This window comes from Lycium ferocissimum, chromosome 2, assembly GCF_029784015.1.
Source record: "Lycium ferocissimum isolate CSIRO_LF1 chromosome 2, AGI_CSIRO_Lferr_CH_V1, whole genome shotgun sequence".
NCBI classification, from domain to species: domain Eukaryota; kingdom Viridiplantae; phylum Streptophyta; class Magnoliopsida; order Solanales; family Solanaceae; genus Lycium; species Lycium ferocissimum.
Genome location: NC_081343.1, coordinates 48,001,773 through 48,073,861, shown reverse-complemented (window position 1 = coordinate 48,073,861; position 72,089 = coordinate 48,001,773). Strand labels below are relative to the sequence as shown.

General features: G+C 34.6%; 4 protein-coding genes and 1 pseudogene across 5 annotated transcripts; 4 read left to right on the top strand and 1 right to left on the bottom strand.

Annotated features, from left to right (window-relative positions):
• Nucleotides 1-7,905, top strand: part of LOC132047670 (BURP domain-containing protein 17-like) — a 10,898-nt pseudogene extending 2,993 nt beyond the window's left edge.
• A 5,695-nt stretch (nt 7,906-13,600) lies between these two features.
• LOC132041517 (alpha-glucosidase-like) lies at nt 13,601-20,258 on the top strand. Its single transcript, XM_059432233.1, has 5 exons — nt 13,601-13,880; nt 15,854-16,500; nt 17,699-17,929; nt 18,068-18,714; nt 19,259-20,258. The coding sequence occupies exons 1-5, from the start codon at nt 13,606-13,608 to the stop codon at nt 20,153-20,155; spliced, it is 2,697 nt and encodes an 898-aa protein (XP_059288216.1). The 5' UTR covers nt 13,601-13,605; the 3' UTR covers nt 20,156-20,258.
• Nucleotides 20,259-20,575: 317 nt separating this feature from the next.
• LOC132041508 (vacuolar protein sorting-associated protein 54, chloroplastic) lies at nt 20,576-38,055 on the top strand. Its single transcript, XM_059432222.1, has 20 exons — nt 20,576-21,704; nt 24,180-24,242; nt 24,566-24,645; nt 25,618-25,735; nt 27,175-27,249; nt 28,079-28,235; nt 28,508-28,596; nt 29,300-29,526; nt 30,093-30,264; nt 30,355-30,438; nt 30,518-30,787; nt 30,857-30,942; nt 31,327-31,480; nt 32,095-32,176; nt 32,843-32,922; nt 33,849-34,010; nt 34,605-34,672; nt 35,913-35,993; nt 36,937-37,163; nt 37,692-38,055. Exons 1-19 carry the CDS (start codon nt 20,940-20,942, stop codon nt 37,067-37,069), a joined length of 2,946 nt encoding a protein of 981 aa, XP_059288205.1. The 5' UTR covers nt 20,576-20,939; the 3' UTR covers nt 37,070-37,163; nt 37,692-38,055.
• Nucleotides 38,056-46,806: 8,751 nt separating this feature from the next.
• On the top strand, nt 46,807-55,344 carry LOC132041499 (gamma-soluble NSF attachment protein). The gene is made up of 9 exons (XM_059432211.1): nt 46,807-46,949; nt 47,873-47,940; nt 48,041-48,125; nt 48,213-48,371; nt 50,503-50,640; nt 51,475-51,553; nt 52,585-52,664; nt 54,173-54,302; nt 54,973-55,344. Exons 1-9 carry the CDS (start codon nt 46,906-46,908, stop codon nt 55,075-55,077), a joined length of 888 nt encoding a protein of 295 aa, XP_059288194.1. The 5' UTR covers nt 46,807-46,905; the 3' UTR covers nt 55,078-55,344.
• A 584-nt stretch (nt 55,345-55,928) lies between these two features.
• LOC132041486 (subtilisin-like protease SBT2.3) lies at nt 55,929-64,550 on the bottom strand. 2 transcript variants are annotated; one of them, XM_059432197.1, is made up of 10 exons: nt 63,894-64,550; nt 63,105-63,273; nt 62,567-62,964; nt 61,536-61,631; nt 60,627-60,699; nt 58,728-59,010; nt 57,959-58,278; nt 57,330-57,600; nt 56,940-57,221; nt 55,929-56,492 (listed from the first exon to the last, which is right to left on the bottom strand). In XM_059432197.1, the coding sequence occupies exons 1-10, from the start codon at nt 64,115-64,117 to the stop codon at nt 56,071-56,073; spliced, it is 2,538 nt and encodes an 845-aa protein (XP_059288180.1). In that variant the 5' UTR covers nt 64,118-64,550; the 3' UTR covers nt 55,929-56,070. The 2 variants fall into 2 exon arrangements, with proteins under 2 accessions (XP_059288180.1, XP_059288185.1); XM_059432202.1 differs by having other exon boundaries at nt 63,105-63,258; nt 63,894-64,548.
• Nucleotides 64,551-72,089: the final 7,539 nt, after the last annotated feature.

Genomic DNA, 72,089 nt, shown 5'->3' with positions numbered 1-72,089 from the left:
ACGTGGGTCATGACACTTTTGTAAAATTAATTATTATTTTGAACTTTTTTATCATTTTACCCAATTAAAAGAATAATGTTTTTAATTCTTTTCTCTTCACTATTTAAGATGTATACTATGTAACTCTGAAGATTAGATCGGAAGAGGTAAAAAGATTTATTCGCCTCTTTAACGTTTTTGCACGGTAATTGCAAAAAGAAAAAAAGAAAAAGAAAAAAAAAAAACATACAACTATACGAGCACTCTTGGAGACAGCATATTTATAGAGGAGGGGTAAGGTGGGAATAGGAAGAAAAAGGAACCAAAATTAGTGAATTGGAGACGAAAGAAAAAGATAAACAGTTAAAGAAAAAATTTACAAGGAAAACCAATAGGGAAAGAGTATATGACTTGAATGTAATCCTCTTTCTTTACTTTTCGTTTCATATTTATTTATTTAAAATATCTAGAAAATATTTTTTTACTAATATTTAGATTAAAAGAAAAAGACCAAAGGATTTACTACGAAAATAGAAATGAAATGTATTAAAGAATATATATTTTGGCTTATTAGTTAAGAATAAATTCTCTCTCATTTGTTCGATGTTAAATTTATTAAGTTTGGTTTTGTTTTATCATTTGGTATCAATCTTGATAATATAATTAGAACAGTTGATAATGTTACAATTGGAGAACAAAGAGAATATGACATTGATCGGAGAGTAAAGATTATTTTGTTAGTTAGAAAATTTATAATTTCCTTTAATCACTGCGCGAAGCGCGGGCCAATTCTCTAGTTATATATGAATTATATCGTACTTGTGTCATGTAATTGACTTTCTTCCGCCCTCTAAAAGATAATTAAACTAATTATTGACATGAGAAATTAGACTATTATTAGAATAGCTGGAGAAACTCAAGCGTTTGTGATTAATTTTTTGAAACCTTGCAAAAAAAAAAAATTCCAGTTGAAACATATTTATCCAAGTTTTTCTTAAGAAATCTTTGCAAATAGTTTTTTAAATTTTGCTTTCTAATAAAGTATCTCAGGATGTTTTTCTAAGAAGAAAAAAGATCATTTAAAAAAAAAAATCAACAAAAGACATAAAGTGCTTAATTTTGATAAATCTAAAATTATTGGGGATGATGGAATGTCACTTATATGAAACTTGTTTTCCTCACTTTTTTCAGGAAAATTATTTTCCTCATTTTTAAGGATTTTTTTTTTTCCTAAAGAAAATATTCTCCCAAGATTCTAACCAACCAAAGGCCGGTAGGAATATTGAAACATATTTTCTGAAAACATTTTCCTCCATACGAGACACACCCTAAATAAGGCGAAGATAGTTCATAAACAAGCTAACAATTAAGTACAAAAGAAAGACAAATCACTAAAGAGATGCCATATTTTCTATTTAATTTGTCGTTACAATTCAAAAAGTCTTGATTTAATATGCACAAAGGTATATTTATAGGATAACTTTAGACCTACTTTCAAAGATAAGCGGCCAATTATGTCATTTTTTGGTGCTTTTCATGCAGGAGTCATTTTGTGGGACAATGAGTAAAACATGAGTGACTTTATTCGTATAAAACAAAAAAAAGTGATTTTGCTGAGTCATTTCTGTAACTTGGATGACTGAAGAAATTAACTGGAATTGACTCGCCAACTATCGGTTTGATAAAATAGAATGGCTCTACTAAACTATTCTTCCTTACACTTATCCATTGTTAGTAATATAATGCGCTACTTTTTTTATTTTTTTAGTATTATTACTGTTATTATTATTGTTATTGTTGTTATTATATATCGATGATAATGAATTGAAGACAACGATGATGATATTATGATAATGACGTTAATGACAATTATTCTTAAGCAGAAGTATGGATGCTTTATATCACATAGCTGGTGCATTAATCGATATATTGTACTATATATGTAGATCTTGAATTATTCAAAAATTTCTTGGGATGTAATTCATCAGTTTTAATCAAAATTATAAACTTCAGAGATAGTGCCAGAAAAGATTGGCTAACCTATACGTTTATTATCTCATTTAAAGAAGAAATATAAATAAAAGATAAAAGATATGTACTAAAAGAGATCATTTCTAAAAGTTTAGTTCTGAATTTTATCAGTTTCTTACAATTATTCATTTGAAAGTTAATTTCCACACGGGCACACATAATTGTGGGAAGGGTACTCTTATAGATGGGATTAACTAATATACAGGAAAGTGAAATAATTATACAATACCGGTGGCACTTTAATCGGTACTTCTAGCATGCGACCTGCTTTATTTTCTAAGTTACTAATCCTAATTTCTATGGACAGTTACTTATTGTCAAATTTTAGGTGATTTAATAGTGTAAAAATACTTTATAATTTTTCTAAAAATCAAAAAAATATTGAAAAAAATATAATAGGAAGTATTTCAAGCGCTTACATAAGGTTATCTAATACTTCCGGTAAATATTTCCTATTTTACATAAGGTGTTAAGAAGTATTACTTTTTCACAGGTTTTACGCAACACTAATAGTTTATGTTTCAGGTGGTATATATCAAGCAGTCGACGCGGGCGGTGTTCACAAATTACGCCAACCATTTGGAGTGGGTGTGTGGTATCAAGCAGCCGACGAGGGCGATGTTCACAAATTACGCCAACCATATGGAGTGGGGGTGTGGACGTGTGGTATCAAGCAGCCGACGAGGGCGGTGTTCACAAATTATACCAACCATTTGGAGTGATGTGGTATCAAGCAACCGATAAGGGCAGTGTTCACAAATTACGCTAACCATTTGGAGTGGGTGTGTGGTATCAAGCAACCGACGAAGGCGGTGTTCACAAATTACGCCAACCATTTGGAGTGGGTGTGTGGTATCAAGCAGCCGACGAGGGCGGTGGTCACAAATTTCGCCAACCATTTGGAGTGACGTGGTATCAAGCACCCGATGAGGGCGGTGTTCACATATTATGCCAACCATTTGGAGTGACGTGGTATCAAGCAGCCGACGAGGGCGATGTTCACAAAATTATACTCCAACCTTGGGGAGTGAATTATTGGAAATTTTACGGAAAATACTTCATCACGAACACTTGTAGGGACTTCTCTTCATCACGAACAATTGTAAGGACTTCTCTTCAACACGAACACTTGTAGAAACTTCTTCTAAGCTTGAGAAAAAATACTTGATCACGAACAATTGTAGAGAATTCTTCATAGCTTGAGGCATGCCAATGGCACTGTCCTTAAGGACATTTCACCCGGTATGGGTGTATCCTCCAGGATTCAACAAGCTCTTCTAGTACAAAACTAGAAGCCAGAATCTAACAAAGATTTCACAAAGAAGAAAATCCAACATAGAAGGAAGAATATATCTTTGTATGAATGTGTCTCACTCGTTTCTTTTTATCCCCAAAGCAAAAAAGTTGGACTGTTTATTTATAGGTAGAAGAACCACCAAAAATAGAGACCAAATAATGTTAGAAAACGTTCATTCTTAAAGACATTGTAGTTAAGGTCATTCAAGTCATAGTAAAGACCCAAACATTAATCTGATAGCTAACAGCTCCAATTGTTAACAAAATAATGATTAGTCAAAACAATTAAGTAGTATATTAAAAACTAATTAATATGATATTAATAGTATGAATGTAGATATAATTTGGACCATTTCTTTTTGAGATACTAAATTCATTTTTTCACAACAATCCCCCACTATCTCAAAAAGAATAATAAGAAATAGAATGAATTAAGAAGTTTTGCTGGATTTTCACATAAGAGTATAATGCGTCGAATCTGGTGTCTCGTAGACTATGAACCAAGCCTAGATAAAATAAGATTAAACTTACAGAATAATTGGTGAAGTTTAGAACTTCTATGAACCAAAAATTCTTTTGTAAGTCTAGGGTCTTATTTTATCACATTATACTCAGACAATCTTTGTCGTTATCGCGGTTTTGCGCTAAGAAGCCATGCGCGTGTCTTGGTATTCATGAGTGCTCTAGAAATCTGTCACAATTTCATAGAAGCGGCACCACTCCACACTCATATGGGTCCACCCATCAAGTGTACTCTGCAGAGCAATACACCACCTATAAAGGATATGGTAATGGATTAAGAGTTAATAACTCACCACTTTGCCTTGCAGAACTGCACTATATTCACACACCATAGGAAGGGACATAATTTTTATAGTGCACACTTGATCAACTAATAACTTGTTATTACCCATATGAACCTAATTCATGGGATCTCCAATCATATAGGTTGGGTTACCATCATTGTTGATCTTCTCAAATTGACTTAAAAATCCATTCCCCTCGATGTTTCTTATTGTCTGTGAATTGATCAGATTCACCTCCAACTTCACATAATTTACATAAACAATTTCATCTCATAGCAGCTACTTTATCACATTATGTCTCAAATGAATGAGTCTATTTTTGCCAATAAAATGTTTATTTTTCACTACAGATGCTATCGCTTGGCAACCACAATGTATAGACACAAAAGTTGTTGGTTTTATTCCAATAGGAATACTTACAAAGAGGTCTCTTCACCACTTATCCTCATCACCAATCAACTCCAAAATAGTAAATTCCATTTAATTGGTTTTCATGTTATAGCATCCCACCAAGAATAAACACATAACCACATGTAAATTTTGAGATCCGCTTAGCATCATATTATCTCTGCATCATAATATCTCTCCAAAGACAACAACTATTCACAATAATTAATTCCAATATTGTCAACAATAGAGGAGTAAAAATCATCATCCAAAGATTTCTTTGAAATCATCATTTCCAAAATCATGATGCAACACTGTATCAACATGCAATTAAAAATCTTAAAACCTATTTATCTTTTCTTAGCATTGTTTAGCATGATCTTAGCAAGACACCTCCACACTTTCAAATGTTTCAATCTAAATGTAGTATATATAGATGAAGAACACAAATAATTGCAGGCTAATTTTATAGCTTATAACACTGCCTCTGATTGCCAGTAACGGCAATATAGCAATTGACTTTAATGATTTTAATGGATCAAATGATTAACATTTTGTAACTGTTATATGAAAGTCATCAAGGCTATTAGAAAAACCATATCAACACAAAAGCCTTCAAAGACCTTGTCAGTAATAGTATCAGGTACATATTTTTCACCTCTTTGAATTCAAAGATACATCATTATGGTTAGAAAATAAATCGATTTTCAAAAACATTCAAATGATCGGTTATATAAGAAACATATGATTAATATAATATTTAAAATAATAACTTTGGAGATTTTTTTTTTTTTCACATAAGAAAACCTTAAAACTCGCATTTTCAACTAACATGCTCAAATCTAAATAAATCATATGATCAGTCAAGTACACAAAATATTAAAATTTTCATCTTGAAAATTATCAAGCATAGACAAATCATAAATACAGTACTCATCGCCCACAAAAACATTTTTTTTTATAGCACCTTATCAAACTCAAATATAATTTGTACCCAATTTTTTCTAATAATCTCACAAAAATCAAATTAGTTCAACTATTAAGAAAATGTACCACCTCAGGCTAATAATTTTCAAATGTGAGTTTAAGAAGAACTTTTTCATTCTAAGAACTTGAGTAGTTCTAGAATCACCAACATAGATAAATCATTCTTCTTCAACTTGGGTGTAGCACACAAAAATAATTTTGTTAGCATAAATTGCTTAGTAGTTCCAAATTTTAACACCCAATCTCTCACATCAGCCATAAGATTTGCTTGAGAAAATGACCACGATAATTTATATCATCCGCTTAGTCAATAGTATTTTTTACTTAGCGGGATTGTCATTTCTCCGAATCTTCTCAATATTGGTGGACATGATTGACTTGGTTCATCACACACAAAATAATTTATATCTCATTAAAGGTTCGATAATTAGTTTCGTAAATCTCAACGCCATATTGTTTGACGCATAAAATCGACTTTGTCAAACACCATCTCACGATAAAATGCTTTCGTTAGTGTCAATTTTCATTTCCATACCAAAATAACCTTTTCTCAATATAAAAGCTACAAAGCTAAAAGCTTGACTTGCACATAAATATATCATATTTATTTAATAATAAAACTGGCATAATTCAACTATTATTTTACCCAAATGATTTGGAAAAACTTTTCAGAGCCTAAAGTAAATTTACCAAAAGTACATAATATTTTGATCTGCCAATATAATTTTCGCCACAAAAAATCTCAATTTTGTAAAGCTTTATGCTAAACTCTTTTGGCATCTTCCATATTCAAACACCAAAGTAAATTTCTTAAATAAATAATTTTTTATACCTCATATGCTAAACAACACAAAATCTAAAGTTAAATATAATCTTAGGCGCATTCCAAAGACAAGCAAAAACATACCTGAAACTTAGACAGATTGTACTAAGTTATTCTCTTTCAATTTTCCGTAAGAATAGAGTGAGAAATATCCTTAAGATTGTTGGAAATTTTACGGAAAATACTTCATCACGAACACTTGTAGGGACTTCTCTTCATCACGAACAATTGTAGGGACTTCTCTTCAACACGAACATTTGTAGAAACTTCTTCTAAGCTTGAGAAAAAATACTTGATCACGAACAATTGTAGAGAATTCTTCGTAGCTTGAGGCATGCCAATGGCACTGTCCTTAAGGTATTTCACCCGGTATGGGTATCCCCCAGATTCAACAAGCTCTTCTAGTACAAAACTAGGAGCCAGAATCTAACAAAGATTTCACAAAGTAGAAAACCCAACATAGAAGGAAGAATATATCTTTGTATGAATGTGTCTCACTCGTTTCTTTTTTTTTTTTATCCCCAAAGCAAAAAAGTTGGACTGTTTATTTATAGGTAGAAGAACCACCAAAAATAGAGACCAAATAATGTTAGAAAACGTTCATTCTTAAAGACATTGTAGTTAAGGTCATTCAAGTCATAGTAAAGACCTAAACATTAATCTGATAGCTAACGGCTCCAATTGTTAACAAAATAATGATTAGTCAAAACAATTAAGTAGTATATTAAAAACTAATTAATAATATATTAATAGTATGAATGTAGATATAATTTGGACCATTTCTTTTTGAGATACTAAATTCATTTTTTCACAACAAATTCGTGGTATAACAGCGCTATTAAGAAAGATCTTAATGAAAATCTCCCGGTCACCCCTCACTTCTTTGAAACAGATTTACATCAAGGGAAAAAAATGAATCTCCCTTCTCTCAAACACTATAATTCAGCTCCTATTTTGCCTCGCAAAGTGGCAGATTCCATGCCCTTCTCATCGGAAAAAATTGAAGAAATTCTTAATCACTTTTCTGTTGATAAGGACTCAGAAGGTGCGCTAAAATGATCAAGAAAACTATCAAAATGTGTGAGGAGCCTGCAGGTAACAGAGAGGAGAAATACTGTGTCACTTCTTTGGAATCAATGATTGACTTCACCTCATCTTACCTTGGAACAAACAATATTATAGCAAATTTCCACTATAGTAGAGAAGGAAACGCCAGAGGTGCAAACATATACCATCAAAGAAGTGAAGGAGAAAGCAAATGGCAAAGGCGTGATATGCCACAAAGTGGCTTACCCATATGCGATACATTATTGCCACATTGTAGGAAGCACAAGGACCTTTATGGTCTCTATGGTGGGTTCTGATGGAACAAAAGTTAATGCAGTATCAGAGTGCCATGAGGATACTGCACTCATGAACCCTAAGGCATTGCCTTTTCAATTGCTCAACGTTAAGCCAGGAGATAAGCCTATTTGCCATTTTATATTGGACGATCAGATTGCCTTGGTTCCTAATTCTCAAGACGCAACCCAAATGGCTGAAAACTAATATGGAGAAAGTTCAGTCATCTTATGTAATAGAGTATATAGTTGCAGATCTTTGCATAATAATGATTGTCGTGATGCAAGTAATGTTTCACTTTGTTAATCACGGTTTATCAAGTATGATGTATGTATGTATATACCTATTAATGGGTAATTGGTATTTTAATATATATTAATGTATGTATGTGTTAAAAGAAATTACCGGGTGTTTTTTTTACTATTTCGTGCAACCAATCTTAGTGGTGGAAGGAGGACTGCTAGCTAGAGCCTGCAATGAAGGATCTTCTCCCTCTTGAAACCTTTAAGTTATATTACTACCAGGAGATAATAATGTGCTCAACAAAATGTGCATGTGTCTGGATCATGTTAATACGCAAGTTATTAAAGTAATCGAAGGTTGCTTCGTGTATTGTTTTCAAGTTAATAGATATTTGTTGAGCTATTGTAGCTTGTGAAACGTTTAATTGTGTAAAGTAGATTTATTGCATCATTTATTTCAAATTATATTATGTCATGGGTTAGTTTTCTGGAGACTTTGTTTAATCCAATACAAGTTCCACCTTATAATTTGTAGACTTAAGCAAACCTATAAAATTAAAAGTTTTCTGAATACTAGACCAAACGTATTGGAAATATCAATCCCGAAGATTGGCTCCATCTCATTTTAACTGTTGCTTTAGCTCAAAAAATTGTGCAAAAATTACTCACTTTAGAAATTCAAGATAAATTGACAATTGTTTTCAATTATACCCTTAATGTCAAATAAGTAGTTCTTTTATCAATATTGCTCAATTTTCACAAAAACATCTAATAAATAGGGGTAACTTTATAAACTATACCTTGTATTTATTATTTTCATAATGAGCGTGAAAAGAGTTAAAGTAACAGTTAAATGGGATGGAGGAGTAGTTAGCAGTGGCCATTGACAGATTTTTCTTTACTTGATTTTGGTTGAAAGCACAAAATGCATTGCATTAATGTATGATTTATGGATTTTTCAATCCTAGAATAAGGTCGAAAGTTAAGCTGAATCATATTAATTTAACATTAAGTACTAAGTTGAAGTTATGAAAATACTTGTTAGTGAATGATAATTTGAAAACGTATGTTATGTAAGTATTTATGAGTTTCCATGCAAAAATTTAGTATGAGTAAGACTAGACTACTACTAATTGTTAGTAAAAAGTATTACAATATTGATTCAAGGCAAAAAGTTAAAACTGTAAATAAATTATCACAAAACCGTATCGTGGCAAGTCATTGTTTTGAAAGCGATTTCGGTCCGACAGGGATGCAAATCGTTGTAGCCGGTCGCTCCCCAAGGTTCCACCACTTCCAACACGTGCACTCGTGGCTCAAAGTTTGGAGGTTGCACAAAAATGTTGCCCAAAAACTATTCGGAGAAGAAGAGAGGAAGATAGTATTTTTCTTTTTTGGGATGATCTCACAAAAGAAATCTCAACAGATACATACAGGTGGATGACAACGTTTGGATAATAAAGACCAAGATCAGAAACGGCTACACATTCTAACGAATTAATTAAGGAAATAATCCAATTAATTATGTGTAATGGAAAAATAATGTCAGCCAATAAATAAGGGATTTTATGACGGGAATAGCAAAAATAATATTTTGCAAAATCAAATGTTAATTGGGCCTCACGTATACCGTTTTCATTATAAAGTGGAAAGAAAGACTTTCCACCACATATGAGGGATATTTTACATTCACGAATGACAAAAGAGAAGTGAATGAAAAAGAACCCACAAGAAACTTTGGTTTTACATTAGCAATCAAGACTTAATATACATACATAATTCCCACACTAATCAAGCAGCTGCTTAATTTAACGAAGAGTTATGGATGTATTTTTTAAATCAACGCCCTCTTAACTCTTGACCTCCATCCCAGAAAAGAAAAGTTGGTCTAATACATGCGTTATAAGAGCAAACAGTAATTAATGCGTCACACATTAATAGGCAGACTTATGCCTTAAATTGTATTTAATTAAAGAAAACTTTTTTTTTTTTTTTTTAAACACTATTAAAGAAAACTATGAACGTTTCACTTATTGTAGAACACAACCAGCTGTATATGACCATACGATGAAAATGACCGAATTTCACATTCGGTTTTTCCCCTTTAAAATTAAAGTAACATCGGTTCTACTTCTAATTATCCCTTCGCCGTCTACCAAAACGAAGGGACAAAAAAGCAAATAATTTATAAAAGGAGCTTTGAGAAAAAATAATATAATGGCTTCTCTATTTGGCATTTTCTATATTTTTCCTAGCATTGTTCTTACTCAATATTCCTTAATATTCTGTTGCTGAAAATTGTGTAGAAAGCTAGCCTTAATAATTTGATTTTTGTTCTCTTTGTAGATTTAGAGTGAGGGACTTTTGGGTTTGAACAATCTAGGAGCAACAAGTGATGGGTTTTCTTTTGAGTATTTAGGGATTATTGTTTTATTCTACAAAAACATGAAAGGCATTATGAACACTGATGCACCTACGGTGTTTGATAGTATGCCGAGACAACTAATGCTACTTTTTACTGCTTTGTTTTTGTCATAAATTGTTCTACAACGTACTCCTCTTTCACAACGATCTAAAAGGTACATTACTTATTTCTACTGGACAGTATTAGCAAACATCATGTGTGTTATTTATGGTTGTGCAAAAAAATTTGTATGATTTGGTTCAATTATGGTTTCTGGAATGGCAAGAAGTTGCTGCTCATAGGAATTCATACTGAGTGTTTGATTATATGTCTGAATCGTCTTATTAGGAGGAGTTTTCAGTTGCGCTACGGGCTTGAAATTCTTTTGGTTTTTTCATGAATCGAACATTAGCAATATAATCCTGCTTCTTTTGCATTACAAGTGGTCTATTGCAAGCTATAGTTTCTTTATATGTTAATATTCATTAAATATGCTCTCCATCTAAAAGTCAGTGAATCGTTGCTTTAATTCTGCTTCTTCTAGACTGGTCTTTCAAAAGCCACAAGAACAAGAAATTGCCTCCTTTTGCTAAAAAATTGATGGAGAATGTGGTTCCTCAAATTTCTTTCTAAACGCTTTTTACCTGACTGATATCTCCCATGCTATCATATTTGGCATTTTTTCCCTGATGCATATGTCGTGAAGAATGATGTGCGTCAAAAGTTGTTCGCATTGAGAATATCATTTCTAAGCTAAAGAAATTTGAGTTATGGGCTTAATCTATTGTGATCATGTGTTTTTCTCTCAACGTTTGCTTCCCAATCTGGTTACAAGGGTGAATTCTTAAGTTCCATAAGGTCAGATCGAGTAACTGCCCTATGAGTATGATCGAGCAGATCCCACTTGTGGGGCTACACTGGGTATGTTGGTGTTGCTGTCGTCGTCTTTCCTACATTAGAAGATTAATCAATAATAGTGAGATTCTTCTTCTCTTTTTTCTATTTTGCTTTCTTCTGAGTACCCAGGGAAGTACAACTGCTCTAAATGCATCTTCCTTGATAGATGTAAGTTTCTTCATATTATTCTACTGAAATGTGGCTGGCTCAATCTCTTTTGTATTCTTAAACACAATAATTTCTACCTAAGGTCTAAAAATATTAATATTACTGAGATAAATGTGGTGTCTACATTTAAAATCTTTTTGATATTGTTGATCATTTTTTATATTTTGCAAAAGCATCCAATACAAACGAACAGAAAGAGTCTACAATATCTAAGAGATTGGCCTGATGTATTTACATTTCGAAAAGAAATCTCCGCAAGGATCTTGAAGTTTTGTTACAACCAAAATCATCTTACCTATGCATCATCTATTAATAGGAGTTTGCTTGTGGCTATTCGTTTATGGGATAGGACTGCGATATATTATACCATTTTTCATTTATCTTTTTATAGACAACACTGATGCATTTTGATGAGTTACTTTTGCTTACATCAACAGAGGATCTTCAAAAGCCATAGGATTAGCACAAGGCAAGCCAAATGCACGGCAACATAGTTTCCATGATTATAGATGTATTAGAATACTAGCAGGGAATGCCCGCGCGATGCACGAACGGTCCACAGCGAGCCAACTGAAGCAGGAACTTCTCACACGATGACACGTTATGACCTGCAGGTAACTTGCTAAAAGTCTGTGAAACAATTGTAGGTACAACAACAAATTGAAGTGAAAAAAATAATAAAATATGAATAGTGGTAGTAGGATTAGAATGCAGGGAATTAGCACAATCCTTATTGCTGTGAACTCTTTAGTGATCTTTTTCTTTACTAAATAAATTAGGATAAGGAGCTGAACTTGATTTTCTAAAACTGTATGGACTCTTTAATGAAGAAAGTGAATCACTTTAGTGTGACCTGCAGCATGCATAGAGTGTGGAAATACCATATTGCCATACATTTAAACAAATCTTATTCATCCCTCCTCAGTCAAAGAACCAAATGTGGTTTTTCTTAGAAGTTCAGGTGAGTGGTTGGATGGACAAGATAGTCTTAAATTGAAGATATATGCAATGTACCAAAATGTCTTTAATCTTGTAGTCTTAAACATGACATGTGAAAAGTTGGAATTAAAGAGTTCTCAAAAAAGGAAAGAGACATTTTTTTTTTTTAAACGGACTATAAAGGGAAGTACGACAACAAATTGAGACATAGGAGTAGTTTTGAATGTTACAAAATAATAGTTTTGTGACTTTATTGTGTAGTTTATAAAATTTGTGTTATTTTGATGATTTGGCTGATTCAAGACGGGTGTTGATCGGGTGATTACATGGATTCACAACCAGAGATGAACGCCAGGTCAAAGCAATTTTTCTAGACTGGCTGATAGAAGCACACAAAAAGGTTTGAGCTGTGAGGCATGAAAGCTTCTACCTCACAATTAACATAATGGATCGTTTCCTGTCAGAGGAGGCTATCCTTAGAAGGGAACTTCAGTTACTTTGCATCAGCAAAATGCTTATTTCCTGCAAATCCGTAGAGATTTGGGCTCCAGAGATATACTATGAAGTATTCTGAAAACATGTTAATCTGTAAAGTTGAAATTTATCATAATATCTTATTCTCTGCTATGCATGTCTGTGCAGGTTAATGACTTCCTAACAATAACGGACAATGCTTGTGTCAAGGACCAGATACTTCTAATGGAGAAAGCAATCTTGGGAAAGTTGGAGTGGTATTTAACTGTTCCCATCTGTCACCTTCTTTTTATGGGTTTAGACCAAAACTTTGATCCTTTATCATGTTTTGTTTTTACTTTTCTTGAACAGTACTATTGTATTGAGAAGAAGCAGCCAACATCCATGTGAAAAGGAAAGTTGCATGGAAAAGTGAAAGCTACATAACTGCTCAAGAGTTGCAAGATCACGAGAAATTTTATGACAGCCAGTATTTGCTTTTGAAGCTCTTTATTTTGTTGTTTCATTCATATTCTTAGCATTTTTAGTACTCTAACTTTCAACTAAAAGCTGTGTAAAGTTACAATTTTCGTCTATAGCTCAGTGATGACATATGGTGATTTTTTTGGATTCGACGTGTTATCAACTAACTGTCGTTTCTAAAATATAGAATTATATCCTTTGGTCTTTGAGTTGATAATAAATATTGTATATGTAACACATCACCGTCTAGCAATACTTAAAAAAAACGAAAAGCATAAAAAATATGCAGAGAGAGAAGACAAACAAACTAGAAAATGACGTTTAATTTTTCCACTAAACCAAACATAAGAATTGATTACCACTTTCCTAATGTACTCTTCCTCCATAGACAAAATGAAACCAACACAATTTTCATCTTTACTCACTAACACCTTCTTTTTTATCTTCTTATCAATTCTTTCACCCCATTCTGATGCCATATCCATTAAAGATCAAGAACCTCAGCAACAAGTAATTGGCTATGGTTATTCAGTCACATCTGTGGCCATAGATTCCACTGGAAATTCACTGTTTGCTAATCTTCAACTCATCAACAACTCTTCAGTTTTTGGGCCTGATATTCAGAATCTTATCCTTATTGCCAGGTGATTTTTCTCTAGTTATTTTTTTTCCTTCGAGAAAGGAAATAGTATTATATACTAAATTAGAAGGCAGAGTCTTGTTATTGTGAATACCGTGAAAAAAGCGTTCATTTATTAAATTAAGAAACAATTAACCGTATCTTTTAATTTGTCTTGTTATGTGATCAAATCAATATCTATTTAATTAGGGGTAGTTTAGTCAATTTTACATATTTTTTTCTTAACTCCCAAGTTTATGGAATCAAAACACTAATTTTGCTTTTTTTTTTATCCTTTGGTAAAAACTTAGAAGGCAGAGTCTTGTTATTGTGAATACCGTGACCAGATAGATTGCGTTGACGACTCATCAACATTTTAGATGTAAATATAACTCAATTCAGTCTTGTAAGTTAGAAAAACAACTTGTATTTTGTTTCTACTTCAAGTACAATTTTAATAGTTAATTCTCAATCTCTGATTTTCAATTAACTCCCAAGTTTATGGATATCAAAACAGTAATTTTGCTTAGTCTATACCTTTGGTAAAAAATAACTTTATTTAAATGAATTAGTCATGTTATTACATAAACTTAGAAATGAATAATCAAGTAAACTAAAAATGAATTTTGTCTATTTACAAGAAACAAAATAGAACAAAATTGAGCTTAATGCTAAATAAAAAGATACTTCCCCGATCCAAAATATGTATCAACTTATCCTTTAGCACACCTCTTAAGAAAATACTACTAACTCCCACCAAAAAATAGGTAATTTGCTTAAACTACCCTTAATCAAATACTACCTAATTAATATTATTCCTTGATTACATAAAAACTAACTTATCTAAATAGCTATAAATTTGGAAGAAAATTTCTTCTTGATTGTGTAAGTAGACACTTATTTTGAATCAAATGAAAACGCGAATAAAAAAACATTTATTTTTTAAAAAATTTATTTTTAAATCTTCTTAGAAACAAAAACTGAAAAGTCGAATTAAAAAATACTAAACTATCTTTTTTTTTTTAAAACCCGTATCCAAAAAAAAAACTGAAAATGCGCAATTAAAAAACTATTTTTCTTTAAAATATGGAAAAATGGATTTGTTAATTATATAAAGCTTGATTATTTGTGTAAACTCTCTCTTTTTGTTTAAAAATATGATTTCATTTTCTTAGGACACTTTTATTTTTCAAATAAAATCCGTGTGTGTTTATTCCACATGGATAAATAAAAGGTTTAAAAATTAAAAAAATTAATATGTTTTAAAATTAGAAATATTTATATTCATTTTAAAAAAATAAAATTTTTACACAAATATTCTTTTTCCGACATTTTATGTCTCATCTCTCAAAGAGATGGTGTCACTTCTCCCATTAAGCTTCAATTTCATCATGGATTCCATATTATTACGATTTTCTTAAAAAAAAAAAAAAAAAAACATTAGGGTTCTTCATGTCACAAAATATTGGGGATTTTGTATAAAAATATAATGAAGAATAAATAAATGAAAAAAATTTACGTTTAGAAGAAGAAATGAAGAAAATGGTTGAGAAATGACGAAGAAGAAAGGGGAGAGCTTAGGGTTTTAAAGAATTAATTGGAAAATTTTAAAAATAAAAATAATAATGAGTCAGCAAAATATTTTTTTTTTTATGCCAAATGGACCAAAAAATTTTGATAAAAATATTTGTTTACTCTCTCGGTTCACTTTTACTTGCCCATTATATCAAAAATAAATTTTCACTTTTATTTATCCACTTTATCATATTAAGAGAAAGACAAACTTTTTTTTTTCTTGTTTTACCCTTAACATTACTTTTTTGCTTATTTTATTCTTAACATTATTATTTATTGTTTTCACTTCTCTTTATACTACTATATTTACTTTATTTTACCAGACACTTTTATTATTTTTCAAGTTATCAATAATACTTCTGATGGTCTTTGCGCAAATCATACTTACATACAATTTGTTTTCTTTTTCCCTCTTTATTACAGTTTGGAAACTAACAACCGTCTCAGAATACGAATAACTGACACTAACCACCAACGATGGGAAGTACCTGAAGATATTCTCCACCGTCCACCACCGCCATCTCCGCCGTCAACCACCACCCACTCCCACCACAACACCACTCTCTCAAACACCAACTCAGACCTACATTTCACTCTCCACAACACCACACCATTCACCTTCACCGTCCAACGCCGCTCCACCAACGACACCCTTTTTAATAACACATTACTCATATTCAAAGACCAATATATACATATTTCCTCCTCTTTACCAGCCACTAGAGCTAACCTTTATGGACTTGGAGAACATACTAAAGCCACGTTTAAGCTTATACATAACCAGACTTTGACTTTATGGAATAATGATATTGGGAGTGACAATGTGGATGTTAATCTTTATGGTTCTCATCCTTTTTACATGGATGTTCGGGAGGGTGGAGTTAGTCATGGGGTTTTGTTTATGAGTAGTAATGGTATGGATGTTGTGTATACGGGAGATAGGATTAGTTATAAAGTGATTGGTGGGTTGATTGATTTGTATTTCTTTGCTGGACCTTTGCCGGATATGGTGGTGGATCAGTATACTGAGCTTATTGGTCGTCCTGCTCCTATGCCTTATTGGTCTTTCGGTAACAACTCACTCCCTTACAGCTTTCTTTTTTTCTCTAATTTAAGCATGAATTTAAATTATATATAAAAATACACCAATTTATGACAAAAATACTTCAGAAATCCCCCAAAATAAGATCATTTTTTTAAACTAGTTTGTTAAATAAATAATAACATATCCCCTTATTCCCCCAATACGTAGGTTTGAAGTTTGAGGAATTGGGGGAATAAGGGATTGTGGGTTATTATTTGGTTGGGTCGGGATTTTAAAAAATGATTTTAAAAATGATTTGAGTATTTTGGGGGATAATTTCCATTAAGAAATATATTTAAAAACTTTTTTGAGAAGGGTATTTTTGACCCAAAATAAGGAATATTTTTTGCCCTTTTCCAAAGTAGAGTTTAAATTATCTAAAGTGTAACTCATTCTGTAAGGTAAGGATAGTTCAGAGGCGGATCCGGCATTTGAAGTCTATGATTCCTACATCGACCTTAGTTCGAGGCGGAGCCGGCATTTGAAGTTAATGAGTTCCCAAGTTAATAAATACAATAATAACTGAGTTCATAGTCAAGTATTTATGGATATATAGATTTTTTATTATTGAGTTTTTGTGAACTCGTATACATGGGTCTTGATTCCCCCCGGACTATTTTACCCCGTTGTGACATGTTATTTACTACTGCTATATTTTCTAGATTAACAACCACCTATACTATAAGTAGTTAGTTTTAAATTTATAATTAGCTTTTAAACAATCCGTTAGTGTAAATAAATTTCAATGTGAGTGTACAAGTGTTAAATCCTCTAAACATCTAAGTCTATTTTTAAACCAGCATTAAGAAAAGAGTGAATATACCCTGTTCACTCCTTACATTCTACTTTGAGAGGAACCTAAGACATACAGGTGGAGAGAGGCATTGATAGAGTTTAAACTATGACCCATGAGCTTATCTTATGTATGAAATAAAATTATACATTTTGTCTCATTCTCAATGACAATGTTGCTTTGAACATTGTGCTGAACTTAGCGTATGAAAAGGGCATCAAGATGAAATTTAGGAATGCTAAATTCGTCCACCCTGTCATTCCTATACTGATTAAAGTTGAAATTGTGTTGTTCGATACTCAGCTTCTACCTTCATTCTTTAGGGAACAGCTATTACGCATGAAAATACTCTCACACATTTCAGAGTAATGGTTTTTATGTGTGGATATAGGATTTCACCAATGCCGGTGGGGTTACAAGAACATAGATGATATTGAACTGGTAGTAGACAGTTATGCAAAGGCTGGGATACCTCTGGAGGTTATGTGGAGTGATATTGATTACATGGATGGTTTTAAGGACTTCACACTTGATCCAGTTAACTTTCCATTGGAACGGGTGAAATCTTTTCTCAGGAAGCTTCATCAGAATGATCAAAAATACGTACTAATAGTAGATCCAGGTAACTTCTCTCTGCCATCTAATTCTCTTAATTTACATTTAACTCTCTTATTTATCTATATAATTAGACTAGAGTACGACTCCAAATAGTCATGAAAGAAGTCGGGTTATTTTGTTTTTTTCTTTCTTTTTACTGCAGGAATTAGTATCAACAATACATACGACACATATAGGAGAGGCATGGAAGCAGATGTCTTCATAAAACGTGATAATATGCCCTATCAAGGGGTTGTTTGGCCAGGGAATGTTTACTATCCTGATTTTCTAAATCCAGCTACTGGAATATTTTGGAGATATGAAATTGAGAAGTTCCAGGATCTCGTGCCTTTTGATGGCCTCTGGCTTGACATGAATGAACTATCAAACTTCATAACTTCCCCTCCTACACCATCAACTACCTTTGATGACCCTCCCTACAAGATTAACAACTCTGGCGATCACTTGCCCATCAATTATAGAACAGTTCCAGCCACTTCTACACATTTTGGTAATACAATGGAGTATAATGTCCATAACCTTTATGGATTACTAGAATCCAGAGCCACTTATAATGCTTTGGTAAATGTCACTGGTAAGAGGCCTTTCATTCTTTCAAGGTCAACTTTTCTTGGCGCTGGCAGATATACATCACATTGGACTGGTGATAATGCTGCTACCTGGAATGATTTGGCATACTCCATTCCTACTATCTTGAACTTTGGACTGTTTGGAATTCCAATGATAGGAGCAGATATATGTGGTTTTTCAAGGAACACTACTGAAGAGCTTTGTCGCCGCTGGATTCAGGTATTTTCATGGTTGGAACATTGTCTACAAAACGCTCTCTCTCTCTCTCTCTCTCTAAAGTTATAACTTTACACCAATACTAATAGTCATGGTAGGTTATCTTTTCTTTGGAGCATGCTAGGGAACAGGGTTGAATCTTGAGAATGCTTGCAGAAATTTGCGCTAGTTTGATTGAACTGCTATCAGTGTTGCATAATAAAGTTTAATGAACCAAAGGTTGTCCTTTCTTAAATAGTATGCTTTAAAGTTTTGTGTTTAAGAAAAGCTAAAGCAGATCTCTTAGTTTGACCAAATGTTAAGTTTGATGCTGTAGAAGCAGAATATTATAATAATATTAGTCTTTTTTTGACGAAATTTTTAGTAATTTGAAAAAAATGTGTTTAGTGAATTGATCCCTAGTCCTCTTGGTAAAAATATTATCAATTGCACCAATAATGTGTTCCATTAATATTATACCAATTTTAAAAAATATATACTAAAATACTTGACTGTGTTATAGTTACTAAATTCGTTTCTCAGATTGAGAGAGATTGGTTTTATGCAGCTTGGAGCATTCTATCCATTTGCAAGAGACCACTCTGCTAAGGACACCACCAGCCAAGAGCTCTATATTTGGGAGTCAGTTGCTGCAGCAGCCAAGAAAGTCCTTGGGCTACGATATCAGTTACTTCCGTACTTCTACATGCTGATGTACGAGGCCCATACGAAAGGGACTCCCATTGCACGACCCCTTTTCTTCTCTTTCCCTCAAGACACCAACACATATGATATCAGCACACAGTTCCTTCTTGGTAAAGGTGTCATGATCTCACCTGTACTTAAGCAAGGAGCAACCTCAGTTGATGCATATTTTCCTGCTGGAAACTGGTTTGACCTCTTCAATTACTCTCGTTTTGTGAGTTTGAATCAAGGAAACTATATGACACTTGATGCACCAGCAGATTATATAAATGTACACGTTCGCGAAGGGAACATATTGGCCATGCAAGGGGAAGCAATGACAACACAAGCTGCTCGGAGGACTGCATTCAAGCTCCTTGTCGTGCTGAGCAGCAGCGGAAACAGCACTGGAGAACTATTTGTGGACGACGAAGATGAGGTGCAGATGGGAAGAGAAGGAGGGAGGTGGACGTTAGTCAGGTTTAGCGGCAACATCATTGGCAATAAAATTGTGGTTAAATCAGAGGTTGTGAATGGACAATACGCGCTGGATCAAGGATTGGTCCTTGAAAAGGTGACATTATTGGGATTGAAAAATGTGAGAGGATTGAAGGGCTATGAGCTTGTTTGTTGCATGGAGTCGGACCAGCAAGGGAACACAACAATTAAGGAAAATATTGAACAGAGTGGACAGTTTGTTACTGTGGAAATCTCAGGGATGTCAATATTGGTCGGAAAGGAGTTCAAATTAGAGATACTTTACCCTATAAATGTGATTTAACTTATGATAATATGTTCATTACTACTTTTACCAAGTTACGAATTATTGTTATTATAATAAGTTATCAGTAATAACCTTATAAATATAAATAATTTTTACACCATCGGTGGATAAAATTTAAGTTCTTTAAATAAAGAAAGTTGAAAGAGGATTATTGTTTTTATCTTTTGTTTTGGAGGAAGAGGGTGTTTGAGACTTGGCTGTTTGATTCAGCTAAACTTGGTGGTACTTAGATACTAAACATAAATAAATGTACATATAAATGTCATTAAAATTTTAACCCATAATTTAAAAAATATAGTGTGTCGAGTAAGAATTTCATAGATGGTACCCATCAAATTTAAATCTTAAGAATCACTCATCCTAAAAGATTACTTCACCATACTTCACTTTGGGAATCACTTTAGATGGTAATGAAAAAAAGTTGAGCAAACAACAAAATGATGCACGAGGAAAAATTATAGATTAAGGGACTATTTGTAAAACAAACCGCAATTAAGGGACTACTTTTATGTCGATAAAAAAGAAGATTAAGGGGTTATTTTTTTTATCATTTTTCACCTCCTTTACCCCTCTAACTTTTCGTAATTCTCACTTCTCCCCCAACCTTCGTCCTTGCTGTTTTACCTTGAGTGCCACTTTCCTTCTCATCCTTCTCTTTCCTTTTCAGTGAGCACAGATCCATCTTGCTCTCATTTCTTTCATTTGAGATCACACACACACCCCCTTTTTAACACTACAATTACACACATATGGTCCTAAGATCTTCTTGAGAGCAATAAAAATGGATTCACAACCTTCCCGTTCTTCGGGAAGGTTCGAAACTAATACTCCATCCTTAACCAAATCAATTTCCGATGCAAATACACATAACCAAAGCTTAGCTTCAATTCTCAACAACCCACATGCCGGTAAATCAGACAGTTTTTGGTGGTGGTCCACGTCATCATCATCTATACCCACACCCGATTTCGCCCCGCTATCTACTCAACCCAAACCCGGATCCGAAACCCGAATCCCTGATTTTAAACCCTACCTCTCTTCCATATCCGAACCGTATACCCGTTTCCACGACATTCAACAACACACGAAATTGGAATCCCTCGACGATCAAAATGACCAAAATGCCCTTGTTGCTTGCTTAAAGGAAGTACCTTCGTTGTATTTTAAAGAGGATTTTGAGTTGGAAGACGGTGCTACTTTTAAAGCTGCGTGTCCATTTAGGTCCAATGTGGAGAATTTGGCTACTCAAGAGAAGTTATCGCAGTATTTAGATGCTGTGGAATTGCATTTGGTTAAGGAGATATCGTTGCGATCGAATTCGTTTTTCGAGGCACAAGGGGAGTTAGTTGATTTAAATGAGAAGATTGTTGAAGGGTGTGATAGAATAAGGGAATTGAAAGAGAGTATAAAGTTATTGGATGATAATTTGGTAGGGTCTGCTAGAAAGGTACATGAGTTGAATGTTAAGAGGAGTGAATTGATTGGTCATCAGGATAAGTTGAAGCTTATACTATATGTTAATCAAGCTCTATCAACTCTCAAGTTGGTATGTACTGATTTCGCGAATTCTTTTTCCGTTATGTATGTCTTATGTTGGTTTCTTGTCTAAGTCCGTTTCAGTTTGTTTGTCTAGTTTTGACTTGGCACGGAGTTTAAGAAAGTAAAGAGGATTTTTTAATATTGTAGTCTTAAACTAAAGATATGTAGAATGTACCGAAATGCGCTTTAATCTTTTGGTCTTATACATGCTATGTGGAAAGTTGGAATTAAAGAGTTGCCAAGAAAGGAAAGGGGCATTCTTTTTTGAAACGGACTAAAAAGGAAAGTAAGACAAACAAATTGAAACGGAGGGAGTAGAAGAAATTGGGAACATTTGTTGGGATTTTTTTATGAATTAAGTAAGGATTTTGAATAGACCCAATATAGCAGAAGGTTTGATCTACTAATATAGAGTGAAGTTAGTGCAAACTCATGCTTTGTGATAAAAGTAGATGTTTGTAAGAGGCTGATAGAAATAGGTATTGGAGGGAATTGTTTATTTTGCTTGTTGTTTAAATACTATGGTCTATGGGATTCCTGAAAGAAAATATAGGTATTATAGGATTCACAGTTCTTATAAATTATAACTGAGATGAAACTGTTACCTTCTAAAAAAAAATAAAAAATAAAATAAAAAATTTTGAGATGACATTGTGGAATTACTACAAGCAAGTTATTAGGTCTTACTTTTTCATTAACTGCCTGGTAGAAATGTTAAGGATTCTTGTGGCAATTCAAATTCTTATGATGGTGATACTTCAGAGTTCAGTCTAGATTTGGAATTAGACGTCCTTAGTTTGAGTGAGAAAGTGGATTAAGTTTTATATGGAAGAGAACTAAGGTTGAAAAGATCGGTTCTTTGTACTTACAATCTCATACCTTTTGACCCATGACCTATTAGAGTATTTAGGAAGACACATTTAGCTCATTTTGATATTCTGTCAACAATGGCATATAACTCTGCTTACCAAGGTTTAAGTAAATGGGAGGAAATCACAAAACTTTTTAGTTTATGTTGAGGTTTTGACCGTAGTCTCCAAGGTTTTCACCCGCTTCATACCGTCAGGCTACACCTTTGGTTCTCTAAGATCTTTTTGATCTACTCCTTTCTAAGATTTTCTTATATCACTCTCTCTCGTCATGCTTGACGACAACCAGAGGAACCAAATTTCATCTTCGCCTTTGATGAGCTTGTGCAATTTTATTTTTGGGAGTTCTGATGATTTGGAATTTTCTTGCTGCTTTTTCTGTTTATTCCAGATATTGTACATGGTAGTGAATTTAAATAGCGTGGATAAAAACTTGTATTTTAGAACCACTTTGGCTATTAGGATGAAATTTGTTTCCTCCCGAATTAGGAAATATATTATATTTAGATTATTTTTAGAACTGCAGTAACAATACAATTTAACAAAGCACATGATTAATTAACTTATTTGACTGCCAATAATTCGTTAAATTTGTGAAGTTTCACAGACAGAACGATCAAAAGTGGATATCTCATTTAATTGAAGGTTAAAATGTGCTTAACCATTTGTTGCCAAAAAAAAAGTGCTTAACCATATATTATGAGGACCAAAATTAGAATTTGGTGATATTTCTGGGACTAAAAGCGAAGGTTTTTCTTTTCCTTTATACTTAACTATGGCCATGAGAATTATGCGCTTTTTCTGGAATAATTTTTCACTTTATTTCAAAATCAGTGTTCTCCAAATCTAACTTGGACTTGGATTCCAAATTTGGAAAAGTGCTCCAAACTTGTTTTCCAACTCCATCTTCATATATTCCAAATAAAGTGCTCTATTCTCTCCTTTGCAAAAAGTTTAACCAAACACAACTCAATCTTCAACTCCAACTTCATACATTCCAAATAAAGTGGAAAATATTTGGAATCTACGGCCAAACACCTACTAAGAGTCTTAAGATCCCAAGATCCACACCTTCTTAAGGTGGATTAGAACACACCTTAGTCCTTCCTCCATAACTAAGTGAATGCGGTCCAATTTTTTTAGATTTTTGCTTTTGAAGTGGTGATTCTGGTCATTTTAAGGTTTCATTGGGGGCTTGTTATTCCTTTTGTTTTTTTTTATTAGTCAGTGCTTTCATTATTATTCCGCAAGTTGGTGTCAGTATGCTGTGTGTTTGTACCAATCCTTCCTGCAGATTTTGTTTGTTACTTATTGGCTTATTGATAAAGCTGTTAGCGGGGCTGAAAGGATTTGCTTAGTAGTTGGTACTTGGGCTATGTTGACTATCTGGATTCACCGAGATGTAATCTGCCTTTTAGATAATCAGGAGGAACTTAATTTTCTGCAGTTATTGTTTTTTCCAGCTTTTATCCTCCATATTGACAAGTTACTGATTTTTTAGACCTTCATGGTGTCTGGTTTTATTATATTAATAATATCTCTTGTTTACTGATTCAAAAAGTTAATGGTTTATTGAATGGTAATAATCTGACACATACTCATATTTTATACAGCTTGTTGCATCTGCAGATTGTGCCGGAGCTCTAGATGTTATAGATGATATACAACATTTATTGGTATGTATAAAAGTCTTTTTATTTCTCTGCTCATCTTTTACCTTGATCAACCTGTGTTCATTGAGGCTAAACCGGTCACCATCCCTTTCTGTGACTTAAAGTTGGAATATGGAGAACCATTTTGTGATTCTGTTGGGTAGTACTTTTTTCCTTTGGATAAACAGATGTATTTGGTTAATATGCTTCTAGCTTTATTTTGGCTTCAATGAAAAATATTTCATACTACTACGTAGATAGTCTGTTGCTAAAGTCTATTATAGAAGATGAAGTTGTTATGACATATGTACTTACTGCAGTGTCTATGCTTAATTTGTGCTTAACAGGATGGAGATGAGTTAGCTGGTCTACATTGTTTTCGTCATGTTCGTGACCAGTTAGCCGCTTCAACTGATTCCATTAACAGGTTAGACTATTCGAATTGGATTTTCTTTTTTATAGGTTGACTCACATTATTGCAAGAACGTTATTGCCTTTAAGGTGCTTGAGTTCTTGATAATGCTAAATGAATTAAAGCTTAAGCATTGTTTCCATTTGCTGTAGCAAAATGAATATTTTTATTGAGGTGGTTGTGCTAGTAATACCTGTCTCTGATTCAGTTGTATCCATGATAGCATTTAGAACAAACTATTATCTCATTTGTATTATGGAGTGGCCAAACTATTATCTTGTAGTTTCTTATTCCTTGATGTTTATTACTATCTGTTGCCACATTTGTTTTGTATCTTGTTATTTTGCTATTACTTTTCTGACATTATTGTGCCAGGTACCTTTTCTGATCTGAGGGTCTACCGGAAACAGCCTCTCTACCTCACAAAGGTAGGGGTAAGGTCTGCGTACATCCTACCCTCCCCAGACCCCACTTGTGGGATCACACTAGGTTTTTTGTTGTTGCTGTTGTTTGCGCAAAGGACTAACCAAAGCATCCAGTTTGCACAGATGATTGTTTGGGTTTCTTGGATGATTTTGTTGTATGATACTTATTATATACTGCTTGTAAGTTTTATGGAGGGGTCGTTTACCATCAGTAAATCTTTCTGCTATAGAAAAAGAAGTAATTCAATTTTCTGTTTCATTCTTGTGTTCTATATAATTCTAACACCTAACATGTAGATTTATCTAATTAGCTAAGATACCTATTCTTAGGGCATAACCATCCAGTGCACCAGTTTGTTACTAGTTCCTTCCAGTCTACTGATTGCAAGTTGTATTTCCACATTTTGGCAGCAAACTATTCCATTCTACTGAAACAGTGATCCACTATGTTATATTTCCTTAATACATCTTTTGAACCAAGGATCTATATTATTATTACCACTGTATTCTTGAAGTAAACTTTAGTACAATGTGTTGTAACTTACCGGATCCAGTCTTGTAGCATTCTTTCAGCAGAATTTATGCGTATATCTATACACGAAACTGGCGATGTGGATGCTTCAATTACATCAAAATTTAAAGTGCGGGAGACGATTTCTATGAATGGAGAAGGCCATGAAGTAAGCATATCTTTATGTACTTGTATACTGATGTACTTGGTCTTAGATTACTTTCAGTGTACGTATCAAATTGAGAAAATTGCTGCACTTTTTGAAGAAGATAGTGGCCCTAGACAGTTTAGATGTAAAACAGCTTTACTCTGTGTATATCACCTGTTGAAAAATGATGGATTGGAACACAATATTGAGTTTAAAACTTTAGAATGTTTTCCTGGGTACTGGTACTTTGGTATTCTCTTTCTATTAGCAGTAGGAAATCTGAATGTTTGCTGGAATTCACCAAGTAGCAAGCACCTGTACAAACTCTTGAAATGTGAAGAGATGAATGTCAGTATGTGATTATCAGAAACAGAAAAAGGAACAAAGAAATGTGAAGGGACGTAGGTGTTGTTTCGTATAGATAGCTGGTGGTTTATCTAATTTATCCTCCACAATACAGTTCTTGCGTAAATATAGTTTTCAAATGTCTTCTATAAGGCCTTTTTCCACTGTAAGAGACGAAAAACCTAATATACCTTACAACACCGGCAAAATTATGATTGCAAAAGAATATACAGTAACACAGCCATCAAAACCTAAGATAATGCCTTATTTGTTGAGTTGCCGCTGCCTGGATCACCACTGTTATAAAAGTTGAAAGTGATAGTTCCCCATTTGTCTTTGCCAATCCCAACTTCAGTCATTCCCGTTTACTGCAGATTTCCTTTCTTTTGGATGAGCTTAGTCTCCTTCCATCTTCTGGTCCTTCAAACTAATGCATATTTTCAACCTCAGTTCCCCTCCTGAAAAAAAAAAAAAAAAAAAGAAAAGGAAAAGAGCATCAAGTAGAAAGGAAGGGGATAAAAGGCTTGTACTACTTGAAGTAGGACATTTCCATTCACATGGAGGAAGGTGCAAAGGTCATCAGTAACTAAGGATGACGTCTCTAAAACTAAAACTGAAAATAACAAATCAGCTTAGATGCATGATAACATGCTTACCACCAAAGACTAGTGGTTTAGTACATTTAAGTAATGCTCTGAGTTCAATCACCATGCTGTCAAATGAAAAATGTTAAAGTAACAAAATAATCCCTGCTATCTTCCTTGCATAGATCTAACTTGTGGCACTTGCCTGGTGTGGGAGTTCTCCGGATAGCTGTATCTGTCCTATTTTGTCACAACAATAGATTTTGAAGGTCTAGGAGGATAATGGATGATATTTTAAATGTCTGAATCTTTCTAGTTGTATCTTCTTCGGGTTGGCCTTGCAGTGTTTATTTTTCTGCTGATATGTTAATAAGTTCCATGCTTGATTCTAGATGTAATTCATGTATTTCCTGTTGCTCAATGTTCTAATTGTTGGGGAAATCTCTTTCTTGTTCTTGTTTTATCGTCCTTTTTGTTCACTGTATCTATGAACCTTTTCATCATCTGAACATTGACGTTGATGTATTGCAGGTTAAATTGGATGAAGAAGAAACCTCTAATTTGCGAGACCGACTACTTCCTTTTGTTATTGGGTTACTTAGAACCGTGAGTCTATCTGTTTTTTCACTGAGTAATATTGTTACTCTCTTGTTTTCTGAGATGTCGCTGGCATATTGATTTTCTTTGGGTGGTAAATAATAATTGCTGAATGCCATCGTGATCATGCTCTTTGTTAAGTATAGAAATCAACACACCCTCGAAGAGATGCAGAATCACTCTTTCTTAGAGTTAGGTGAACGGAATTATTCGAGCTAAAATATGTGTGGCTTTGGATGGGATTATACTCTTAAGTAAATCAATAAATGAATAATTTTAAGAGCTGAAGTATCGAGGTTAGATGTGTCATTATCCAAATAAGCAATATCTTGTCAAGAAAATTTGGCCTGGCGTCGATTTTATTCCAAATTCTTCACTTTTGTGTGTATACGATCTGATTTGATGGGCTGACGATTGTTTGGATCACTTGCAGCAGTGATACAACTCTAAATAAAGTGTATATATTATGTGGAAATAATAAGTATTGGCGAAGATTGTCTTAATTAATTATTTAAATACTTTAGTTTAGAAGAGAAGAATGCAGGAGGAAGATGGCTGAAGATCTAGTAAATAGTGAATAGAGAGGCTTACAATCCCTTCGCCCCTCGTATGTCCCATTTCTTTGTGTCCTCGTTCTGTCTGTTCACTTGTAATTGACTAATTGCTGGTCATCAACACAAATCCAGCTGCAATTTATGAAAATGAAACAAACTTTATTCTGGGTTGTTTTGGAGCCGTAAAGTCTATGGATATGTTTTTTGTGAACAGTTTTTGAGTGTTTGGATTTATTTGATGTTTGTAATAAAATATTTGGTCATGTTTGACTGTTGATATCCAGGCAAAACTCCCTGCTGTGTTGAGAGTATATCGTGACACTCTTACGGCTGATATGAAAACTGCCATTAAGATGGCAGTTGAAGAACTGCTACGGGTTCTTGGTGCCCAACCTATGGATTCAGATTTTGTTGCAGGAGAACGAGCAGTTGACACTGAGGGTGGGTTTATGTTATTAGGTTCACATCTCATTTTTATAAGGAAGAGCTTCAGATGCAAATGGATTTGGTGTGCAAAAGATTGGTTCTTTTCTTCCTTTTTCTTGTAACCAGAAAATAGAGTGCTGTAAAAGATAGCTAAGGATTGATGATGCAAATAGAGTGCTGTAAAAGATAGCTAAGGATTGATGATGCAACTACATCATTCATGCATAGGGGTGGTCTGGTAGATTTCATGTTATGGTTTCTAATATCATGTATATATGCTGGCTCAGGTGGAAGCTCATCCCTTGCCAGTAGATTGAGAAGCCTGTCACCTGAATGTTTTGTTCATCTTTTGAAGGCTGTTTTCCTGGTAGTGCAGGTAATGTGTACCTCACTGTACCTTTTTGTTCAATCGGGATTATGCTGCAATCATGAAATATTACTTTCCTTCTTTTTCCTTTGAGGAATGGAAAAAAGGATTTGTATGTCGGTGTAGGGATAAGTGGAAGATCTAGGGGATTCTGTTTTTTCCCTTTTATTAATGAATTTATTCCTTGATAAAAAAAAGTGATCTACATATGCAATACACTTTGATTCATTTGGTGGGCACTGATAGTTCCCTATAAAAAGGTGTTTTAGTTGGTCTTGAATAGTTGAAACAAAATAAAGATGAGAAGCCAAATGCATGTGCTGTTAAGGAAACCAGTTGTTTCTATTCTATGTCTGACTCCTTCAATGAAAACTACTTGCTCTGGGGTATCAGTACTGACTGTTTTCTCTAACACTATCACGACCATCCAAAACTCTCCACCAGCATAAGAGCCACTAAAATAGAGTTTTTGCTAAGCACCAGAGCTGATCATAGCAATTCACATGGAAAATATATTCCTTGACAAATGTTGCTTACAGTACCAAATGGATAGTTTTCATCTGGATTCGTGGTTTGTTTTGAATAATTGGTTACCCATCCTTATTGCAGCTGTCTGGGAAAGTGCTTTGTGTAATTGTCATACCAATTCCTGTCTATGTTCCATCTAATTTGTGTATGATATAACTTGATATTTTTCGTTTAGTGAATGCAGGCACACTTAGCACAGGCATCCGAAGTTAAAAGAGCCATTGAGTGGATTTTGTGCCATCTTGATGGCCATTATGCTGCTGACTCAGTTGCTGCTGCAATTGCACTTGGAGCAGCAGCTTCAGAAACAGCTCATGAAACCAACGGTCAGGTAAATTCCTTGCTGCAACTTTCTGTGCAGAGGAAGGGAAATGATGGTACAACGACGTCGACTTTATCGCGAAATTTCAGGTTATTCACATTCCTGTTCCTTTTCATTTATTTTTTGTCTTTTGGATTTCTCTTTATTTTCTAGAAATCTCGCGTCTTCATGCAAAATATTCCCTTAAGAGTTGATGTGGTACAGACGGTTTTTTCGTGGTTTCCTATGCCTTTATACAAGCCTCTTGGTAAAACATCAGCACTATTGAGAAGCATATTAGTTGATTGATGAGATACTTGTCTGTACTCTGTACTGTGTTTTTTTCTTGGCGTGGGTTAGGGGAGAGCAGAAGCTGTGATGAATTTTAGGTTTTACTTTCTCTAACATTACTAAAAAACCAGATCTTTTTCTGGTTGAGTTCTTTAAAGTGGTTGGTTTAAAGAAGCTGCTTAGCAAGATATTTGAATCCAGAAATGCTTGTTTCTATAATTGCATATTAGAACTTTTACTATAAGTGGTAAAAAGTTTCACATTCTGATCAGTAAAGGGCTAAATGCTGTCTTATGTTTTCAATTGTTGGCTTCTTTTTAGCATTTGTACAAGTTGGTATTTAAAGAATTTCCAAATGTTTATCCCCCTATTTTTTCTTTGACAGAGCTGATGTATTGAGAGAGAACGCAGAAGCCGTTTTTGCAGCTTGTGATGCTGCTCATGGCAGATGGGCAAAGATCCTTGGAGTGCGTTCTCCTATCCACCCTAGATTGAGGTTGCAGGAGTTTCTAAATATATATAACATCACTCAAGAATTTATAACCGCCACTGAGAAGGTGAAATGCTCTATATTTTGTAAAATACAGTGTGCTGGTTGCATATATGTATTTTAGTTGTATTGATGCATGTTTTGCCAATATATACAGATTGGTGGAAGATTGGGTTATAGTATTCGGGGAACACTGCAATCGCAGGCCAAGGCCTTTATTGATTTCCAACACGAATCCAGGGTTAGTTTGTTCACCAGTTGAGCTTTATCTGTGTCATTGCTTTTTGCCCATAGACTGAATATATTGCTGGTTGATTCAGATGGCAAAGATGAGGGCCATTCTTGACCAGGAAAATTGGGCTGAGATTGATGTCCCTGATGAGTTTCAGACAATTGTCACATCACTGTTCTCTTCAGAATCTGAGACCTGTGAACTTGCTGATGAGGTTTCAGATGATATTGCACCAAGCAGCCCCGAGATGGCCCTGAGTAGTGATGGCTCCGCTAAGACAGAAGCTAGACTTCAAAAGATATCACAAAATGCAGAGCACACTGATTCTGCTCCACTACGTTCAGATAGCACAACACAGGTTAGTACTTCATGATTCAGCTGGCAAACTGAAAGTACTAATGCTGATTTTGGAACTAATTCTTCTCAGAGCAATGAAACTACCCCAAGAGAGCGAGGAAGATCTTCTCCTAAACTGCTTTTCTTCAGAGGCGTTGGGTATCACATGGTGAACTGGTCAGTAATTCCTTTTAATTACATAAAAACTCTGTTCTTTTTTGGGGGAGATGGCACTCTCAGATATTTATTATTCATTTTGCTGTTGTTTTTCTCTCAATGCCTTCTCTTCTCTGCCCTTGGTGGCTTGGTCTCTTAAGTTCTTATAACTACTGGCTTAAAGCTATATCTTATGTGAATTTTCCTTGGCAGTCTCTACATGTCGCATTTTATTTTCCCTAAGAAACAGAAAAGAGAACTTATCAAATAGCATGATTTTTTAATCCTCTTTGGTGATTTTTACATGGGACTTTGATCAAAGAGTGCTGGATCGTCCTTCCTAGTTTTTCCTTTCTTGTGTTAGTTTCAGCCTTCAAAAATGACAATTCTCCTGTTGCGTTTCAGCGGCTTGATTTTGGTAAAGATGTTGTCAGAATGTATTGAGATGAACAATAGTTTGCCAGGCCTATCTTCGGAAGTTGTTCACCGTGTTGTTGAAATCCTGAAGTTGTTCAATACGAGGACTTGTCAGCTTGTCCTTGGTGCTGGAGCAATGCAGGTCTGTTTTGGTTATCTTAATAATATTTTCTCTAGCTTCTTGTTGATTTTTTTTTTTTTTTTGGTGTACAGTTTCACTAAAGCTAGTAGGCCAAGGGTGCTCATGCCACCAAATATGTTCTTGATTTATATCCCACTTTTATCCCATGAACCAGACACAGTATAAAATTTTAACCTTCTTTATCCTTTAATAGTGCACTTGATATGTTCTGACCCTCCTTTTACTAGCCATCACCCAAGTACCCTGGAGAATGGGGTGAGAACGGAGGTGAAGAAATACTTGAAGAGGATTGGGTTTTTTATTTCCATATTTCTGGACTAGAATTGTTGGAATAATTTTCCTTGATAAGGAGAATTATTGGAACGATCGTTTTTTTTTTGAGGTGATAAATTTGCCAGAAATGTATGGTGTAGATGTTTGGGCATTAAAAGGTTTATTCCTGGAATCATTGTCAGAGATTGTAAGGCGACTGTACTTGTATGTTCTGGTTACCTATTGATCTGAAATTGACTTTAATTTGTTACTATTTTTCCCCAATTTACTCTCTCTCAACATTTTTACCCTAGTTGATGGTGGATGTGTTATCATTGTCTCAATTGGGATAAGTTTTGCAGGTGTCAGGTTTGAAGTCTATTACTTCTAAACACTTGGCCTTGGCAAGTCAAGTCATCAGTTTCACATACACCATAATTCCCGGTATGTAGTGATGATAAAGTTTTCAGTTATGGAGTGACTTAATTATTTGGCTCCGCCTTTTATCCTATTCCTAGTCTACTATTGCATTTCATCCTAGTCTATTCTGTTTAACATCTTCATGTCACGTTAATATGTTTACTTAAGGTTTTGTGTTTTCTAGGAGTCTTTTGTTCTGAGATTTATATGCCAGTAAAAAATATAGAGAATTGCTAATACATATTATTATTATTTATTATTGCTATTATTATATATATATATATATATATATATATATATATATATATATATATATATTTATAATATGGATTAAGATGGGTTTAAATGAAGGGCATGGTCAGTAAGTATTCATATAACCGGCCCTAACGTGCTTGAGATTGCCGCAATGTTGTTGTAATATAGGAAGGACATGCACAAAGATAAAGAATGTTTAACTAGTAAACTTAATTTGCTGATATAGCGTTGGCATAAGAAGCCTTCACTTGAGGTGTTACCTTAGGTAGTGCGGTTTGATACATGCGTAATGTGGATCTGTGAGCAGCTAGACATAACAAGTCTCAGCTTGCTCATCAATGGAAATGGGCCTGAAATGTCTTAATTAGATATTTTAAATACCTTGTAATTTTAAATCTCCATTCTTTTCCTGACAAGTTTTGTATTTGGTAAAAGAAATCAAGAGGATTCTGTTCCTGAAAGTGCCTGAGACACGTAAGGGGATGCTGATTCTGGAGGTTGATCGTGTAGCACAGGTATTGTAAATCTTTAAATGGTATTGGTGGTAGATTTTGCTTAAACCCACTCCTAACAGAATGAATATCTTTCTTTTCTTGGTCAATTTCATACAAACAAGAATCGCGAAGCATTCTCTTTTCCATAAAAGTTTTTTTCTTCTCTGCATGTATCTGTGTTATTGATGTCTCTTAATTGACCATATCGAGTTACAGCTGTTATAAGATTCGCTGGAAGCGATAAACAGAATCAGAAGTTCAAGATCCCTTGCACTATCTTCAGTGGCACTTGTACTCCAAGTGGAGAGAAATGACTGTGATTAGTTTCTTCCTTGTGTATATATCACTTGAATGCATCTTATAAGCTGTCGTGACTATGCAAAAATAGTAGAATGAAATGGAGGATCATGTGATCCTTCTATTGTTAAAAGTCAGGCTTGGAGTATCTTTTGCCAAATGTTGTTTCCTTATATTCCAAATATGGCCAAAAAAGAGAAGTTCACGAAAAAGAGAGTGCTTAAAAACATTTGGTTTAGTTTTAAGTTTTGACCTCAAAAGCACTTAGCCTCTACAGAGTTGGTGTAGCCTACTTCTGTAATATGTAACTAATTAATGATGTAATCCTTTGAGTCTAATAACCAAGGGCTTCCATTTTTTCCCGACCATGCATTTTTCAGTAATAATATATGTCATTTTTCATGTTAACAGTTTCTCGTAGTTCATGAAATTTATTTCCTATGTATCTCTCATCTGGCAATTGCGTTTTGTCCTTTTTATTTCTTTCTGTATAGAAGAATATGTTGTTTGCAAATTCTGTATATGAATCAATCAAATTTACGTAGTATGCCCAAGTCCAAAATCTTTCTGTGCTGAGATTAACGGATTTTCATAATCCATGGTCTCAATAAGGAAATATTGTTTTGACTCGATTTTTGCATGAAATTTAGGACTATAAGATGCACCGAGATGAAATACACTCAAAGCTGGTGCAGATAATGAGGGAAAGGTTGCTTGTCCACCTCCGTGGGTTGCCACAGATTGTTGAGAGTTGGAATAGGCTGGAAGATACAGACACACAGCCAAGTCAATTTGCTCGTTCTATCACTAAGGTACAAGTTATATGGTAGTAGTCAATTTGTTCATTCTATCCCTAAGGTACAAGTTATACAGTAGGAAGCCTGACTCTTGCTCCCCATTTTCGTTCCACCTCTTCCTTATGTTTGTGTCCTAAAATGAGAAAAGGGATGGGATGAGGATGAATTTGTTGCACCTCAGCCACTTCTAACTGGCATTCAATGAAAATCCAAAATGTCAATTTGCACCTCGTGTTCTCTCTTTAAGCGCTATCATATTTCTTTCCTTCCATAGACATAAACAATATGAGATACTGCTTGTATTCGGGAGAGTTTCCCATTCTCAATAAAACATAGACACACAATGGTGCAACTTGCATGCTTTACTCCAACCCTTCTTGATTGTAAAACATTCGGGCTTGCCAAGTGACAGTTATAATTGACCTGAAATATCCTGATTTTTCTCATCTGAGTCTGGAGGTTACTGTTTTACTTCGGTTTTAGTTGTTGCATGCAAATTACTCACTTTTGTTGTTTCCTATGGCAGTGCTTTTTCTAACTTTTTACCTGTTACTTCTATGAGAACTTGAACTTGCACCTGACTGATTTTCATTCTTAATCTGTTTGCAGGAAGTCGGCCTTCTTCAACGCGTCTTATGTCGAACCCTGCATGAGTTAGAGGTTCAAGCTATTTTCAGGTGAATATTTAATTTCCTGAATTTGTCCAGGGCAAATAGTAAAAGAGCCTTGTCGTTTTGGGGGACACAACATAATCTTATACTGTCACAATATCGTCCTTTGCTTCCTTCAATTTTCAACTGTAACATGTATATTTGCTAAACACCGAGATGTTAAGTTCTATTTTTGCATATGATATAACTCTTTTTTTTTTCCTTTTTTTTTTATTTTTTTTATTTTTATCAAGTAAAAGATTTCATTGATATTAACAAGGCCATAAATGGCCGTATACAAGAGGTATACCAAAAAGGAGGAACCTACAAAATAAAGTTCTCCAAAAGACACCGAATCCTCTATACAAACAGGAACTACATGGGTGCACCGGAAGAAAATAAGGGATCGGAGGCTGCCGCCTACCCCTCAATTGAGCAAAGCTCATCTCCACCCCTTCAAAAGCTCTCCTATTTCTCTCTTTCCAGATGACCCACAAAAAAGCAAGAGTAACATTCCAAGCCTTGTGACTTCTTGTCCTAGCTCCACTCTTCCAATTGAACATCAACTCCTTCACGGACTTTGGCATGACCCAGGAAACACCAAACCATTTAAAGATATCCCACCATAACCTCGTGGCTAGTTTACAATGTAACAATAAATGATCCACGTCTTCCTCTGTGTCCTCACATAGGAAACACCAACTTATACAAGCGACCTTTCTTTTTCTAAGGTTCTCCGTTGTCAATATCTAATCGCCCAACCATGTGAAGAAACACACCTTCCTCAGCACCTTAGGTATCCAGACCGAATCAAATGGGAAACTATCCTTCGCCCTAACCAAAAGCTTCTCATAGAATGACTTGACAGAGAACAATTTTTTACTTCTCAACTCCCAACCCAAAGCATCGGGTCTGTCAATTGGCTTGCATTGCTTGTGAAGTAAAGCTAGCATGATATAACCCATTTTGTTGTCTTATTATTATTGTTATTGCTAATGTTGTTATTAGTATTATTATGTTTGTTGCTATTTTTGCTTATGATATAAATCCATCAATTTTTTTCGTTAGAAGCATTTAGGTGGTTGTTGTGGCGGTGGTTATTTTATTAGTATAGCATTATTTTTTTTTTCACAAGGTCTTCTTAGTTTTAATATTATTGGGAATGTTGTACTTGTATATTGGGTGCTGGGATGAAGTAATTTTTCTATCCCTTGCTTTAATTAGCATGTGGTATATCTCTTGCTTAAATATAATGTGGTACTTGCAGGCAAGTGGTTACTTTCTTCCATTCTCAAATTTCAGAAGCTTTTTCGCACTTGGATATTAGCAGTTCACAAGCTAAAAAAAGGTATGACTTTGTTTATGTATAAAATGAACTTTTTTGCTCATATACATAATGTACTGCAGTATCATTCGATGAATTATTATTTTCTTTTCCCAAGGGCTAATTTATTTATTGTTTTAAACCTCCTGTAGTGCTTACTTGTCTTGTCAAAACAATAGTTCCGTGCTAGTATAAAAATAGACTATTTGAAGTTCCTGTAATGCCTGCATAATGTACTATAGTACCATTCTAGGGTTTTTGGATCTATGATACATGAGAAGTAAGAGCATCAACTTAACAACATGCAATTTCCCGATAATGGCTGGAGAGAGTGTGTGTATGGCGTGCTAATGCTTTGCCTAAAATTTATAAAATTATGTTCCTCAGCATTTTATATCTGCATTAAAAAGTTATATTGGAGAATAGTCTAGTAAAATTATACAAGGCGATATAGATATATCTTTTGGGAGTCCTTATTTGAAGTAAGCATTTAAACAGAAGTAGTAGAAGAAGAGGCATCACAAACTCAAGAAGCAGGAAAAAGAAGACAATGACCACAATGAGAATCTGGAAGCGTACTTTTAGAGGACTCCTAGTAGTCACATAGCAAAATGCCCTGTTCTATCCTCCTTTTGCTTTTGTTTTCTACATCTTATTCAAATTATCAATCACTTCTAGTTAACAGTCCCAAAAAAAAAAAAAACTGGAGTTCTGGTTAGATTACGTAAGTGTGCATCTAATGGAACCGCATTCCTCCCATCGCTTAAGGCAATAAAGTGATGGCGTTTAATAAGACAAAAATATCCTAGAGTTGAATAACAACAACGTATCCAGTATAATCCCACTTGTCGCAAGTCAAGGTAGCTAAGAAAATGGAAATATCCTAGAGTTGAATTCTGCTGATAAGTTTCTTTTTTCTTCTTGCTTGTGTTTGTTATAAGTATTAACTTATTTTCTCTTGCAACAGAATGTATCGCGATGTTCAGCATATTCTTGGATGTATCAGATCATTGCCTTCAGATAGCAAATCTAATCCTCCTAATTGGGGGCAACTTGATGAGTTTGTGGCAAAAAATTTTGGTGAGGAAGTTAGTCAATAGCCTTGTAAAGTAGCCCGTACTTCATAAAGATCAAATATGAGGCAATCTGACAATGCGTGAAGACTATGCATCAACATTGTATAATTGACTTGAGGTAAGTCTGGATTTACCGATTTCTTTATATGCATCACATTGAAACTGCATAAACAAGCGATATAACATAATGCAAGCGTGGAATTTAGAACTTGTCCATTGTGTGATACAATGGAGGTATTTTTCTTCTCTGTTAGTAACTAGGCAAACTTTGACCATGAGGTAGACAAGTTTAGCAAACTTTATTGTGGAAAATTTGTTCAGAATCTGTAGAAATCACGGAAGCCATAAATTACAGAAGTTCATTGGTTGTGGACTTCTCTTAAAAATAAATATACTACTTTATTCTTGTTTTTATCTTCACAGTTCAGACATAGTCCGAGTTTTCTTGTTTTACCTTCATCTGAGGTCTGAATTTATGTAATAAGTTACTGAGTAATATAACCTTGCACTCACCCAGGGCAAGTTCATTTTTCTCGATTTCTGGCATTTATAATCCCTAAAATTAGAATGTCTAAAATCTCTCTTTCATTCTTAAGGTGGTTATCATATCTTGTTGGTTCCTCTCTTAACCCTTGAAATTTTGTAGATGTACAGTCTTCTTACGGGATGTTGGCGTTATTTCCACAGTTGGTATAAAGTTTTGACAGGAGGGGTCGATAACAACAATTTGTAATTGCCATACACAATTTGTGATCAGTCAGATGCTTGAATTCCATTATGATTCTATTCTTTAGCCCTGGAAATAGAATTCTTTTTCCTTCTTTTTATGTTTTTAGAGGACAAAGGCACATTATCATTTGCCAATAGGGTAAAACAATTTTGCGTGGTAGAGACCAGTGGTAGCGTATATTGTATATACTAATTGTATGTACCAAGAGCTATTTTTTAATTCCAGCACACTTTGCTCTCCTGTATCAATATCAAAAGATCTTAAAGACCGTTTTTGTTCTCGTTCTCCTCTCTTTCTCCCCTGATGAGAATATGTCGATTCTGTACAAAATTTTTTTAACCATCTTGATGTTTACACCATTAATTTAATGACGAGGCTTAACCGATTACATATTATGAGGAAATCCCGGTCTTATAGTGTCAAACACAAATGTACTCTTTGGGTAAAAACTTAGAGCCCGTTTGGATTGGCTTATAGCTTAAAGCTGAAAAAAATAAGTTGGGGTAGTCCAACTTATTTTTTTTGGCTTATAAGTTGTTTTCAGCTTATAAGCTGTTTTAGATAAACTAAGTTAAATGGGTCGAATTATTTTTTTTTTGAAATTATTTTAAGACAAAAATGACTTTAAAATTTGTGAACCAAACACTCAAAAAAAATTAAAAATTATAAGCCAACTTATAAGCCAATCCAAACGAGCTCTTACTCTCATCGGGTTACACCAAATCAATAGATGCATGATATATGTTTGGATATATACGGTTATCACTTAATCATGATAAATTGTATTGGTTTGGTGTAAATAACATTTGGGGGTGGGTGGAGGAGACTTTAGCATGTAATGCCACTTGTGGAAAATATAATTCCTACTCTAGTTAATTAAGTTATTTCCCTACTTTCTAAGCAACTTGATTTTTTCGAGAAGAAACAGTCAAGGTAAAAATTGAAAAAAAAAATTGGAAAATATTTTTCTCCATGCCAAACTCATCCTTAACCCAAAAGGAAGGGTGTTTTCATTAATCATGTAAAATCTTATAACTTGGTACGATGGATTCAAACCCGTTATTACAAGCCATTGTCTCGCGGTTTTGCCGACTTTCATAAACGACGAGGTGAATTTAGTTCAGTTAAATGTTGGAAGATTAATTTAAGTTGGAGTAAGAAATTGAAATTATTACTGGCTCCGTTTCAAAATAAGTGTTATCTTAGCAAATAAAAATGGTAAGTGTTATTTTAGGAATTCAAGAGAAAAAATGATAAATATTTTCAATCATGCTTTTAGCATTAAAGAAGTAGTCCTCTTTAATATTGATGATACTTAGTTATATTTTAGCAATTTCACTGAATGATACTTGGTTATATCTTTAATTTCAAATTTACTAGAGATATCATATCACTGATGTTACCTATCTTTTATTTTAGAATTTAAATTGTGGAAAAAAAACGTTTTTAACAGATATAGTTTGTCTCGAAAGGTGCCATTTAGAGGAATAGAATTGATGATTTGTTTGAACAATGGCTATTCAAAATTTTAACTCCTTTTCTTTGGTATTGTAATATGTATATGCAGTTGTTTACAGATTTTTAATCAATTTGTAATCAATCACTTGCCTCTCTTTCTAGAAAATTTTCAACAAGTTATTTTTGTCAGAAAAGGTCTTAAAGAAAATCTTTAGAAATTGTTGTCTGTAGATTTTGAAGGCTTTATTGTCTCTTGTGATGTTTATTGCTCATCTCAACAACAATCATTCATAATGAGAGCAAGCATCTCAATGCATTCTTAATCCAAGATATTCCTTGTGTTATCTTGCTTGCTTTTCTAATCATTGCATTGTGACATCAAGTGATAAATTAAGTATTTATGTTTATAACTTCTGATTATGTTACATTTACTAGTGTCAATCTCGATCAGAGAAGCGAAGCTACTCTTGTCTGAGGGGAGTCAATTGATATTTCTTTATCCAAAAAATTACACTTTGTAGATAGTGTTTTTTATTACATATACTATATATGTTGAATTTTCTTTAACATTGAGTATTTGTTTTTTAATCTTTTGACTCCTCTTAACGAAATTCCTATCTCCACAACTAATTTGGATCATATTATGTTTTGTATTTGTAGCTTGTTTTCAGTTCAAAAACACAAGTATGGCATGTGAGATTTGTCTTTAGATCTACTCACCCAAAATAATTTCTACAAAGTCACGAGATCTTTGGCAAACATTTATGCTGTACTAGGAAAAAAGGAGGTTTTGAAGACAACCTCGAAAAGTCATTACTTGTATTTTTGCAAACCAATATTATGTAACCCTAAATAATATATTTTTATGATGATTCAAAATTAAAGTGTTAATTAAATTGAATGTGTCTGATTCATATTCATTTTTGTTTGTGTAAACATAACAAGCACAGTCTAGGCCCTAGTTCAAATAAAGCAATTCTCCTGCTCTGAGATAAGACGATGCAGTAAATTTACATAAAAGCAAAGAACTAATCAGTCAAAAATAGATGAGAAGAGTCAAACAACAGATCACACAGCGCGAAATAATTAAGTATTATGTTTATACTTTTGCTTTTAGTTCAAAAATGCAAGTTATGTCTATGCGATATTTGTATTTAGATTTAATCAAACTCAAAATAATGCGCAAAATTGTGTTAAATTTGAAGGAAGACAATTCTCGTAGCCAAGACGAATTTAAGAATAAAAATTTATGAGTTCTAAATTTTAGCTTCATTGAGTTACTGAGTTAAAAATTTAATTTTATATATTAAATATACATATAACTCAACTTCACATTGCGATCATAATTTACGATTTTACAAATCAAAAGTATGCGTTAAAAGAAAAAGAAAAGTCAAAATTTTGTAATCAAATTGATACTGCTCCTCTGTCTCGTTCTACCACAAGGCCTATTTATTTGCTGAAGAAATTAGCAATAGTAAGTTTTCTTATTCAACATCAAAGTTTATCATGTTTATATTGCTATTAGGTTATCTATTTGCATTATCCGATCCTTAATGAACATGGCATACACTTTGACTAATGTCATGTTTATTTGTTATGTCTTACACTTTAGTGCTTTACTCAAAAAATAAAAAGCCTATCTTCTACCAAAAGAAATTTATTGATAATGGTAAGTATGGTATACATACTTTAGAAACCATGACAAGAAAGTAGTGTAGCTAGACTCCATGAATATCAAGTGAGTCCGGAGCCAAAATGGCTTCTTTTTACAGCCATTACACCAAAATGGCATGTCTTTTTTTTTTTTAAACCCAAATGGGTATTTCGTGCAATGTTGCACGAAATGCAACAAATTTTTATTTTTTTTTTAATTTCGTTTTTAATATAAAAAACGAAATTAAAAAAAAAATAAAAAAATTGTTGCATTTCGTGCAACATTCCAACGAAATGCAACAAATTTTTGTTTTTTTTTAATTATTTCGTTTTTAATATAAAAAACGAAATTAAAAAAAAAAAACAAAATTTGTTGCATTTCGTGCAACATTGGTACTGGTTACTGGTTTATTGTCCATATTTTGCATTGGTACTGGTTACTGGTTTATTGTCCATATTTTGCATTGAAGTTGGTGTTTTGTTCAGGTTTGCATTGAATGTTAGTTGGTGTTTTGTTATATTTAGTTATGGATCCCATGCAGACTTTTAGTTGTGTTTAACTAAAAGTCTCATTTTAGGTACAGACTTTTAGTTGTTTAGTTATCGGTCCGGATAACTTTGATAATTCCTTCACAAAGTTATGCCGGTCCAAGATACAAGTTTGTCCATTAAAAGTATGCCCCACTCCGCATAAATTTGTTAACGAATTATCAAACTTATGTCACGTGGGCATACTTACGCCGACGGGGGCATACTTATGCCTTATGGGAGGGCAGACTAAGTACAAGAGGCCAAGGGTTGTTGGACGGGTGTATTTGTGTACGAGTCGATACAAATGTGTTAATGTAAGTGTTTCTCAATCATCTAAGTCATTGTTATTATTTTTAGCCACTTTATGACACTAACCAATTTAAATTGCGGAAGGAATGCCTAGCAAGAAGTTGGTGTCCACATCTAAGGCAATGAATTCACCTTGGTCACAGTGATATTGGATACAAACCCGGAAAGGATTGAAGTGGAAAGGAACAAAAGCGATTACACAAAGACAACTCCAAGTGCAAAGTGCTAATCATAGAATCCAAACAAGATCAAAGGCTCTTGGAGTTCAAACAAGATCAAGAAAAGGAAAAGGAAAATCTCCAATGAAGTGATCATTATTTCTATGTTTAAGCTAGCTATTTTGGTGAAACTTGGATATGTAAGCAAACAATGTAGCTTGGTAGTTTTTGTTGACAATTAGTGCTTACCGTCCGGTATTTTGCATATGGTATCGGTTACCGGTTTATTGTCCATATTTTGTATCAAGTTGGTGTTTGTTCAGTTTGCATTGAATGTTAGTTGGTGTTTTGTTATATTTTTAGTTATGCTGATCCGGCGAGTTTTAGTTGTGTTTAACTAAAAAAGTCCATTTAGGGGGCGTACTTTTAGTTATGTTTAGTTATGCCGGTCCGTATAACTTTGATAATTCCTTCACAAAGTTATGCCGGTCCAAAGATACAAGTTTGCCCATTAAAAGTATGCCCCATCGGCATAAATTTGTTAACGAATTATCAAACTTATGCCGATGGGGGCATACTTATGCCTTATGGGCGGACTTTGCCTTGAAGCATATATATGTATTTGTCATTCCAAACTAATTATGGGTTGCGTTGTATAGCAAGATGTTAATTGTTAAACACCACAGAGGCACGAACCCATTGTCATTAACGTGAGATACTAACTACTATTCGCTTAATTCGAACAATTTATTGTTAGGTTTTTTGAAGTATATATACGAGCCCTAATTGAGAGAGAAAATTTAACAATTAGAAAAGAAGGAGAACAAAAAGCTTGAAATTCAAGTTATGGTGTATTTTAATGGGGAGGGGTTAAATAAGAAGAAGTGGCCGATGTTTTTTATATTAAAAACGAAATTAAAAAAAAAAAAAAAAAAATTTGTTGCATTTCTGTGCAATGTTGCACGAAATGCAACAAATTTCTTTTTTTTTTTTAATTTCGTTTTTTATATTAAAAACGAAATTAAAAAAAAAAAAAAATTTGTTGCATTTCGTTGCAAATTTCGTTTTTTATTTAAAAACGAAATTAAAAAAAAAAAAAATTGTTGCATTTCGCAACATTGCACGAATACCCATTTGGGTTTAAAAAAAAAAAGGCATGCCATTTTGGTGTAATGGCTGTAAAAAGAAGCCATTTTGGCTCCGGACTCAATATCAAGTTGTACACTTATTTTCTTAATTTCTCTAAAGAGTAAAGATGTATCACATTCAAACCAAGTGCTTTTGATAGGTCTAAGCATCCTCCGTAATTTTCTCTACAAGATGGTGAATTTCATCGATACTAAGCGGCTTCTGGTAATAATAATCAAGGCCAGCATCCTTGAATGGCTTCATCTCTTCTTCCCCGAAGAAAGTTCCTCCCGCAAGTAAGCTATGAACATGCATATCTCAAAGTTCCTTAATTGTCTGCATAAGTGAAAATATTTTTTAGGCCAAATCCATCGACAGACACCTGTGGTCGTCCACTTCTTTCACTTGAGCACCTAAAGTGACCCTTGTTCCATTTAAACACTTCAGGTGGGTCATTCCTATTCCACTTAGACACTTTTTGCACCGTTATCGAAGCAAAACCAACACCAAAGGGGGCGCCACCTCATTGCACATCCAACCATCCTAAAAGTCCCCATTTTTAATGGTCAAAACTCCACGAATTTACAAATTAGTGAATTTACAATTAAAATGAGTTGGCACAATTTAATTGAGTTGGCACAATTTAAATGAGTCGACAATTTAATTGGCCACTTAATCCACGTAGAGACGATCGGTTGGTTTTGCTCCGATAACGGTGCAAAAAGTGTCTAAGTGGAATAGGAATGGCCCACGTGAAGTGTCTAAATGGAACAAGGGCCATTTTAGGTGCTCAAGTGAAAGAAGTGGACGACCACAGGTGTTTGTCGATGGGTTTGGCCTATTTTTTATAGTTTTGTACATATTCAAACAAAAATTTAATTATAATTTATTGAAGTATACCTGACGAGCGGTTATCACCCTGCAGACTTAAGTCCATCAGAATCAGATCAAAGCATGCACCAGAGCGATGAGCAAGAACAATTTATTGGTTATTTTTCACCACGTGAACTTCCACGCCAAATCTTTTTAGAAGTGCTTTATGAATCATTGTAACTGTACGAATATCATCTACTATAAGTGCTTTCGGTTTTTTTTTTTCAACGTTGGGGTTAGCATTCGTGATGTTCAGTGAAGAAGATGTATCATAGGATGATGACATTTTTCCTGAGATTAACATTTAATAGATCACAAAATATTAGTATAAAATTAGTAACCACAATTGAGTGCTGAGTAATTGCTGTAAACGTTATAAGCATTTGTTTTTGGTAAGACATGCTGAGGATTTTATCATAAGACATTTTAAAATGAAACATAGCTACTTTTCTTAAAATAAGATTCAAATTAACAATTATCTTATGTTTTATTATCCAAAAAAAGTGGCTATAACATTCTATTCTCCATCTATCATGAAATATGAATAGGGCTCGAAAAAAACAAGAGAAAGAAGTACGAAATTCATGTACAAAAAAGAAAAAACTAGTCAGGCGACGCTATTACCTTTCTTTTGCTCAAATGAAAGCTTACTGTTTTACCTTGGTAGTACTCAAACAAGTGTGCCTAGCATCTGTATTTATAGAGAAATAAACAAGCAACAATACTTTCTCATTAGTCATATTTGACAAAGTACATTAATGATAACTCCAAAAGAGGAGTTACAACTAAGATTTTGAATCCCCCTACTGGATGCTTTCATTAGATTTTTTGGTACCATGTAAACGAATTATGTAAAATAGAAAGAAGAATTTACGAAAATGCAAATAGTGCTATCTCATTCCGCAAAAATAGGAAAGAAGCATTTACGAAGATGCAACATTCTGTGAAAATAGGAAAGAAGCATTTACGAATATGCAAATAGGGCTATCTCATTCCGTGAAAATAGGAAAGAAACATTTATGAAGATGCAAATAGTGCTATCTCATTTCGCGAAAATAGGAAAGAAGCATTTACGAAGATGCAACATTCTGTGAAAATAGGAAAGAAGCATTTACTAATATGCAAATAGTGTTATCTCATTCCGCGAAAATAGGAAAGAAGCATTTACGAAGATGCAACATTCTGTGAAAATAGAAAAGAAGCATTTACGAATATGCAAATAGTGCTATCTCATTCTGCGAAAATAGGAAAGAAGCAGTTACGAAGCTGCAACATTCTGTGAAACTAGGAAAGAAGCATTTACGAATATGCAAATAGTGCTATCTCATTCCGAGAAATAGGAAAGAAACATTTACAAAGATTCAAATAGAGCTATCTCATTTTGCGAAAATAGGAAAAAAGCATTTTCGAAGATGCAACTAATGCTATCTCATTCTGGGAATCTGCATTGCTTTTGAAAAAAAAAAATGTATTTTCACACTAAAGTAGTTATTTTCAAATCATATTATACTTTTCCGGCAATAAATTTGTTATCTGTCCTTTTTAGAATCTATGCAGTAGATTTGATGTCCTTATTTCACGTCAAATAGCAAGTGCAAAAAGGTCCAAAATACCCCTAACATAGTGAAAATAGTTTAAATTTGCCCTACCTCCACCTATTGGACCATAATTGCCCTTAACGTTAGTTTTTTTGAGCGAGAAATGTCCCTCCTTCCACCTAGTGGACCAAATTGCTCTTTACGGTAAAAAATATCTCTTCTTTGAAGAAAATTGTGAGATGAAACGTGTAGGGATTTAATAAAATAAGTGGTATTGATTTATTGGTTCACGTAGATATAAGATTTAACCCATAAATAACCTAATCCATTCTAATTATTTGTTCGGAATTGTTGGGGTGAATAAGAACCCACCGATGTTAAAGGATGAAGAAGTTGAATTGAACCTAGATATCGATTGAAGCTTATTGCACCACTTTTGAACCAAAAAAAAAAAAAAAAACAGCTTCAAACAAAGAAGACGTTGTTGTCATTTGAACTCATTCAGTCGCAAAATGTGAAGCATCGTAGGAACTAGCACGAACAAATAATTTCTAATTGTTTTGGGTTAACTCAGATGAGTCGTGTTATTTACGGCTGGAGCTACATGGATCAATAAATTAGTGTCACGTATTTTATTAAAGACCCACATGTGTCATCTCATTATTTCGTTAAATTGAGGATATTTTTACACTCAAATTAATATTAAGGCAATTGGGTCCAATAGGTGAAAGGAGGAACATTTTCAACTAAAAAATTTAACGTTAAAGGCAATTATGGTCCATTAGATGGAAGGACTAGAGAGGACAAATTTAAACCATGTTCAATATGTTAAAAGGCAGTTTTTACCGTTTTCCAAATAGCAAATCTAATGGAAGTTGCTTCCTGTTCTTTTATCCTTTCTCTTTGTTGCTTTTGGAAGATATTAAGGCATTTGAAAAGAACATTAATAATTAGCTGCTAAAGTTTCTTACTTTCCACGCGTTTCTTCAGTTGTATTTTCTATTATTGGGATCCAACTCCTCTTCGTTTCTTCAGTTTCTCAAGTTCTTACTTAGGCAAAGGATATATATTCCATTTGATTATTAATGATTCACATTTTATTAACTAAAACATGATGATAACTATAATTAGGATACATGTATTTCCATGTAAGCAGATCTTCCATGTTTATTTTGACTTGAAAGTTTAAAAGAGCATCTTAAACCTTATCCATGTAAATTCCCATTTCTAATCACACCAAAGCTCTGTAAATTTATAATATTGGCTGTAATAGTGGACTTGCAGAGTATAAATTTGAAACTTGAAGGAGTCTGTCGTCAATACCATATTGATTTGGGTCAAAAGTTGCAACACCATACATTGGGGCCATTTCAGCAATTAATAAAAAGTTTCTATTATTCTCATAGAGGTCCCTGCAAATTCGGAACAAAACCAGGATTCTCTGAAAAAACAAGAAAGGAAAGTCACATTACATCAACTATGGGTTCCGATCCTGAAAAATTGATGACCAAAGCTGATAAACTGTAAGAACTAAGAACCCCTCATAAATCTCACCTAAAATAAACTCTGTATTAGAGGGTCTTTATGAAGTATTTACTCTGTATATTTTCCAGGATTCAATTTTGGTTAGGTACAATTGTTTTTATGTAAAGATACAATTTTTTTGTTATACAAATATGTGTAAGTGGGTGCTGCTTTCTTTGAATTGTTAGTGTAAAGATGGTATATAACTCAATAAATTCTGTATTAGAGGCCCTTTATCTATTTATGAAATATTTTTTCTGTATATTTTCCAAGATTCAATTTTGATTAGGTACAAATTGTTTCTATGTAAAGATACAAGTTTTATTATATAAAGAATGGTATGGTTTTCTGATCAAATATGTGTAAGAGGGTGCTGTTTTATTTGAGTTGCTGGTTTAAAGATGGTAATTTTACACACATATATACATAATCAATGTACATATAATTGTCTTAAGCTGTTGTCTATTAAAGGGTATATTTTGTTCAAGTTTTTGAAGTTGTTGAATGAAAGTGGTATTGAAATGTGCCTACTTTTTTCCCCTTGATTGAACTAAGAAAATCTCCATTTTGTTGATCAGATTTTGTTTTCTGTGAGTTATTACGCGAACCAGTGAAAATTGCGTCCTGATCAAAGATTGGAGGATGGTGATTACTATCTGTTGGTCTCCATTAACGTTAACATTTCTCTTTTTATGGATCAATATCTTGACATGGGACTTGAAAGCTAAAATTTTCACAATGTCTTGATCTGAGAGATTAGCTGTAGTTCAAATACCATCTCTGAGATCTTGTACTCATCATGGTACTAGAAGAATTTTCGGTTTCTTTAATGGAAAGACAAAAGAAGCTTTTATCTATTTAATCTCATTTCGTTCCACTAATTAAGTTTTATGTAATATTATTTGTTCCACTATTTATATAGGACAAAACTAAGTTTTACCAGGTGGAGTATTGATTGGAAAAATGCTACTGGTTTGTATGAGCAGGCAGGTACGTACAATATTTGTATTCGAATAAAATAAATGTTACATAAATTGGGACGCTTTGAGCATGTTGATCACGTGGCAGACGCTATGCTCTTTAATTACAGCTAATGGATTTAGGGTTGCTAGAAGTTATGAGAAAGCAAAAGAAGCATTTGAGAAAGCTTCAAAAGGACAAGAGATGCTTTCCTCGTATCCTTTTCTCCAATTGGTTTCTTTGGATCTTTCTTGTCATTCTTCGATTGAGTCAGTTTTGGGGATCCTTGACTAGTAAATCAGGCCTTGGGATGCGGCTAAACATATGGAGTCTGCTGCTACCATGGCGAAGGAACTAGGTAACTGGAAAGAAGTTGCTGACTTTTATAGAAGGGCCTCTGAGTTGTACAATGAATGTGGGAGGAACCAACCTGCATCTGACGCACTTGGAAAAGCTGCACGGTATGTTACTGACTCATTCTGGTTGCATTGATCTATAATATTATTTCCCTTCCATCATGTGCTACAGATTCAGTACACTAATAATTATACATCCACTACTCATTGTGAATATTTCAGCTTTTTATTCCATTCTACTTTTTTTCTCCTTCAATTTAGTGCAGAACAGTGGGACGTTATTGTGAATTGCCTATTACAATTTACAACCCAAAGACTGCCCAAAAGTGCAGCTGTAGTATTTTATGCTCTATAAATTATAATTTCTGAAATCGTTGATTTTCTAAGTCTTATCTGATTACAGATTTAGAGAATGCCTACTTCTATAGAACCCCTTGTTTAGTTTTGGAAAATGGGCCTTAATGGAACAGAAAATATAGAGGATTTATGTAGCAGCCCTAACTAGTTCCGGATAGATTTGTTGAATCTGATTATACCATATTAGTCATTAACCGTATCGTTACCTTATTATACAGTTTATGCTTTGAGTCTATGTTACTCGGACTCTGCACTTTCAGTGCCGCACCCGTGTCGACACGACATGGGTGTGGGATCTGTACCCGATCTGGTCAACTGATTTTGGATGCTTTGACCAAAATCGACATAAAAATTCCGGACAGATTCAATGATTTTATTTAATCAAAACTAAAGCTAAGGTGAAATTGAAGAAAATGGAATACCTTGTATATAAATATTTCTATGCCACTCTGTTTCCTTTTATCTCCTTTGGGGATTCTCCTCTTGATCAATATTTTTTCCTCAAGTTTTCCACATAATATTCCATAATTTAGGTTTTTATAACTCTATTTTTAGATATTCGAATTTTTTTAGCCGAATCCCCGCACCCGTATCCATAACTGGATCCGTATCCCCGAATCTTAAAATTTAGATCATGAAGGATCCGACATCTAGATCCGCACCCGAATCGGACACCCGCACCTGAGTCCAAGTAACTTAGCTTTGAGTTACATTTTTGCAACACCTTGAACAGCATTAAACCGTATCATAAGTAATGATAAAAGATGCCCCCGCTTGGACGACTTCAAGTTTATTTTGAGATATTACTCAAAACCCAGAAGCGAGATTTAACATTGATTATTCCTTGGCGCATATATTAACAATTGTTTCTGTACAATGTGCACCATATGGAATCTACATTCTGCTGCTTGCCTTATTCCAATGATATCTTAAAGTGGTCAATCGACTTTAAATATTTCTCATGAGATGATTAGATCTGGACAGGCTTTTGGAGAAAACACAAGCATGATATACTGCTAGACTGGTCAGAATTAACCGAAGTGTTGAACTTCTTATTGCTGAATTAAAAAGGTTTCTAATGCTACTATGCAAAGAATCAATCATGAAATTATATCAATGTTGAACAGCATAGTACCAAAATAACCGAAGTCTTCCTCAAAACAAAACTAGACACCAAACTCAAAGAGGCTGTGATTTTCATTTATGTTGATCTAACCAGTTCATCTGCTGCTGGAATCAGGACTTAATTCTAATTTCCCTAAGTACAGCTAAGGAAGAATACAGGAAATAGGAAAAAGTATTAAGGAGATGCAACCGAGCTCCAGAATCAACAAGATCTGAGTGTGGATACATTCAAACATTTCACGTTTTCAGTCAAAGCAAGCTTAACAAAACCATTTTTTAGAAGGATGATAATTCACGTCAGAAGTCACACATGCAATTTTTATTAAATATTACAACTAGTTGTCTTTCCGCTCAGCATTGAGGAACTCCGGAACTGAGAATAAATAAGGTCAAGAGGAAGAACAGAATAAGGTGGACTGGGCATAGAATGCTGGAAAGTTTGTGAAAGGGTGTTAAAGCCTTTTTCTTCTGTGGAGTTGGCTGATGTCCTCGAGTACAAAGGGGGAAGTCAAGTGTTGTGTTTGACATAAGTCTAAATTCCCTGCCTAACTTGCCCTATGCCTTTCTGTTTCTCTTACAAACCTGCTCAATGGGAAACTTGGTTAGGGAGGGTGGATAGTTTTGGTGGATCTAACAGTTGTCTATAATATCATGTTCTAACTGTATATTCCTTTTATATGTTAGATACTTTATCCTTTTGCTTGAGGTTGAAACGGAGTGTGGGTATCTGATTAAGACGTCGTTAATATTATAGTGCTTTAGAAGATGGTGCACCTGATGAAGCTGTTCAGTTGTATACTGAAGCCTGTGCCATTCTTGAAGAGGATGGGAAGGAACAAATGGCCTTTGATCTATATCGTGATTCTGCAAGGGTTTATCTGAAGCTTGAAAAGTAAGAATTACGGTTAAGGCAGATATTACTTTTTGGAAGTTAGAAGGTGTATCTAAATGTATTAATCTAATATATTTCAATGTCTTTCTGTTTCTTTTCTCTTTTTTTGCCTTTTGAATATGAAATATATGAACCAAGTTAAGTGGTTCTGACTTTTTATATATCGGAATTTTGTTAAGTTCTAGGTCTCCCTGTTGTAGACCTCAAACAAATAAATAGAAGTGTGTCACACTTTTATTTATTTTTTTGAAAACAACAGCTCTTTAAATATTTGTTTTCAAAAAATAAATAGAAGTGTCACATTTTTAAATGTATAAACATTTAGATGGAGCAATCTGCACCATTTTTTTTTTTGATTAAGCACCGGGTGTCCGAGTCTCTTTGAGCCCCGACTAATCCCGGGGGTGCACAGGCCCTCGGCAAGGAGTTTCCCGCAAGTGCACCACGGGTAATTCGAGGTTTCCCCGTCCGATGGCCCTCAGAAATTGTTTGCACCCAGCGGGTTTCGAACTTGAGACCTTGAAAGGGAGCACCCCAAGGCTCAAGTCAATTGCCACCAGTCCAACCCCTGAGGGTTAGCAATCTGCACCATTTAATAGTATATCTACTAGAGGTCCTGGCTTTGAGCCTCAGATACAACACAATACCAAAAACATTTTCATGTGTTCGGTAGAGTAATAAGTATTAGACCCACAAGCGAGAGATGTATTGCAAACCTAAAGTAAATAAATAAAAGTCTCATTTCTAACAGTCTCAAGTTTATAATTGAACCTGTTCAAACAGTACAATTCTCCCTTTAGTAAGTGATGATGACTTTGATTTCACCACATGCAGGTATGAAGATGCTGCAAGTATCCTAATAAGTTTGGCATTAGCCGCTGACAAATGCAATGCAAAACATAGCCAGTGCAAGGTTTGAAAGCCCTTAAGTCACATTTTCCATCTACTGAACAGTGAACACTACTTTGACATTATCTTGTTAATTTCCTGGAAGAAAATAATTTATAGCGAAGTCCATGTTTCTTAACACTCAGAAATTTTAGTCTGTGGTTTCCGCATTCTAAAGGAATGATTACTAAGCAATTCTTCGTTAGCTACAACTTTTTGCAATGCGTTCGAATAATAAATAGGAATTTTTTGTCCGTCTATTGCATATGGAGCCAATGACAGCCATATTTGCCGTGGCCTCTCTTGTAGTTCTTCTACTCGATTGTCTTTTTTATGCCTAAACTTCACATCTGTTGCTTATATTTTAATTTTCTTTTCTTAGACATTATTAATGAGTGATCTGTAGCGGTGTGCGTTATTCAGTTTTAACAAAAATGTTGATAGCATTCCTTGGATTATTTGGACTGATCTATTCAGTTTTTGGATTGGTTTTAGTTTAGAATTTAGGAAATTTTGATCTTTTGGTTTGGTTTCTGATTTTCCAAATAATAATGGATATAATAAACAAAAGTAAACTTGTGGGCTCATATATAGTGCTAAGATCTCTGTGTATGCTATTTTTCCTCTCCTTTTTAGCGTCTTTCTTTCTTTTTCCTTCTCTCCTTTTGCTGTTCACTTCTCACTTTGTCTTCTTAATGTTGTCACTATGATTATGATTACAGTTTATATCAGCCCTTCGTGTTTGTCCTGCTTGTATTCTTTCTTTTGTTTTTTCTTGGTTTTCTTTTTCCTAGAGAATAGCTAATACTTGGTAAATACATGCAATGAATGGTATGTCGGAATGGAGCTCCCAGGTTTTGTGCAACAATCTGTCTATCTCATATCTAAGTCATTATTCATGACTTATCTCTTCGAGATTATTGCATTATAAATTATCAATATAGTGTGAAGTACTTTTTTATCAGAAAAGATAAATAGTGTTAAAATACTTGAAATCTTACTGCTACATGAAGGTTTCAACCTTCAGCAATTGCTAAAGTAATCAATTCCTTGCAGGCTTATCTTAGTGCAATCATTGTGTACCTATATGCCCACGACTTTAGGCAAGCGGAGAAGTGCTACAATGATTGTTGTCAGTAAGTTACGTATTTCATCAGCTCAAATATGTTGGCTTTACCTTGTATGTACGTTTATGCTCATGATTTCAAGCGATTAAGCGCTACAAGAACTTTTTTTTCTAATTCTCTGTATAATGTTGTGTTTTACTTTTTCATCGCCAAAATTGGAAGTCGAGAGCAAATGGAGTCCATTTTGAGAAACTTTAAGCATGAAATTTGATTTTGTTTATTTTCAGTTTTACTACACCTAAATGTGTTACCTTATCTCAATAGATATGCATTTTAAACCAGTTCTCGGATCTGTTATTAGTCCGGTGTTCTCGGATCTGTTATTAGTCCGGTGTTCTCGGATGTGTTATTAGTCCGGTTAAATCTATTACAGTTTCTAGTGCAATACAATCCTTATCTAGTGAAGTTCACTGTTTTAGCATTCCCTTTTTGGTCTGCACATCTTTCTTTATGGTGCTTGGGGGTTTAAGGAAATTTTTTTATATGGGGAAAACACTTTACCTTATGAAAAGAAAAATGTATTGTATGGAGAAAACCCAAAAATGGGCAGGTACAAAGCTTTCTTTGACTTTTCCAACTCAGTGATCCAAGGATAAGGCGTACAATGATGTGATTGATGCTTTTACCATTTCAATGCATTTTCTCCACTGCCCTCTGACGGACACTTATTCAACCTTGTTTAGCCCGGTTACTTGAATCCGCTTCCTTATCTTGAAGTCTAAAAGTGCCAGATTGTATACTGCAATCACCTGGGTTAGTTAGACTAAGCGAATTTTTTTGGAAATAATTAGCCAATAATTAGGCATCTGTGGATTATAATATCCTCATCATTTCCCTAGAATCTCAGAGTCCGTCTCCTTACATACTTTAGCTTGTATTTCTCTTGTTGGACTCCACATTCATTCATTCTTTAAAATCATATCCTGGATCTAACACATGCATGGTTAAGGTATTGAAAAGGACTTACGGTTACTACCGAGAGTTTATTCACTGGTTCAATATTCTTTCCCTTTGTGATAGAACAGTAAATGTATGTCCTTTAAGCTAATTGTACAAGTTCTCTCCTCTATTCTTGCTTTAAGGCTTCAGGAAATCACACAATTATTGTGTGAGTCACACATCCAAGTGCGAAGAATTGCTTGTTTGAATATCTACTAAACAACTGATAGTAGAGAAAAAGAACTATGGACCACCAGAAACTTGCCTTTGTCTATTATCCTTCTATCTTGGCCTAAATTATCCTCCTCCTGTTCTTATTTATTTTTCTGAGTTGAGCATCTGGATATATGCTAAGGGAAAAGGGTCAACAAAGCATCGATGGCTAAATTGTTGGGCATTTGGGCACCGCTACCTATTCAGCTTTTCATGTTTATCTTTCTCAGACTGATGAATCTATATGGACAATTTTATATTTCAATATCATGTTTGCTTCTGGAATTGATAATCTCTCTTATATTTTTTAGGTACAGGTTAGATCTTATTTTACTAAAAACACTTGTGTTGCCTCTTCTTTGTAGGGTTGATGTTTTCATGAATAGCGATCAAGGTCGCTGTGCTGGTAAACTTCTTTCTGCGTATGCTGAAGGCGATGTTGAGGATATTAAACGTGTGGCACAATCAAGCACTGTATCAAATCTTGATCACGCGGTTAGTCTTGCAATATCAGAGTTTTAGAGTCATGATGACTAGTGCTAATTACTGTTGTACGCTCGCTTAATAGCATTCTCGTGAACACAATAAGTGGGCAGCTATACTTATAGGTTAGTCCCAAGAATGGTTGAGGGGGTACCACCAGGCTTCTATTTAAGCTAGACATTCCTTAATTGTAGCTTACTAGCTATAAGATTTTTAGAGCATCTTTTCAGCTAAATCAATCCTCCCGACACATAAGAACTTATACTCTTCCTTTGATTTTTATTCTCCTACCCTGTTTACTAGATATAATATTTTCCCTGCATGCTTTAGAACTTTCTCATAGAAGTCAAGAGTCATTCATCTTAACTGAATCTTTTTTGCTAGTTTGGTCTGCATGGCTGTTATCTTTTCCTTGCCAATGCTCAATGCTTCACACTGAACATGAGAATGTAATTTGCACTTGGGACGATACTTCACACTGAACATGAGAATGTAATTTGCACTTGGGACGATGAAGTAAGGAAATGAAGATGCGTAAGCAAGAAGCATCATTTGTGTGATATCTTTCCTTCTCTTTTCCCTTTCTTTCCTGCACCTACTTCCTATGTTAGGAGTGTGTACACTTGACCCATTCAATAATCTATTCTACTCACTATATTAACACAAATTGCAATAAATCCAGATCATCAAGATCGCGAGGAAATTGCCTACAGGGGATGTTAGCGCGTTCAAGACTGAAGCCATGAAAGATGATGGAGAGCCTTTGGATGAAGATGATCTGACCTAAACTTTCACTAGTTGATGGAATGAGTCGAAGCTTCATGTGTGCTTATTTTCTATTCTGGCCGACAATCAAATACATAAACATCAAGTCTTGTTTTTACTGTTTTATCCTGCTAGATTTGTTAACTATATCATGAGAAAATGTCTGAAAAAAACCCTGTACAGAAGAATCTCACAAACCCTCGCTCCGCAGATTGCTTTGCAGATTGGAAACTTTTGTTCACTAATGTAATTTCATTTTATAGAAGCTATTTGGTGATTGTTTGGATTATTGGGCAGTCTTAGCATTTTAGTTCTGTACACTGTTTATAGAACTCGGTTCTGGAGATTCCTCTCCTTCCGTCGATCCTCAAGGACTTAATGTAAACTGCATTCCTCAGTTTGTGCATAGATTGACGGACATCTAATTTAGACTGAGGGTTAGTAGTGCCGTAACATGTGTTTGCCCATCTAATACTAGAAAGGAAGTGCATGTATTTTTTTCCTCTAACAAGTATGCCGACTTTAACTTGATAGTTGTAAAGAACAAAAATTTACACAATTGCTTGACCTATCAAACCAAAACTTAGCAATATATTTATTCGATGGCCATGGTATGTGCAGAAAAATAGCAATCAATTTGTCTTCCTTCATGTGTGTGTAGTAGCTCTGTAGCTGATAAACCACAAAGGAGTGATTCATTAATCTGATGTCCAGCCATAAATCCGATAAAATTGGAATGATGCAGGGATGGTCAAGTGTAAATATACAGGCCCTGAGGTCAAATCATGATGGCATTGCCCTCGGACCAAAATTTCGACCATATGTTGAATTAGAATTTATTTTTCCTCAACGTTAAGAACGACAACAATAATAAGTTCCAGAACAAAATCATGTCATGTGCTTATTCATCATCAACAAATAAGTTATCTACATCTCAAACCCATTTACAGAGCCTAACAAATTAAAAAATTGGACACTCAACAAGATAACAAAAAGAGAAGCATTATTAGCTGAATCAGCTATTAGTTGCGTTGTATGAAATTTTTACTATGACTGACAAAGGAATGTTTATAATATGACCCCGGTCTCCAAACAGTCCAATTCTTCCAAAGCTTGGTGAAGAGTTGTTCATAGTAGCGTTGAAGAAAACATTCAAGACCTGCTGCTGCCCACACGCAATAAAAAAGCGTGCTGGTGTGACCTTTATAGAAACACCATAAGGCGCACTCCAACCAACAGCATATGTTTCATTTCCAGCAATATTTATCATTGTTCTTTGAACTGTTCTGGATTGAATCAGTTTCGATATCGTGATTGAAGGCAAGTTCAGGTCAGTTCCATTCATTGAAGACGCTCCACAGCTCTCACCAGTGTAATTGAATACCATAGGTGCCGAACCATTTATGCCACAGAGGAATGACATGTAGTCACTATAGCCTACAACAAAAATTTTCAAATGCCATATCAGAGACTGGCAGAAAATGAAGTGATACAACAAGAACTGCCAATTTAAAAACCTCTCCTTGCCCCCAAAAAAAGTACCAGTGACAGTTCAAATGTGTATAGGAGAAACGGCCATATATGTCTCAAGCAACAGCTTAAAAGTAATTGACTAATTCTCCATAAAAGTTGTGAGCAGTTACAGTGAGATTTATCTGCACCAAGTCAACAACATAGATCTTTCAAGAAAACCAAGTTCTAGACTTCCACAACATCCTGCTTAAACCAGTTTAAGTACTCATTTCTCCGACATTACCACAAGTATGATCAGAAGTGTGGATATACCACAGCATCTGTCATTCACATTTTAATAGCATCTGATAACTAGTTAAATATTATAACCAATACTATCCTCAACTTCGAGAGCAAAGAAGAGTGGCTTACTTGTATCAAAAATAAGGCCTGGATCCAGTGCTGCAGTAGCATTCACAAATCCACTTCCCATGTCAAAAGGTGTTGCAGGAGATTGGTTTGAATCTGGATTAGCATAAGAACTCTGGGCCAATATGGGACTACCATTATTGGCATATAGAGAAGCCGTGGTAGAAAGTGCAGATGCAATAGCAGCAGTACTAAGATTAGGAAATTTCTGCTTAATCAGTGCTGCCAGACCAGCAACATGAGGAGCAGCCATGCTGGTTCCAGACATCATTGCAAAATCTTCACCTAAATATCGGATCACGTACCATAGGTAAGCAAATATATAATTAATGGCATTTTCATTCATGTACAAGTAGCCTTTTTTCCTCTACAAGCTTTCTTTAGTTAAATTACCTTGAAACTCGACCGAGTCCATGCCACCAGAACTCCAAGCTGCCCATATAGAATTTCCTGGAGCAACTAAATTTGGTTTCAGTATGTCTGCATCATCAAGAGAACTATCTTCTGGATCCGGTCCCCGAGCAGAATAAAACATAACATTCGGAGCAGGTAAGCTGAAATTTGCTTTAAGACCCCCTGAAATGCATGCAACTGCCCCAAACCTAGTAATTTTCTTAGTAACTGGATCTTGGTCCAGTGAAGAATTGTAGTACTGAAGTAAGATCTGTCAAATTACTTGAAATCAGTAATTGCAAATTGCAAATAAACACTTGGGTGCATGGAAACAAAGCTTTGAAAGAGTTTGGAGCAGGCTGATGAAAATGTACGTATTTCTTTAAGAATTTTATCACTTCTATGAAGTTGGAAGTTTTAACTAGGGGTGGCAAAATTGACCCCGACCCATCTGACCCGCCCAAACCCACCCAGTATTTAAAGGATGCTTTTGCTATGAGGCAAATAAACCCAGACCCATGACCCTCCATAAGTTCCAAGATGTTTTCGCTATGTAGAAAAAGTCTTTATTTCTTTCTTAAAACCGTCATATATTTCAAATGGAGGGAGTAGCATATTTCTAGGCATACCTTAGAATCATTTGCTGATGGAATTATGACGCCAGGCAATCTCATTGGAGTCGGATTGATTTGAAAACCGATGACAAAGGGATCCATGCAGAACACAACACCAGCTGCACTAAGGTTCTTAGCCGTTTCCAGGGCCTGTTTGATGGTGGAAAGTCCAAGCACAAAGCGGACAGAGTAGCTGCAAACTAATAGATTCCCTTGAACAAGAGTCTTATTGAAACTACTGGCATCTTGGCATTCACCCACATACATATCATTAGCAGCTGTGTCACTCAAAGCATGACTTGCCATAACTAGAGTGTACATGCTATCTGTTCCAGCTGCAGCAACATACAAATTTACCAAGTTCATGATTAAATGTTGATGATGGATGTGTCAGAGAAAAGAGGACAAGAAAGACTCATGCTTGGTAAATTTGTATAGACCAAAAAAAAAACATAGAAATTTTTCATATCAAATGATCTTTACAGTTCCCTTCGTTTTTCCGGAAATATTACGTAACCTGGAGGACTTTTTTTACTACTTGAGATAGGAGAACAAATTTGGTTCAAAATTGACAAGAAAAATATCCCTTAACGGCAAAATATATAGCCTATTTGTGCACATTCTTTAACATCTCCAAGTGCTTAACTTGATCAAACACGAAAACAACCCCGAAAAAATCATCTTTCATTCTCCACTGTTTTTTGTTAAGAAAAACTTCTGGAGCTTTTTTTCTGGTATAAATTCAAAAGAATAATTACTAAATCAATGAGCAAGATAGACTTACGTGCAAGTCCAACTCCAGGTATTGTGATATTGTTCCCCAGTACTATAGAGTTACTATAAATCCTGTCATGGGTTGAAGCACCAACAGTGAAGATCCATGGACTGAAGGAAGAAATACTTTTAGGTGAAGGTCCAGTATTGCCTGCTGCTTGTACTACAAAGATGCCAGCCTTAACTGCTGATAGCAAGGCCATATCTATAGGATTAAAGAAAGTCGCGACACCAGGAGGACGCCTGTTAGGGGTGATTGATAAATTGATTATGTCCACACCATCCTGAGCTGCCTATAAATGAAAACAGATAAGTATGAGAGGTGCCTACTAAATACTCCCTCTATTCACTTTTACTTGTCCACAATGGGCTTTGCACACCCCTTAAGGAATACTCCCTCCGGATCAAAAAGAGTGTCTACTTAGCCTTTATTTTTTGGTTCAAAAAGAGTGTGCACTTACCAAATCAAGAAAGAATTAACCTTAAAAGAGTGTGCACTTACCAAATCAAGAAAGAATTAACCTTACTTTTCCAGATTTATCCTTATTTTTCTAGATTTATCCTTATTAAGTGTTAAGTGACCAAATCTCAATACCTATTTAATTAGGGGCATTTTAGTCAAATTACCTATTTTTGTCTAGGATTTAGTATTTTCTCAAGGGGTGTGCAAATGGCTAAGTGGACACTCTTTTTGATCCAGAGGGAGTAATAAATGACGTGCATATTTTACCATGATACCCATAGTAATTGCTGAATAGTCTTAATGGACTTGGAAAATAATTTGGAATGAGAAATAAATGCTAAGGGTAAAACAGGAAAAAGAAATTGTTTTTCTCTTGATATGCTAAAGTGGACAAGTAAAAGCGAAAATCTATTTTTAGTATAGTGGACAGGTAAAAGTGAACAGAGGGAGTAGTAGATCTGGTACATCTATAAGCTCTGGTACATGTATGTGAGAATGGTAATGAAAATTGTCAACAACTTTCTACACTTCGGAAGATAATCTTAAAATTAACTTACTCACTCCTTTCAGTTCGACCTATTTATAACATTAGTTTTCACCTCAATTTGAAGCATAGCTGTTTCAGCGATGACTGGAATTTACACATAATGCCTCTCTCAAGACTTTATACTCCAAATGAGCAACCCACTATTCGAGAAGAGCAATCCTAGAGCAAATGCTAAATTGAGACTGTGTTGGAAAGCTATGGGCATCCATATCAATATCATTGCAGCTCAAATGTCTGCTTAGGATACTAAAATGAGGAATGCAGCCTAGGGTCTTGTAAAACCATATTTTTCAGAAACAGGTAAAGGACCATTGATGCCCTCTATTAATCAGTCAAGGACTAAGATATGGAGGCAAAGCCTAGAGACAAGGTTCTTTAATCGTCAAGAGTAGAGAATAGGTCCTGATAAAGTGTAGCGTCAATATGTGATGTTTCCACATTGTTGAATTCGGGTGACCATTCCTGTCATAACACTGACTACATACAGTTTGCTGAAGGATATTAAGATACTTATAGAAAATTTACATCTTCTTGATCAGTGTGAAGCTCATGGAAACAGATTGGATAATGCTGTCTTGTTCTTTCTTTTCTTTTAGCTGTTTATATGGAAAAGCTCTGCTAATGAAAAGAAAACCCAGAGCATCCTCAGATGGAAGTGGAACTACCAAAATTCCAGTGAGGGGAATGATTCTAGTTCAACATAAAAAGTCCACACACCAACAATCAGAAGGTAGAAGTTCTGTATCCTCTTTGCAAGGTTATACACAATCAAAAAGATCAAAGCACAATCTACTTCTCTTCCTTTCTTCTCTCGTTTGTATGAAGTCCAAACAACACAGATACATTCCTTGGTTTTGTACCCTTTCTTTTCTACTCTCTAACTAAAAATGAAAAGATACCTGGTCTACGGCGGCAACAACATCTGCAGCAAAGCCACCAAAGCTCTTGTATAATGCCTTATAAACTGCAACGCTGCAAATATCAACCTGTGATCAGTATCCAAGTCTAGTTCATAGGATTTGAAGCAAGAGAAATATTGTACCTTAGGAAATTAATTCCAAGTATAAGACTAGTATACGGGAAAACTCAAATGGTTGAGACATGCGCACTTAGGGAAGTTGACAGAGCAGATTAGAAGTAGTAGAGTTTTACTCGGTTTCGCAAAGGGCTCACAAACCAAGTAGTTTCTAACTTCTCCAGGATCCAACTCCCCTTGGAAATAACGCATAACTATTTTTAGAAGAACTTCTTAAGTAATCCATAAACACCAGGAAGAAAGATTTCTGGTAATCATAACTCTGTCAGCAGTAAAGACGAATGTCTGCAGTACTAGTCCTACAAGCTGAGTTCTAATCTAGTAACAGGCTATTGAAAAACCTTCTGAAGTGTTCTAAATTGTTAAAAACACTTTAATCTCAGTTATTTTTCTAACAAAAAGTACTTAGGCTAAACATATAATCAGGAGCTATAGGCTATAGCTGTAAAGAAAAACAGTGCTGGTTTAGCAGTCACTGCATCACATATTTCAGAAGAATAGCATGCCCAGACAGATCATTAAACAAATATCACGAAGAGAAAGAAGTCGTGGAAGATGAGCGGAAGAGAGAATAAGCATGTAAGTTGGTTGTAATTTATAGGTATACCATATACACATCAACAGCAAGCACAGCCAGCATTATTGGTATCTTTTTCAGGATCTTTTCCAAATAACAGACTATAGTTACGTGTTGAGTATCACAATCAACATAAATATTTACAAATAAAAAAAAAAAAAAAAAAAAAGAGATTCAACTTCTGAGATCTCTTACTGTGAACGAGGAGCCATTCCACTAGCATATCCAAAGTGATGACCAGCTACAACAACAGGGATCCCATGGTTCCCTGCTGCAATTGAAGTTGTATGCCTACACGTGGTTAAGAAAATTCAAGCCACTTGGTAGTAGATATTACTTGCAGTAAACTCAAAAAATCAGTGAATATAAGCAACTGTATACTTGGAAAAAGCATGTGAACAATCATCAGTTTCCTTTTTCGTGTGTGTGTTTGTCTATATGTTGTGTGAGTTTAACTCTTTGGGATCTTCAAGGGTGCGTCCGTGGCTATAAGCATACTAATTGTAGTCCTACGGAAGTACTTTAATATCACCAAAGTCTTTAAATAACTCTCATCAAATAAGACCGTCTTTTCAGCTAGAACTTCCACTTTTTGAAACTAGAACTTCCACTTTAATAAGAGATCACAGGATTATTTGTCAAAGCAAACAAATATATTTAAATCAAAAAAGAACATAAGCATGCAGAATATAATGTAAGCATGTCAACCAAGGGAAATTGCTTCTTCGAGACCAATTCCACTATTTCGAGATTGGAATGAAGTACTAGTTATTGTAAAGAAATGGATCTTGGACCTAAATCAACCCCAAAAGCTTAGCTCATAAAGTGAGGATTGTTCAAGTGCATATAAGAAGACCAATTACCCATCTCATATCCGATGTGGGAATCTTAACACTCCTCCGCACGCCCAGACCTCATTAACCGGAGCGTGGACAGTATAATATGGGGGCCCAACATCGGTGAACAAAGCATTGGGATGGGCCAAACCCTGATACTGTGTAAAGAAATGGATCTTGGGCCTATATCAACCCCAAAAGCTAGTTCATAGGGTGAGGATTGTTCAAGTTCATGTAAGGAGACCAATTACCCATCTCATAGTTAGACCCCAACCGCTTTGTCGGAACTAATTGATAGGACTTAGTTCTCTAATAATTGGTGTGGTTTGTGAAGAGTGCTTAAGGACAAAAAGCTATAGAGAAACGGTCCATAAGGAAGATAACACTTACGTCCCATGGCCGTCACCATCAAAAGGAGAAGCATAGTCCTGAGTTGTGTTAAATATCCCCCTGGTTATAGCAGAGGCTGCAAAATGGCGGGCACCAACAAGCTTCCTGTTGCAGGATCCAGATGGGAAATCTCGAGTGACCTCACAAATGCCTGAAAAATGTTGTGGAACAGGATAATGCCTCTCAGGTGTATTATCAGAGAAGCTGGGGTGCGTTGGATCAATTCCAGTGTCAATGAAACCAATCACAATGCCTTCCCCAGCCGTTTCATATCCACCTTCTTGAGCCCATGCCCCTAGAGGAAGACCTAGGAACTGGGGTGTATGTGTGGTTGCAGTTCTGACCGAGAAATCCAAAGCCACATTTGACACTTCTCTCCTATTTGCAAGCTTGAAAGCCTTCAAATATCAACATATGCAGGAGTTGATATTAGGATCAAAACAGACAAGACCACATAAGTGCTTAACTATCTACAGTGTCATGAAAACCTAGCAACAAAAATGGCAACAGCTTTCTGTACCACTCACTGGTAATATACCTGCTGGGGAGTAACAAGCACAGCAAATCCATTGATCAAGTAGTGGTAGCTGTAAAGCTTCATATACTTTTCTCCTCTCAATACCTTCCCCAATAAAGAATCATGCATCCGTGATATGGAGGAAGCATTATGGGCATGCTTGTGTGAAGTATTGCTGATTAAAATAAAGCTGATCAATGATATGACAGACAATATTAAAGCTTCTCACTTTCACAAAAATATATTGTAAGAAGACAGACTATGAGCAAACACACTAATCCATTAATGCAAGAAATACAAAAATGAGTTAAGGACAAGACCATAATGTGATAATTGAGTAAGAATAAAACTTCTCCATTACAACTTGGTAGTGGATACACAGCTCAAATAAATTTAGCTATGAGAGAAAAAGTGCTAAAGATTTCGCATCCTCTCAATTACGCTTTACTCCATCAGAATCTTAACAGAATAATTCATTGTACGGTGATCGAATTTTCTATTTTATACTATATTTTATTTTACTTTTACAAAAAAAGGGGCATTTTTTTCTTGTTGCTTGAATATTAACAAGTCAGATACAAAAATTATCAATTACAAGAATTCCCTCTTTTAGCATACACAATTTAAAACTTCAGACACTTGAGCATTACAAAAGCTAATTGCATGCCAGTAAAAGACTTGAATTTATAGATTTCCCAAGTTACAACTAAAACCAGCCATCATTCATTGAACAAAACAAACCAACAAGAATAAGACAGCTCTTTTCAAGAAACATGGAGAAAAACAGTTTATTCAGTTAACAAGCAATACCTTGGTTTATCCAGTCTACTAGAATTTCCTGAATCATGATTCTTGGAGTGATGATGGTGATGGTGACCCTTCACTCTAAGTTCCTCACCATATAAATGAGAAACAGGAGCTTGTTTCAGAGTAACAATATACACAGCACCATCTGAATCTGTAATATCACAAGCCACAAATACACCCAAAAATAGTACTACCAAGAACAACTTAAAGCTGAAATGTTTTTCCATTTTAAGCTCAACCCAATACAGAAATCACAAAAGGGCTACTCTTTTTTCACTAAAAAATACTACCCATATGTTCCATTGACAATTCCCAAGCTTAAAGGCTGTTACTTTTTTCCAAGTAGTACTGTAAGAAGTGAAGTTGACAAAGGAAGCAACCCTTTTGCAGTACTGTAAAGGCACTAAAGTCTAAATATGGGCACTGATAGAAACTTTATTAGTTGTACTTTTACAGTGAAACATTTATGGGAACCCTCTTACTCTTGTCACCACCAAGAATTGGATGGAGAATGAAGACACCTGCATTTAATTTAAGCTGGAAAAGAGAGGAGAATCTGTGAAACTTTTCTTGGATGCTGTGCATGTGAACGTTTTGTTTATTCATAATTAAGTACACTAATGGAATTTTTATTTCATCTTTTGTTTTTTTGTTTTTTAGCTCGAGCAAGATTGATGGAAAAAAAATTGGACGTTTTTTTTTTCTTTTCACTTTTGCTTTTGTTCATTTGTGATGTCTGATATATTCACATTGTCTTCTTTCTTCAACGGGCATTTTTATCACTAAGCTTTGATCTTGGCTTGGTATCATGTGATTAATAGTAAAGCCTTTTTATATGAAACGGAATTCAAAAAATTTATGAAATAATAAGTTAATGATTCATTCGATTTTTTAATTAAAAATAAAAAATTTGGAATTACATAGTCTTTTACGAGATCGAGGACTAGTTTATGTTTGATCATAAGTAAGGTGTTCATAAGCCGGAGTATGTAATATAAACCACAAAATTAATTAACTAGTATTATTTTTTTTTATGACAAGGGAATTCATAGCCACTGTCCTTCAAGTGCACACAGTATAAATTCGCTCCAATGTGGTATCCTGCAAATCACACCGGAGAGATAACCGCATTAGGCAAGTATTTAACTATTATTATAATTTATATTTGTATTTTTATTCTTTTTTAATAGTATCAAATTAATCTTATTTCAGAAAGACACAAATAAAATGATATTAGATCAAGATATCGTTCGTTGCTCTCTATTATTTTTTCATGTTCAAAGTGATGGTTATTTTAATTCCTTTAAGTTACTAGTCTTAATGAAAAAACCGCAAGCCTGTAAATATAATAGGATCTTCTTTTATTTTTGTTACCATCCAAAATGAAGATTGTGATCGACATTCAGTTCTTTCTTCATTAAGTGAACATGTTCGACGCTCTCTGCACCGCCACATCAATGTGTAAGACTTAACTTTTATGGGATTTGTTGGCTAAAGTTGTACTTCATTTGTTATTATCTTATGGATAAATGATCTACCTCAATTATATAATATTGTATGTTATATTGTTTGATTTATTCGGATATATGATTTAAGGGTTCATTACTTAGAAAAAAACCCTTTTCTCCCTCATATAACTGATTTGTTTTGTCTCACAAGTTGGTGGACTCAATTAAATATCATACACGACCCATTTAATTTTAAATTGTGACACTGTTCTTTTAAAAGAAGGTAACGTACTAAACTATTCTAAATCCCATTCTGTAAATAAAATTCAAAACATCCATATCATATTACCATACGAATAAGGATTATCGTCAAATTAACACCCGTATTCTTTATTACTACCTTTAATTCACTACTTAATTTTCACTTCTAGATGGATGGAGCAAAAATAAAAGCAAGTCATGCAAGTAAACTCATTATTGATTTACAGTAAATCACATGTCTAGTATCATTTTATGACTACTCCGGTCCCTTATGTTTTCCTTTGTCTCTAAAATCTATTTCATTTAGCATTTTTGTAACGAAAAGCCTTAAAAATATCTAAGATTTTCCCAAGTACCGAACAGAGGATTTATGCATCAAATCATATAAGAACTTAACTGTAATTAAGTAGAAGAATAAGAAAAACTAAAATAAATATAGACTAATAAAACTTGTCATAGTTATAGACTAAATCATTCTTCAAGGGAAAAAGATGGTAAACATGGTGTGGTGGGCCAAATTAGAAGACGATGGTTCTGCCTTTTTAGTGGTAAAACGTTAAAATTTGTTTTTTTTTTTTTTTTTTTTTTTTTTGTTCGAAAAGAGATGACCAAAAGATTCATCTTCTTTTAGCTCGTGCCCATTCTACAAACATAGTCACTCGTATAAATGATGACATCTATCTATAAAGAAAGATGCTATTATTTGAAGAATTTAAGTCATATTCACTCATTGTTTAAGAATTTAATTTATATATGCTATTATTGTAATTCTTTTTATAGAATTAGTGTAATTTAACAACTTATAGCATATTACTTCTATTTATTAATCTTATAATTTACCACCAATAAATGTCTATAGATGGAATTATCTACAATTATCTTTTCATTTATTACACCGTGTATAATAATGTCAAAATGATTTTCAAATTTCTAAATTATAATATGCGAATAGAGGTTGTAATTTTATTTTTTGCTTCAAACTTTACTTCTACTCCCTAAAGATTTATTTATCTGATATCAAAATGATCCAAGTATAGTTCCAATCTAACTTGTAGTATTAATGAATTCCGTTTTCTTAGGAATCAATGCAGATTAGAGCGTTGATTAATGGTTGCTTAGCCTAATCAGTATTCATTGACCAAGTTCCCCAATAACGAGATAAATCCAAATTTGTCCCCTTCCAATTCAAATTGGATCCTGAAAGTTAGGATATGGATTTACTCAAAACTCTCAAAGAAATATTACTAGACTTTATGAGTTTGGATTTTTGTTAATGATGAAAGGATGACACATTTCAAATAGTTTATACTTCATTATGCATAATTATTGTGCACTTGTGTAGTTGTGTATGTAAGTTCGATGTACAAATAATAGCGGTCATACTAAGCTGATGAGGTCGGCTAAAACTTGTTCAGTATTATAGACGTACATGTGCTCATACATAAATATATCAAAATCGCAAATTACCATTTCAACATTAGAAAGATATGAAATTATTTCATGAGTATTTTAATTGTGTAAATTGATCGCACCGTCATTGTACACTGAAATACAAAAAGGCAAAGTAGACAAAAAAGAAAATACTCACTAATCTATATTTACCTTTATTTACGTTGGAGAAGATGAGTCAACCCCTTTCTCACTCCCATGTATAACCAATTGCGGAGCATAAGTTTTTATTTGTTATTTTTTAAGGTGTAACTGTGTTTACGCACAGTGGCGAAACTATCTAGATTGTGGGGAATAAACTGAACATCTATTGTCGGAAGATCATGTTGTTGTATAAAAAATGCCATTGCGTATATAAGTTAAAATTTATTTTTGTAAGTGTACATCAAATCTTAAACACCTTCGATAAAATTATTGGTTTCGCCATTTTGAGGGATAGGATGGGAGGTGGGGTGGGGAAGGTGAAAGATGAATTGGAAGGTATATTGGGGCGGTGGTGCATTATACATGTGAAGGGCACCTTATGTTACTCTGCCACATTGTCATTAACAAATATAAAAGAAGGGCAGCACTGTGGATATATAGTTAGTTTTTTTTTTGTGTGTGTGGATTAAAGTAGAATTTCGAAAGAAATTGACATATATTAACAACGCCTTATAATATAATACGAAGTATATAACAAATTTTTCTTGTAAGTAAGGAAAATTCTCCCCTTGATGAACTTGAATTAAAGTTTACTCTATAATTAAACACCTAACATTTGCATGTATATATCGTTCGTAAATGACTTCAGCAGAAATTCTTCTTTAGTTCTAACTGTAGAACAATACATAGGATTCTGACCTATTTTAAGGCCGTTACTCTATGAAACTTTGTTTTTGGAAAAGTGAGTTTTGGCTTTCATGCTTATATTCAAAGTGGCGGACCATGCATGTATCATTGTTTCCTTTCCAATTGCACTAATCCGTTTGTAACATTTGGAACACCGAATTTGCTTACTATATTGTCGGACTTAAAAGCAAAGAGCAACCAGAATCCATCATTATGACAGTATCCCTTTCCTGTCTGATAATGAATTGTGAATACTTTTTCAAAGTAGATATTTATCATTATTACAAAGTTCTTTAAGAATTCTGTAATTTTCATAAACTATCTATGAGTATCCAAAATGGTCTCGACTTGTCAATATGAAATGTCCGAACCCATCATCATCCGATCCGTTTACTTGTGGCTCGATTGTCAATTGGGTTTCTTCTCCATTTTTTTTTTTTGCGTGTCCTTCAAAGGCGCTGGTCTTTAATTTTTTCTTCTCAAATTGCTAGTCTCTAATTTTGTCCTTCGCTTAAAAAGTGACCGAAAATATCTCCAGGTTCTGGATTCGAATCCTCGCTCAGTAAAAAGAAAAAGAATTTCGCAAGGTAAGACTTTCACGAAATCTCTACTTTAAGGCCTAACATTTGCCCAAAATTAGGCCTATTCGGGCAAAAGTTAGGCCTTAAGGCAGACCCAAAAGTTTAAGGCAAACCTCTGCCTTAAGGCCTAACTTTTGTCCGCGAATAGACCTAATTTTGCTGCGAAATTCTGTCTTGCGAATTTTTATTTTTTTTAACTTAGCAGGGATTCGAACCCAGAACCTCGAATATGGGCCGAAGGGAAAAAATTAAAGACCACAATTTGAGGGGAAAAATTAAAGCAATAAGGACAATCGTGCAAATTGCCCTCTCTTCTCTAATCACCGACTTTCCTATGCACTCATCAGCTATTATTTTGGCCCAAAAGAAAATTGGGCAATTCGCCCTTCTTTTGGGGTGGTCTTTAAATTTTGCCCCTCATATTTGAAATCTTTAAATTTTGCCCTTCGGCTAAAACCCATGGGTTTCAGGTTCGAACCCCCACACAGTCAAAATTTTAAAAAAAAATCGCAAGGCAGAGTTTAAATTTCGCTATGCCCCCACCGGCATACACTTGTGAAGGAATTACCAAAGTTATGCCGACCGGATACTTATGCCTTATGGGCGACTTGGCATAAGTATGCCGGATCCGATAACTTTGGTAATTCATTCACAAGTTTATGCGGTCCGCATAAAAGTTTGCCCGTTAAAAGTATGCCCCCGCCGGCGTAAACTTGTTAAGGAATTACCAAAGTTATGCGGACCGGCATACTTATGCCTTATGGGCGGACTTGGCATAAGTATGCTTAGGATCCGCATAACTTTGGTAATTCCTTCACAAGTTTATGCCGGGTCCGGCATACTTATGGGCAAACTTTTAGTTAAGCCTTAACTAAAAGTCTTTTCCTAGTTATGCCTTATGGGGCATACTTTTAGTTATGCTTATAACTAAAAGTATGCCCCATAAGGCATAACTTTTCCTTAAGACATAGTGTCACGCCCCGAACCATGGCCTGGGCTGAACACGGCACTCGGTGCCATACTGCATGTGACCGAGCGAACCACATGGCTTGCTGAATCATCATGAGGCATACATGAGCGGAAATATAGCATGAACGTGATGAGCTTTTATAAAACATGAGATGTCATAATAATTTAATGAAATACTTGTTTAAATCATGAATGCGGAAATAACATGAGTTGAGCCAAAGATGGCTAAACACCTTGCATGTCTAACATAACTAACTGACTAGTCTATGAAACCTCTAATTGTGAATCTTGACTGGAAAACATACTTGCTGGGACAAGGCCCCCAGCATACCTTTAGATGCAAAACTAATTAAAGAATGACAATGTCTAAACCCCGAATGAGATGGGGCTCACCAATAAGCTGGTACGTGCAGATCCTACCGAGCGGGCGTCGTCTGTAAATCCGTACCGCATCGTGAAATGCGGGCCCGGCAATAAAGGGGACGTCGGCACGTTGAATGTACTGGTATGTAAAGCAACTGAAAGAAATAACATGGGACATGATAATAACATAACAGAGACTGAGCTGAAACCTGATCATGAGCATAAGTACATATACATATATAACATGTGTAAAGTATCGTGAGTAGGGAGAGCAGTAAATATAACCGACAACATGGTCCGGTACTTGCGTCCTACCCGTGAGAACACTCATACCTTGCCGGGGACATGAGATTTAATAATATTATGAAAGGATCCGGTCATTTTGAGAGATCGTCCTAAGCATGGGTGGAACAATCCTCATCCCACGGGGCTACGTAGTTTCGTGTTTGAAGCCTTCTCGGTAATTAATGCAACTCCCAAAAACATGAACATGTAAAATAAGTGGCACTTGCGCCCATGGTTTTCATGAATATAACTTGCTTGTACATGGATATCATGAAATAACTTGTAAACGTGGTTTCATGAAATAACTTGTATTTAGAGAGTATGTATCTTGTATCATAACATGAAAGTAATTATGTAATACATTTGCATGAAAACTTGTAGATATGTAGGATATTCATGAAACAATCATTCTTAGTCAAAAACATGCATGCAAGAACCCATGGAATACAAGATATGAGTTTTCATAGATTACGGACGGATTCTCAATAATCATAAAGAAATATTAAGAACACAATGATGGAATTATAACAATTCATACATAATATAATCATGGACATGGACCTAGGGTTATCATGAGCATGGTATTGAAACCCTAGTTTTGTATTGAAACCTAGTTTAGTAGAGAAATCATAATTTTATGGATTTTGAGGCGTGGGGAAGAACAATGATGTTCCCACACGTAGATAGTAACTCTACATACCTTAGTTGCTCCAAAACTTGAATTAAATACTTGAGCTTTGAAGGAGATTTCCAAAACCTTGAATTCTTGATCCTTGAGATGGGTTTTCTTGAAAACCCTAGTTTTAGAATGACAATTTCTTGTTTAGATGACAAGGATATATGTTAGAATGGAGTTGGAATAATTAGAATAGGCTTACCTTGGTGTTCTTGATGAAGGGAGAGGGTAGGAAGTCGTTCTAGGGCTTGAGGGAGTGAAAAATAATGAGTTGAACTGATATGGATGAATATATACTGTCCCGTGAAATTGCAAATTACGACCTGAACAGTGCTGGTCGTAAATTCAGTTTACGGGCCGTAAATTGATTTACGGTCCGTATTTTGATTCTGCATCGCACCGCCTCTCTTCCAGTAAAATGGCCATAACTTTTTGCACAGATGTCCGTTTGACCCCCGTAAGATACCGTTGGAAAGGTATTTCAATGCTCTACAACTTTCATCAAGGAAGTTTTCTCAAATTCCAAACACGTTTTGAAATACGGGCCGTAAAGTGAAATACGGTCCGTATTTAACCATATGACCTCAAAATGTCAAATTCCAGAATGTTCAGAAATTCTTGGTTTCAGTTTACGAGTTGGTTTACGGCCCGTAAACTGAAATACGTCCACTGTTCATGGGCGTAAACCACTATATCACAACGGAACAGGAAATTTCCAACTCCCACATTCTTTATCTGATTTCTCAAGTCTAGGATTATGGTTAAAGCTTACATTAAAGTACGAGGTGTTACACATAGACTTTGTTTTATAAGCCAAATTTGGTTAGTTCAAACTCCGCATATTGGCAACCAAATTGAACTTAACATCGGAAAGCAAGATATGTTGGGAAAGAAACATATCATACATTGGCGTAAACAAAGCATGCTCATAAAAGGCTGATATTATTTTTATATTTTATCTACTGGTGCATTGTAGGATGTGTCAATTTGCACAACTTGGTAAGTGCAAATACTAACAGACTGAGGTACATTCGCAACATTTTAAGACCTGAATATGCATTAAGATACATTTAGGTAGAACAGAACATCCACATTCTTTATTGATTTGTTATGATTTACTGGTCTGGTCCCATTAAAAGTTTGTCCATAAATATGGCTGACCCAGCATAAACATGTTAAAAAATTATCAAAGTTATGCCGGGCCCGGCATAAAATTGTTAAGGAATTACCAAAGTTATGCCGGACCCGGCATACTTATGCCAAGTCTGCCCATAAGGCAGAGTATGCCGGGTCCGGCATAACTTTGGTAATTCCTTAACAAATGTATGCCGGGTCC

What these genes read in the sequence shown, in the direction of transcription:
- LOC132041517 (XM_059432233.1), top strand. Translation starts at nt 13,606, where the DNA reads ATGTACTCTTCCTCCATAGACAAAATGAAACCAACACAATTTTCATCT. An exon ending in CGTACTAATAGTAGATCCAG is followed by an intron (nt 17,930 to 18,067) that starts GTAACTTCTCTC and finishes TTTTTACTGCAG; the next exon opens with GAATTAGTATCAACAATACA. An exon ending in TTTGTCGCCGCTGGATTCAG is followed by an intron (nt 18,715 to 19,258) that starts GTATTTTCATGG and finishes GGTTTTATGCAG; the next exon opens with CTTGGAGCATTCTATCCATT.
- LOC132041508 (XM_059432222.1), top strand. Translation starts at nt 20,940, where the DNA reads ATGGATTCACAACCTTCCCGTTCTTCGGGAAGGTTCGAAACTAATACT. An exon ending in CTCTATCAACTCTCAAGTTG is followed by an intron (nt 21,705 to 24,179) that starts GTATGTACTGAT and finishes TATTTTATACAG; the next exon opens with CTTGTTGCATCTGCAGATTG. An exon ending in AGTTCACAAGCTAAAAAAAG is followed by an intron (nt 35,994 to 36,936) that starts GTATGACTTTGT and finishes CTCTTGCAACAG; the next exon opens with AATGTATCGCGATGTTCAGC.
- LOC132041499 (XM_059432211.1), top strand. Translation starts at nt 46,906, where the DNA reads ATGGGTTCCGATCCTGAAAAATTGATGACCAAAGCTGATAAACT. An exon ending in ATGACCAAAGCTGATAAACT is followed by an intron (nt 46,950 to 47,872) that starts GTAAGAACTAAG and finishes CTATTTATATAG; the next exon opens with GACAAAACTAAGTTTTACCA. An exon ending in TGGTTTGTATGAGCAGGCAG is followed by an intron (nt 47,941 to 48,040) that starts GTACGTACAATA and finishes CTTTAATTACAG; the next exon opens with CTAATGGATTTAGGGTTGCT.
- LOC132041486 (XM_059432197.1), bottom strand. Translation starts at nt 64,117, where the DNA reads ATGGAAAAACATTTCAGCTTTAAGTTGTTCTTGGTAGTACTATTTTTG. An exon ending in TGCTTGTTACTCCCCAGCAG is followed by an intron (nt 62,965 to 63,104) that starts GTATATTACCAG and finishes TGATATTTGAAG; the next exon opens with GCTTTCAAGCTTGCAAATAG. An exon ending in GATGGTGACGGCCATGGGAC is followed by an intron (nt 61,632 to 62,566) that starts GTAAGTGTTATC and finishes AACCACGTGTAG; the next exon opens with GCATACAACTTCAATTGCAG.